Source organism: Zonotrichia leucophrys, chromosome 4 (genome assembly GCF_028769735.1).
Source record: "Zonotrichia leucophrys gambelii isolate GWCS_2022_RI chromosome 4, RI_Zleu_2.0, whole genome shotgun sequence".
NCBI lineage: Eukaryota > Metazoa > Chordata > Aves > Passeriformes > Passerellidae > Zonotrichia > Zonotrichia leucophrys.
This window is the reverse complement of record NC_088173.1, coordinates 31,734,168-31,806,256: the sequence shown is the minus strand read 5'-3', so window position 1 is coordinate 31,806,256 and position 72,089 is coordinate 31,734,168. Positions and strand designations below refer to the sequence as shown.

General features: G+C 38.7%; 1 long non-coding RNA gene across 1 annotated transcript; it reads right to left on the bottom strand.

Annotated features, from left to right (window-relative positions):
- Positions 1-18,824: 18,824 nt before the first annotated feature.
- Positions 18,825-60,500, bottom strand: LOC135447404 (uncharacterized). The gene is made up of 3 exons (XR_010440101.1): positions 60,459-60,500; positions 26,954-27,033; positions 18,825-19,006 (listed from the first exon to the last, which is right to left on the bottom strand). It is a non-coding gene; the product is annotated as an uncharacterized LOC135447404 (long non-coding RNA).
- Between the last annotated feature and the right edge of the window lie 11,589 nt (positions 60,501-72,089).

The window sequence follows — 72,089 nt, the reverse complement described above, 5'->3', positions numbered from 1 at the left end:
CCAGAAATTGATTTGCACGTGCAACATATGGCAGATGGCACTTACATGTTTTTGCTGAGCAACACGGCATGAAAAATTACAAGCCAAAAAACCTCAGGAAATGCTATCAATCAGATCTCAGTTGTCAGAATTTTAAAATGACATTTCAAATTTGTCGCTGATACGAATGCAAGAAGTGGCTTGTTTTCCCTTGTAAAAATACTTATAAAATTCAAGTCAGTTGGCAAGCAGAGTGCCTACTTATTAAAGAGAGTTGTTTTCTTACATGGACAACATGAAGACTATTCACAATTTTGCAAGCCTGTCTTGTTAGACCTCATGTTTCTGTTTATAAACCAACCCTAAACTCTCTAGGATTAGAAATAAAATTGTGACAGAAAGAGGATCTCTGTGAATGATCCTTATTAGGGAAGTGTGCCCTAAAAATATGAGAAATCATTCATCTTCAATGTCAATCCTATATTTTCAGTTTTCCTCACAAAGGTACTAAGCAAGGCAAGATATAGCAGCTACAGCAGTATCTTTCTATTTTCTGACAACCATCTGTATATGTCTTTCCATTCCAGTACTACAATATTTTGATTTTAGATATCTGTACATAAAATCTATTACTGTCTATGTGGAATATCACTTTCAAATGGTTTGGGCAACAGTAACTTCCCCCAACAGAGTTTCTGAGTTTCTGATTTTTTTATTTCTTTTTCATCCCACATTCAAATGAAAATTAAACCTTCACAGTATTCAGAAATCAGAACCACAACTTCCCTTCTCTGTTTCTATACAATGTCAGAGTCCTTTGGTTCAAGGTTTCCCTCTCCCACATTTTGTCATTTATATAAGTGCCCAGATGTCAGCAAAAAGAAAACTAAAGCACACAGAAGCTAAAAGAATCTCCAGTTATTACTGGGAAAGTCAAATGTGCATCCAGGTGAAAGAAGGGATTTCTTAACTAACATTAACATCACATTAGTCACTAAACTAGTGATGTTCAGCCCAAGACCCACACAAAGTGAAAAAACATGGCAGTGAAGTCTAGCTGAGATATTGTCCCTATTTCCATGACAAAGCACTAAATAATGCCTACAAAGTGCACAGCCAAACAAATTGCAACTGTTTTCATGCAGGGATATGCACTGTTTGATTTATCCTTACCTAACATCTGTTTCTGAGAAAAAAAATTAGACTTCATGAACTGTTTACTTTCCTAAGTAACTCAAAGCAAAACAAATTAGGAAGGCAATGTTAGTAACAGCACAGTCTTAACTATCAGAACAAACTAAAGGGTACTAAAGGGAGTGAATGACAATTAAACTTTCATGTAATTTTACCAATTGATAAGAAAAACAATAGCAATTCCTACCTAAATGGGGTTTTTTGGAAGAAAAATTGTGCAAGCCAAGCCTAGCTTTTTTTGCCAATGTATCCTTAACTTCAACATCTGCCAAAGAAAATGCAGTTTTATGTAGGCTGCAGCCTAGTTTTTCCAGTCTGTTTATGCTTTTCCCTATTGAAAATGCTATTAGAAAAATATTTAGCATTTACAGGCTGTGACTATACATCAAATCCAGAACTCCAAAGTGTCCTACATGGAGCATTCTGGTATACACCAGCATTTCTTTGTTATGCCAGATTTTTTTTGTCATTTTGTCCAAAATCCATTTCATCAGAGAGAAGCTGTAGTGCCTGCATATAGTAAAATTTGTCAGCTTGAGATTTACTTTATTTCAATGGAAGAGGAGGGGCAGGGAAAATTTATTTGAAACTAGAATTCAGAGGGAAAATTGCAAATTAGCTCCTGGCTGTCGAAATGTTGCATTCTTTAAAGATGAAATAAGTAAACAGTTTCAGAGGAAAAAAAAAGATCATAAGAAAATCTGCCATTTTACTTTCTTATTTTTTCCCCTGTTCAGTCATTCATATACAGCTCTGCTTATAATCTTTCTTTTCAGCAAGGACAGATTGTCCTTTTAAAAATGATACTTCCTCCCACACTACCATCAGGAAGATAATATTGTGTGGACTCATCCTGAACAGAAGGAGGTTGTCTTTTGGAGCTCAAAATAAACCGAAGAGCTGAAAAAGAAGAAATTAGGTTTCATTCAGCTTTTCTTTGCTTTTTCTTTTTAAATAAATTTTCTCATTTTCTTTTTATCATTTAATTTTATTTTTCACTGCAAGCAGAAATTCAGAGATAAAGGAAAACCAAGCAGATTTCTCTAACATCAAGCAAGGGTCAAATTAAGGACATTGTACACCTTGTCAAAGGCACCTGTGCTCAGCAGCCTGAACACAAAATGAGCCAGTATCACTTGGCAAATGGTTTCTTTACTGGATTTAGCAAAAATCCTTTGGCTTTTGCTGCTGCCATGGCTGTTGTGAACCAGCAATAGTGTTGTGCTTCTTTTTTCTGCAGGTTTTGGTTGGTTTTATTTTCTTCCTACATTAGGAGATTTTGAAACAAAAGACACAATCTCTTTCTGCTGCAGCAACGTGGGAAAGCTTAATCAATTCTAAGTAAAGTGGTTACCCTTTCAAAGGGTTTTTTAACAAAAATAGATTTTTTATTTTAAACCTGAAAAACCTAGGGAAAAAATAAGGGGAAGAAAGGCCCCCACGTTTGAACAGGGAAAACCCTGCAAGTAGAAATTTGCCATCAACATCTCAATCTCATAGTCATCTGAACCAAATCAAGGGATACCAAATGAGATTTATTTTCCTTGGATAAACTCACCTGTGCACTTCTAAAACCACTTAAAATGGCAGAAAACAACTGTTCCTCTATATCCTCATGTTCACTGATGACTCTCCACACTTAGACACACCAGCATATCCTAAAAATCCCTCCCTTTTGTCTCCATAGCACAAACCAATGAAATTGAAGCAGGGTCACCAACAAACTTCAGGCCAACACAGGAGCTGGCTACACTCACACAACTGTTTTAATTTCTGGCTGGACTGGCTTTTTTCCTCCTCATTCCTTTTTGCATCTTGAATTTTCCTGCTTGTTTCAGATGTCTCTGGTGCTTATACTTGACCTTCACTCAAGTTGTTTTTTAGGGCACCATCAAAATGTACTTCCAGAATGGCTGAATCATATAGCTTTTTATAATACATACAATGATGATTTCTTGCCCTTCAGAGAATGTTAACTTGTCAAATATACAATTTCTTATATTGGTTCTGCAAAATAGGAAATATCTGTAAAACCAAATAAAAATAAAAGTATTTTCTTTCTCTATTAAGAAAACCAGAAATCTGCCACCGTAAGTGCTACCATTTCTTGAGGGTACTTTATCACATCTTTTAAAGATGCTTGGGAAGTTACTGCAACCAAAAAAGAGCACTTCAGAGCAGCTCCCACCCTGCTCCAGCATCCCAAGGCGCTCTCATCTCCCATCTGGCAAAGATGATACAAAGAGAGAACACTTCTGCAGAGGCAAGAGTCTTTGTCCAAGGTCCTAATGCCTGTTAAGAAGCTTTAATTTGGGAGAGGAGCTGGCAGAGTCCATGAAGTTCCCTCCATTCATGCTCATACCACAGTAATTCTCAATTCATCTGCATAAACTCACCAGCACTGCCACTGAGTTCTTATACAAGAAGCAGTAAGTGAGGTCTCCAGATATAAGAAAACAATCAAATTCCTTTCCAACTGGCAGGTGATTACGGAAAAAGGGATTTTTTTCCAAGCAGCTGCAAAAGCCTAAGCAGGATTTACCTGGTAATACCAGTATATCAGGCCTTATTCAGAAGACCAGAGGTAAGTACTGTCTGCTAAGAATATTATCACCTCCACAATGTGCTAGCACTCCTTGTTATTCACAGACTAACAGTTTCTTTCCTCTTTCTTCTTCTCAGTACACACTCTTTAAATCCCATACCAAAAAAAATTTAACACACATTTTTTTATCCAAGTATGAGGATGAAATTTACTAATAGCTGCACACCATGCTCTTGAATTAGGACATGCTTCTCAGGGAGAAGAACAACAGAATATTATTTCTTCATCATTTGTTGCAGGTGCTGCTATGCTGGGTAATTTCAAGTTAGAATATGAAATACTATCTTGATTTCTGGATCTGTAGATTTATCAATAAGAATTTTAGACTGATGTCACTGTTGCCTTCAGTAAGAGTTGAATTTCCCTCCCTCACAATTATATACAAGAGCATCCCACAGAATATTCTCACAGAATGGCTGGGGTTGGAAGGGGCCTCTGGAGATCCTCTGGTCCAGCCCTGCTCCTAGAGCAGGTTCAGCCCCAGCAGGTAGCTCAGGATTGTGCCCAGGTGGGCTTGGAATATTTCCAGAGAAGGACACTCCACAATCTCTCTGGGCAGCCTGTTCCAGTACTCTGTCATCCTTGAAGTAAAGACATTTTTCCTCATATTCAGGTGGAACTTCCTGAGTTTCCATTTGTGCTGATTGTCCCTCGGCCTGGGCACCACTAGGAAGAGCCTGGCCCCATCCCTTTGACATTCACTCTTGTATGCATTGGTAAGACCCCTCTGTCATGTCTTCTCGAGGCTGAACAGGCCCAGCTCCCTCAGCCTTTCCTTGTGAGAGATGCTCCAGTCCCCTCACCACCCTTGTGGCCTCTGCTGGACCCACCCCAGGAGCTCCATTTCCCTCCTGTGCTGAGGAGCCCAAAACTGGACTCAGCACTCCAGATGCTGTCCCATCAAGCAGAGTAGAGGGAAATCACCTCAACCTGCTGGCCTTTGTTAAATTCCTCAGCTACCAGAGAAGTTATTTTTCTTTCTTCTTTTTTTTTTTTTTCAATTTTTCATTAACCTGCTTTATCACAAAACAGAAGCCATTGACACACCAAAGAGCATCCACAGCAGAGTTATTTCAACCAGGCCTGTAAGACTGGCAAAAGCCACCCAGTGATCAAAAACTCCAGGATGACCTCAAAGCAGAAAGGTCACTGTTCCGAGGTCTCCTTTCAAAATAGAAACATTCAATTCCCAGATTCCCAGCTAGGTGCCTGCTTTTCTCCTCTGGTTAGGCTTCTATTATAAAATTCAACTGAACTGAGCCAGCTTCCATCATTCTCAGGCATAATTCAGACAGCCTCCTCCAGTTTTGACACTGAGACCCCATTGAACTTCATTTCCAGTGTGCAGGTTTTTCTGACTGAGAACCTAAGAAACAAAGTTTTCTGAGAGTTCAAAATACTTTTATTACTGTGGGCTATGTCATAATTGCTTGAAAAACAACTTAGTCTGTCACTTCATATTTGCCATTACATTTTTTTCAGTCAAAATTATTAAATTCTGCACTGAAATACATAAAAGTTTCTTCACAGACATTCCCCAGACAAACATAATTTCATGAGGAAAATACCATTGCTCACTTTTCCATCTCTGTCGAAGATTCTGAAGGAACAAGTCCCCAAATATTTTCAGTAATATTTTTTCATTTTGAGTGAGACACATAGCAATACAGGGGAAAACTAGAAAATAGAGCTCCAATGTTTGCATGCAATGTTTTCTGCTCCAAGTGAACAAATAATTTGGTGTTGTCTCTGATACTTTGTGCAGAATCCAAATTAGACAACTCTGTTTATTGACCACTTGACTATTTGAATGGAGCCAGAGAACAATCTGCCTGCTATAACACTCATCTTCCTGCATGTGTGGTTTAATCAGCACTGAAATATCTGAATTACTTTAGCATTATGTTTGCTCACTGAATCTATCTACTGAAAATATCATTTTTGTCCGTGATATGCCTCATTCATTGTAAATTGAGAATATCCCCATGTTTTGTCCTGATTTTATTTCAATTTACACCAGTAAAACAACAGCAAAATTTAGCTAACTAATGGCTGAACAGGCCTACTGCAGCATTTGGTGTTCTGCAGGCTTGATAGTGAAGTGTTGACCTAAAGAAAATCATATGAGCTATACTTTGCACATTTCACATAGGAATGCTGACACTTCCCCAGGTCTGCTTCCAGTGTGAATTTTCTGCTCTTTGTGGCTGTTGCACAGCCACAGGTCATTGCCATGGGCCATTAACTGGGCACAGTTTTGCTCAGCATACCAGAGAGCTGGAAGGGCCTTCAAATATGCCCTGTGTGATAATTTCATTAGCTTTGTGCATAAAACCTTAACAATTTTATTACTGATCTGGAAAAATGTAAACACAAATTGCAAAACTCAGAGGGTTTACACATCCAAGCAGGCAGAGCAAGCTGCTAGTTTAACTAACCATGCACTAATGTTGTTTCATTTTTAGAAACATTTTGTTTCTTGTTTCTCAGAACTTTCCCTATTCCTTGTACTGAGTGAGCAGCTACTCATTGCTGTTATCTACTAATTAAGAGTGAATGTCTGATATTATAAGGGTTCAACTGAAACAAATTGAAATAAGCTCTCTGAGCTGCCAGCCCCTCTTGAGACCACAAATTAGTAAGATGCTCATCACATGAAGCTCTCCAGTAGGGCAGCTTTTAAGTAAATAAAAGCAAATATACTGTGGAATAAATAATAATAAAAGATAAAACGTGGATTTCTCTTAAAGAGACGTCTATTTTCCTGCTGACATAAAGCCTTGCATATTCTCCTCAGGACAGCTTCAGAATGTTTTTAAAGATTCTGCTTTTTAAAAGATCACCTAATCAATGACAAATACATAAGTACGCATGCCCACACACATGAAAGTATTTAGGTACACAGTTTTAGATTACTTGTATCTGTTAAACCTACTTTGTGTGAAATTATTTTGGATTGTTTATACAGTGTGGAATAAAACTTTGCAGTTTGCTAATGGTAATAAAAAAAAAAACTAGCCAAAAAACTGAGATGTATTTCCTTCTCCTTTCCAGTAAACTGGAGATAGCAAGTAATTCTTTACATTCAGATACATTCTGTCATATTTTTCTCCTTTAATTTAAGAGAAATCAAGTTCATAAGCCTCCCCTGCAAACTTAGAGCATCCAGGTTTACTCATGTTTCTTCTTGGTGTGCATTACAAAGAACTGGCACAATTTTACCCAACCCATCCATTCTGTAGGATTCACCACCTACCACCTGTAATCTCCATAACAGAGCATGTCATTTGAGATGTGCATTGCTCCTCCCCACATTCATTCCCAGTGTGTCACACTTCACCTCTTTGGTAACAGCAATTCATCACCTCTGACAAACAGCGCCATAAACCTACTCCCTGTGCCTCGTGATGGGAGCCACACCAAACCAAAAGAAAAAGTCTTGCTCTCACACTTTGGACTAGACACAGAGCCATGTAATACCCTTACATGGTATTGCCACGATTTCAATTACTTTGCACTGTGATTATTAATGACAGAACAATGTAATGAGTCTGAATGAAGATAAAATTCCTGTGGTTAAGTGAGGCCTTGATGCTGAAATTTCTTTACCAAATTAAAGCACTTCTTCCCCAGGCATTTGTGAGTCTCATTAAAAGCCAATTTAAGCCAATAAGAATCTTCCCATTGATAGACATAAATTTGAATTAGGTCCTCTCTGTATTAAAATTGAAACACGTAAGGGTCAATTTTTAGGAAAAACAATTTCTTAGTACTGGCTTGATATTGTTCCATATCTGCTCATGCATCCAGTGCAGATTTATGAGTTCATATCAGATAACTATACACAAATGCATATAGAGAAATCTCACTACACATATATATATGCAATAATCCCATATGAAGATATAAATAGTGACAGTAGATACTTCTAAAAAGGCCTCAGATTTGTTTCAAAGCTTTGTAGCTCATGGGCATACTATAAAGCCTATTCCTTATCCGTTCTTCTGCCTTATTATTAGGAATCACATGAATTTTGCACTCAAATTCCCCACACAGAGCCCCATAAATTTATCCAAAGTCTACAGCTACATAAAGGACACAGTTACCTAAATCCAACCCCAGCACCACCCTGATGCCCCAATAACAAAGCTGGCTTTCAAATTCCACTATCAAATATCATCTAGACCTGTATAAGCCTGGACATCTTTGATTTGTATGTTGAAACTTTACAGATATCAGAGCACTTGTGGCTTCCTCGATGACTATTTGTCATTTACTAGGAGGCTAGAAAGGATGCAGCCACCTCTCCTTTGTGCAACAACTAAACTAGTCCTTAAAAACATATATATGTGTGTATGTGGGCATATATACATATATATCTATAAAAAAAATTGAACTTTAAGACAGTGTGCAAGACTGCACAAAACTATTTAGCCTAAATTATACATTAATTTGGAGGCTCCCTGATTCAAGACCCTCTCCTCTAAGTGTTGATACATATAAAAAAATAAAAATCCCTCAGATATTAGAATGGGAATAAAAGTATTTTTTCACAGGCTTTAATGGTTACAGACCAGGATTATCCAATAGGTTGTAGATATTGTCCTTCTTTGTCTTATTTACACTGAATTGAAGGGAGAAGATTCAAACCAAAATTGGCATCTACCCCCATCCCAATATCCCACTGGAAATTATGCAAAGGCTTTTAATGAGAGAAGATTAAGAAATGCAGCAAATTACCAGAGGAAGTGATGACAAAATGATAAATTCAGATCAAGATCCAATATCTTTCTGTAAGAAACTCTTAAGCAAAAAGCCCCAATATATTCTAGAAGACTCAAGTTAGCTGCATGAAAAACATAACTGGCTACCTGAGAAGCAAAACTGACCCACACAGCCCCAGGTGTACCTTTTACTCTTAAGCTGTACCACCTTTAGCAGGTAGAATATGTGTTTACCTAGATGCAGTCAAATATGTGCTAAGATCACTTTCTATCTTTATTGGAAAACTCTTTAAAAAATCCAAATAACTGAATGAGTTTTTCTGGACTGCATCATGCAGGTAATCAAACCAGATGATCTCATAGGTCCCCTTTGGATTAAAATTTCATGCACTGGCTCTTACTTTTATCTGCCAGAGACATTTCTTTATGCTCTGAGGATTTTTCTAAAGACAGATGAAAGCTGAAAATTTGTAATCTAGCTGCTCCCTTACAAATGGCACGGCCAGCTTCCCGCTTCCATGCGTGACATTATAAATGGAAATATCAACTGATCAGAGAAAGGCATCTGAAAATGTGCCACACTTCCAATACTCTGAGATTACTTCCAGAAGTTCATTTAAACTGGAGGTGCTTCTGGTTTAGCTATATATCTCCTCCTAAGAACAAGCAAACAGCCAAAACCTCTTCCCTCAAGCTGACAATATGCTCTTGCTTCCCCAGATATAGGATAACTATTTGACTGAAGCCAGTAGACTGTAGTCTGCTATTGAATTTACAGTTAAAGACAGATTGACACCAGCTTTGCCTCACAAAAGAGATTTTTACAGCTCCCTTAGGGCCAAATCCATTACGTAAATTTCCCATTTGCACTGAAATTCATAGCCCTTGGAAGAGTTTGGGTGCTGTTGTTGTCCTAAGCACTTGGATCTGACAAAAAAGATATGCTGGCACTTTGGTGATGCAAATAAAATGTCAAGAGTATACAAGCCTTCTCTTTTTCCTTTCTTTCTTACACTATTCTCTAACTTTACAGTACAATGCACATCTTACTTGAATGCTGTCTTATAACTGAAAAACCTTGAGAAATGTTAGTAAATTCTATTCAAGGTATGCATAAATCTTCAGAAAAATTACAGCAAAAATTTCACAGAAGTAACTACTTTATTCATTTTGTCTGCCAATTACAGAAAGCAGTGAACAGGGAGGAGCCTGATAGAAACTTCAGTCTGCTAAATTCTACTTGCTGAGTTACTTGAAAATAATGTAGTGCTCTCAATACAAAGATTCTGATATACCAATATTAAGATGAGAAAAACAACAAAAAGGTAAAACAAGGAAAAGTTAAAGAAATTTTCTCATTTCAACCAAGAGACTAAGGCGATCAAAATTCTGTTACCCAAGGCTGATATCAGTTTGTCTGATAGAAGCATATCCACATTCTGAACACATTTGCATACTTCATCTTTTTATTCAGTCCACTTGCATTGTGGTTAAAAATCAAATGTAACCTGACAGCTCATTAAAAATCAAACTTAATCTGACAAATACTGACTTAAAATCTTGTCCTAAACTAGATGCAGCTGGATCAGAAATTTTTCTGCAGATACCATGTGGATTGAACAATACTCCTTTTCCACTGTTCTGTCAGTATTTGTGCATAAGCAGATGCACAACTTCATTTTATGGGTTAAGGCTACAGAAATCCATAAATCCAGAACCTTTTGAATCTAAATGCTACAGTTTAAAGCATGGCTTTGGAAGTCACAGCTGTAATATTTCACCTCAGGGGTTGTTGCCACATTAGCTTTCTTTATCTGAAGAGAAACAGAAAAGCTTCAGATTTATAAAAAAACTTCCCGCCTGTCCTGTGAAGATTTTTAACCCAATTTTGTAGCTCTAACATATTATAAGATTATACTCAACTCTGTATGGCAGACGAGAGGAAACCTGTGGTCCCTTCAAGACCTTGAGTGCCTGGGAAGGAAGAGGGGCATCCTGATAACACTATTTATTTTCTGGATCCTAGAGGTATTTGAAAGACAAGGAAAAGGCTTCTAGACCTAGATAAATATTTGATTTTTAAATAAGCATTTAAGTTTTGGAAAATTATCTAACTGGCATAATAAATGTTACAAGCCATTTTTTTTCTTCTTGTGAAGGACTAAGACACTTACTCATCCTAGATTAATATAACAATTCAAAAATGAGCAGGCTGTGTTGCCTTAATTATGACTACTACAAGGCTGTGTTGCCTCAATTATGACTTTTCAATTAAACTAGTCCTAAACCAGCATACACTCCATACATAGAAAAGTGGTTTGACTCGGTTGCTGCTCACACTATGTAATGTGCGCATATGCCAAAAAAGTAGAAAGTAAAATATAAATAGAAAAAAATTACAGTGCTAGCGGGAAAATAAGAGTGTCAGAAGTGTGAGGTGTACTTTACTGATACTGATGAGCTAGAAAAACACAGAAGCTGAGTGACCAGAACCAAACACAACCCAGAGCCATCAGAGATGGGGGAGCTGTTTGTTTTCTATTTCTGCTTACAGCCTGATCTGTCTGCCAGGTATCTCTCCTGTCCCACAGCTTCCTGGTTCAGTGGTGTCCTTCTCCTCTGGTTCTTGAACTACCCATACAAAAACACTCTGAGGAGTATGATAGAACACCCTGAACATCTCTCTCTCTCAGTATCTGTGTCTTTTGGGACTCTCACAGTAAATTTAGAAGTTCGGTTTCTAAACATATTCTGAATGAAGAAATGCATCCTACTTTTAACACAAGTCAACTAGAAAAAAGTACACACAGTGCTATAAAAAATGTGTACCTTTTCAAGTTATTCCTTATTAATAATTAATAAATGTTTTAATATTTAATTGCACTTTAAAAAAATAATTTAACAGGAAAGTTACAGAAATTATAATAGTCTACCTAGCAGCAAGAATGTGTTAATTTTCTTAGCAGGTATATCCCACTAATGGAATATTTTCACAGCATTACCATACCAGCATGTTAATACCATTTGCAGAATTCAATAAGAGTTAATGAGAACAATAATTATTTGAGAGTGAATGTTGCTTTGGGCTTTATTATTCCTTTCTTGTAACGTGGACTTCTTTGTTTTGGACTCTGTATAATGCTAAACTGACTGTCTCACCAAGTAATTGAATTTCTCTTATTACACACACACAGAGCCCCCAGAAAGAACGTGTGATACAATGCTTTTCTCCTCCTTGCTAAATCATTCAAATTCTGTGGGAATAAGTCAGATCCTACTTTCAAGAACTCTGTTGAAACTCAGTGCAATGTCCACAAATACTGGCAAATATTTTTCTTTTCAAGGGGGTTCTGTAATCAAGATTATTTGCCCCATTGACCATACATTCCAGCAGAGTAAAGTCTTATAGAATTAATTAGAAAAAATAATCCCATTAAGTTTTGAACTTAATAAAAAACTGGCACAGCATTAACATTTTGGTCATTAAACTTGTTTAATTAAATTTAATCGAGCTCTTGCATTATTATGGCAACAGTAAACTAACTACCCTTATTGCCTTGTCCCTCCTTCCATCCCCCACCAGGAGAAAAGACAAGAAATGAGTAAGAGAGGAGAATAATAAAAAAAATTTAAAAAAAAAAAAAAGAGAAAAAAGTCAGATTTTATCAGAGGCAGACTGATTCAAATTGTGGTTCAAAAGACCCTCATATTGGAGCTGGGCCTCATGAAATCAGAGAATGGAATCTTTACAAGCAAAGAGGGAAACATCCTAGGAAAGTTTCCCTACCCTCTCATCTGACCTGTGAGTTCTAAATTCTAATTTCTGCTATATGTTGTTTTGTCATAACTAGAATGGAATTATTTGTGTTTAGGGCATTTCACGCTCTTTGTGGCAAACAAATAATTTAACATTAAATCAGTGAAGAAGCTAGTAAAAAAATACTGTTTGGAAATGTATATAAAATACGACCCAGTTAATTTTTTTTAAGGGTTTCCTTGCTGTGTGTTTGAAATGGGCCTAATTTTACCTTTGAAAAATCCACAATACACCAAGTTATAAATTATAGTTGAAAGTGCAAAAGTCTGTCCATTCTGAAATAAAAATTTGTTATAAAGTATCATTAAGTCAGTATTCACTTTTGCCAAAACTGTGCAGATTCCCCAATAGAACTATATCTAAAGGCAGAGAAGCTTATATATTGTAGTGCTGAGTTATGACTTTCAATTTTAGCCGCATTTCCACTGAACTAAGCAGACAAGGAACACTCTGTATGTTTGCAGTTTCACATCTACACCACCAGGAAGAAAACATAGGCTTTATTTCCTTCCTGGGTTAATTATTTACATAAATAAAAGATGATTTACTAACACTAGTTACACAGTCTGAGTCTTCCCCTTTCCAACCAGGAGCTCGGCAGGGTTGCTGCCAGCAGCCGCACCTGTAGACTTTTCCACAAAAACAAGCTGCCTCACAGGAAAATGTCAGTTCAACTAAATTCAAGTGTCTGCTTTACACATTCTGCATCAAAAAAATAACTGGGAAACAATTTTTATTTTTTTTTTATTTAGACATGTCACTGCAATGTTTCACAGCACTTACAGACAAATTACCCCATGCCTTCAGTCTTCTAAGGAAAGACAATGATTTCTTCTGGAACATGCAAATTGGGGGCATAAATGATACAGATAAATTGAGTCATTAGGCACTAAAGTAAGAATCCTCTGAGACACCATGACATCAATACCAAATACAAATACTAAAGATTAATACCAAAATACTGAGATTTGATTTTTCACCAGAAGTTCAGTCACTTCCAAGGAGAAACCCTGGCTTTCAAACAGCTCAAATCATCAAGATTTATAACATTTAGAATGGATCCCAGCAGATCTTAGTGCAAGACACTGCACTAGAATTTTCACCTTGCCCAAATATCTTAAGGATCACTGGAGATGTCTCTCCAAGGCTTTGTAGTAAAATGTTTATTCAATCCTCAGTTTTGTTTGTTGTGATTCATTTCAAGTCCATAAATACCACAACTTCTTCTACATCAAACTTCACTGAACCACTTTGATGTTTCTAAAGTTTAATATTTAGACTAAAAGTGTTCCAATAGTAAATTCTTAATATAAAATATAGATGTGGCTACAATTTCTAGCAGAAGCTTAATATTTTTTTTTCTCAGTTTCAGGATATTTTGAAATACCACACCCTAAATAGAAAGGTACATTTAATGATTAAGAAAGATATAAAATTGGAAGAATTAAAGATTGGCTCTCCCTTTTAGACTGAAAAAGTTATAACAACATATTTTTGGCTGCTAGGTATCAGAGGTTATCACCCTTATGAAAATAACTTGACTGAGTGACTGAAAGCCTTGTCATTCTAGTGAAAAGGCAAAGAAAGGCTATAATATTTTGCAACCAGTAAATCAAATTTATACATCAAGGGGGGGTAAAGACTTCTGTTGTTAATATTCTTTACCCTTTGAAAAACCCAGAACCATTAACAGTCAACAAGTAACTCAAACATTTCAATTACCTGTAGAAAACTGCACCATCACAAAACAATCTGGAATCACCATATACATGTCACCAGATTTAATGAAGATCACTAATTTCTCTCATAACAGAAGCAGAAAACTTGCATTACAAGTAAAAAGCCTTGGTTTCAAATTTATGAACACCTTATTTTACTACAGAATAAAGTGTCTTTTCCTAACTGAAATCAGCTTTTATATTAGATATTTATGCGAATGACTTACTTCTACTTTTCCTTTCTCTTTAGGGTAGCAGTGTGACTAAGATGGGAAAACACAGAAAATCACCAAAGTGCTACTTGAAATCAACATATAGAGTGAACCAAAATGTCATACATATATATTTATAAGATAGAATTTCCCATTATATGTTCATCATTGAATGCTGCATGTTATTCTTATTAATGTTTCATAAACATTTGTACAGAAAACAATATGCTTTATTTTTCTTCTAAGTATTAAGTAGAATTATAGCAGCATCTGCTTTCAACAGTTGAGTGCACAAGCTATTCATGCCCTGTCGTAAATTCCATGATGCATTAAGATGCCATTAAAGGTACCTTCTGTGGTTGTCTGCTCATTTACATACCTTGTAAATCATCATGTAAAAATCAAGTGAACTAGGGAGCAATCACCTGCACTCTTCCCTTCTGCCACAGAATCCAGTGCCATCCACATCTTCCTCCATCAGGATCATCATCACCATTAAACATAAAGTCAATTACGCCAATGATAAGGAGCTTAATTGCTAAAGGCAATTTGAGCTATATTTTTTTTAATAAGTCATTTTCTATAAAAAAAATTGAAACCCAAGCAGTTTAGGCAAACCAGAAGACACAAACATAGCTGGTGAGCCCTTTTTCCTCAAGGATCCTCAATTGGGAGTGTTACATAAAATATATAAACAATCCCTTGAGGAATTAAAATAAATTAAAACAAACGCCTGTCTCTTTGCGGTCTTTTCTCCTCACACAGTCTTTAGCAAGCTTCCCATACAGCCTCTGTGCTTGGGCAGAACAGTGAAGAAGAATATGTCAGCTTTTGCAGAGCTAGAACATACTGGAGAAGTACATCTCCTCTTTTATTATTATTTTTATTTAATTGGTGTTCCAAGTACTGTCTTTTCATTATATGCACTGATTTAGTTTCTCCAAGCCAGTTTTTAAGGAAATACCTGGAGAAGGCTTACTTTTATGAAAACCAAGCAGTTTCCTGCATTGGCTGGCAGGAGAGTTTTGTTGGTATCGCAGCTGTAGCTCCAATGAGTGCAGACTCTGCCTCCCTCACCACTCTGGTGATTCAGCCTGTAATGGGCAGGAGCTTGGAAACAGGCACCTGCACCTGGGTACCAGAGCTGGCAAAGCAAAGTGCTCCTGGCACAATGCCCACTGCACTTCATTGTTTCCCCTGCAATCTTTAAACGTTTCAGCCCCTGTAAATTAGTCAGGTCAGCTTTCTCTGAGTTTAACAATTACTTCCACGCACTTCTTATGAGCCTTCCTCTTTCTAAGAAGCCAGAGAAAAACGTTTACCCTACAGAAACGTTGCCCAATGTCTTTATTGTGTCAGACTGTCCTTGGAAGGGAACAAACCTGGTGAACTGCAAGGCCTGAAGTCCGCAACAAAGGAAGGCTGGAGAGGAGCTCAGGAGGGAGGGAGGAAGGCAGGGAGAGAGAATGGTAAACACTACTGAGTGCACATATGCATCCAAGGTGAACTGCAAGACTGCCAGAGGTAACTAATTTATGTAATTTTGAGTGCATCAACTTTCACTGAAAAAATATTTTTTAGACTTAAGAAAATGAAATAATCCTTGATTTTAGTGTCAGGCTTTCACTGGCACACACAACTCCTTTGCTATGAGAATGTGGCCCATGGGAGTTCTTAGCATCCTTTTCAAAGCAACAGCTTCTGAAAATAATCAGATCACAGGGGTTTTTTCCCTCAGAAGGAGAATACAAAAAGGGGAGGAGGGAAGCTAATAAATAATATGAAGTTTCTTGCATTTAGTGCCAAACGTTATGAAAAAAGCACAGTCCTTTGTAAGTGATGCTTTCTCCTTGCCTGTCATCTGTGTTTAAACCGTATCTATCAGTCTCTGCAACCCTCAGTCCTTGAACTCCTTCTGCAAGCAATAAAGAGAAGCATCTACCATGTGCTGCATTACCAAACACCAAGATTCTTCTCTTTCTTTAGCCTTTCAAGAAATAGTGGGGGAGGGGGAATTGTCTTCTGACAATTGGAGAAAACATATGTTGAATTTGGGGTGATAGGTCTGCCATTTAGCACACCAATGTTGATCGATTATTGGTGGAGAGCTCCTTTCAAGCCAGCTCTTCACACAGGAGGAGGTCAGGTTTGAGTGGGTCAGGCACCCTAAAAAGCCCAGCAGACAATGGAAACCCCACTTTTTTATCTCTTGGCATATCAGTCATTCATAGATGGCAATTTTTCAGTTCTATTAGTAGAATATCATTGAGGAAAACTTCGTCAGCCTGGCACTAAAGCAATGGGACCACCGGTAGCAGTGACAAGCCAACAGCTTTGGGTGCCACCACAGTCACAACAGGAACAACTGATAATCCCTCTGAGCTGCCACATGGTTCTGGGAGGACAAGCTGGATGGAGAAGCTTGTTCTCCCACAGGTGATTCTGGGTCACTCTCTCTGTGAGGGAAAACCCTGCACTGGCCAGCTGGCTGCCTCTGGGCTGCTCCTCACCCTCGTTGCCCACACACTTATCATCCAGAAACAGAGGCCATCCTCGTGCTACTGAGAATGGAGCTTGGGAAAAGCTGTTATAAATACTTAAACCCTTTTCACATCTTCTCATTCCATTTTTACCAACCTCTCCAAACAGTTCACAGATCAGTGAGCACTGCCAAAGCTTTCCTGCTATTTTTTTCAGCAACTGCTGCTACTGACCTTTATTTTCTCATTTAGGAAAATACTGAGGTGCCTGTTGACAGCCTTACTTTTTAATTCTGGAACCAGTGTTTGCACTGGAAGAAACTCTTTGTGATGCTGAGTGAAAGCAGAGCTCTAAAGGCACTGGAAAATCAGAGCATACATTTGTTATTTAGAGACTGTGGTCAATCCAGCCTCTCCTGTCATGACAGTGTCCCCTTGCACTTGACATGGCAGGCTCTTATGCAGTCACATAGCTCAGAATATTTTAAAATAAGTGTGCATCCTAATTTAAATTCCAAGAACCAGCCTGTTTCCATTGAGAAAGCCTGCAGTTTTATGGTTCTATGAAGTAATTCTCCCTTTCTATTGCTGTAAGCATCTCAAATATTCATTCATAAGAAGATTAACAATAATCTCATATTAGTCAGACTAGATGCTTTTAGTCCTAGCTGAAAAGCTACATCCTTTCCAGTGCTTATACCTGCTGAGTTCAGGCCTTTTCACTCAAAGGCTACAAAGGCACAGCAATCTGCCTTTGTGGGTTCATTTCCAGCAAACTGATCCCAGAAATTATCACGTTACATTTCCAGCTCCCTAAGAAAAACCTGCCAATGTGCATGAATAATTTTAAAATCTAAGGACAATGCTTGAGTAATCTTTTTTCCTACCCATAATTCATCCAACACAGTCTGACCATGGTCCATGACTCATGCTCCAACAAACTACCACTGTATAATTGATGATTCCTCTAAGCAGCTGAAAAAGGTAATTGAATGAAGGAGCACAGCCTAATATTTAACATCTAAAAATTCACTACTTCATGCAGGAAAATTTATATACATATCTACATATATAAACTGTGTCTCTTGGTCTTTCTAAATTCAGAAATTTTTTTTGGTACTGAATGGGTAGTATTGCCTGCATGGGTAATTAAAGATATAATTGTTCCTTCTGGTTTTTTTTCCTCCAAGAACACTAGCACATGTTTTGCAACAGGTGTACTATATAAGTAAGAGAAAAATTTGTCATCACCTTTTCTTTTCCTACACAAAGAAGGCAAAAAAAATACTCAAAAGGAGTATTGAAACAAACTACTTCAAATTTGAAACCAAACCAAAACTTTTTAACTAAACCAAACTTAATTTCATGCATATTCTTCCCAGGTGGATTTTGAGTAAACAAAAAAAAAAAAAATCCATTGCTTTTGTATTTTTAAAGTTCTTTTTCCTACTCCCAGGCAGTTTGATTCTCATAAGAGGAAAGGGAAAAAACTCCCAGAATCAAGAGAGATTCTTTGTGTTTGTAAAGTTATAGTCTTGAGGAAAATGGAACTTTCACATGAACATTTTCATCTCTTCAAAAGGAATAATGTTTTGTTAAGGAAAAAAAAAGGCAGATAAGTGTTATAAAAGGTGCTTTAAGCATATCTCAGTCATATTTATGACTCTGAATTGTGTGCTATTTCAAGACTTCCTGCTCTGTTACATTATTCAGCTGCCAACTGTCCTGTATTTCATATCCTTTACAGACATTTAACACAAAGTACACTTCATTCTGGCATTGAATATTCCTTTTTTGCTTCATACTCACATATCATCTCTAGTTCTTCCCAATGCAAGGAACTACAATGTTTAAGAGAGGAGCTTTATGTAGCTACTAATTTATTTTGCTCATAACTGGATCCACTCAGTTTTGTTACACATTTCCCATGGGAAGTCGAGTCCCACAAGATATTATGTAAAAATCAGTAGATATTACATATAATGCTGCTCTTCAATTCTTTCATATTATTATTTTTTTAATTTGGTTTCCTTTCTTTCCTTCTATTCCTTTCAAGCATATTTCTACCATTTCCAGGTCTCTCCTTCATGGCATTTACAGTCCTCATGCCAACATTGCTTGACAAGACTGACATATGAACCCTGGGAGCTGCTGTCCACATCTACAGGTAGCCAGAGCCAAGAAGAATGCATTGGGAAAAAAAATAAATAAAGATATCTCTCTCAGCATCCTAGAGTGTTTTTTTGTTCCTCAGTCCTTTCCTTTTATGCCACCAGTCTGTAACCAAAATAAGAAAATATCCTTGTTACAGGAAATGCAGCAATGCTCTGATCAAAAGTTAAGTACAGAGAATCCGTCTTAGGTTTGACTAGACAAACACTGTTTTTCATATCAGACTTGCTTTTTTTATAGAATAAACACAGAGGGTCAAATCTGTCATTTTAATATGGAAAACCATTGTTCACAACACAGACACACAAACACTTATGGTATAAAACAAATGTTGTAGCTATATGCAGCTTTACTCTCAAAGCAAACACATCTCTCAAGAGATTATAGTCTCAAGTAGTGCACTGTTGTGATCTGAAATAAAACATCTATTATATATCCTGTACTATAGAAGCATGATAGCATTCACTTCAGAAGTAACTAATTGTAGAATAATAATAGTAACAATTTCCAAAGTGATGGCTGCCATTCAAAACTCTCCTGAAACAACTTAAACTGCTTGATTGAATTAACAAACAAACTGCTTGTTTCTTCCCTCTGCTTCCCTCTAGCAAAAATAAAAACCAGAAAAACATTTTTCTAACTGATGTCATTCTGATATAGCCATTTGAATTTTACCAGTTCCAGAGCCTATTTTAGAAAAAACTAAATGTTCCATCAAAGAAATACTATTTGTTGTGTTATGGCTTATGCTAAACTCTTCCCCTACTGGAACCTGAGCTAAACACTAATGCCACATTCTTACTGTGGTCTGGAAAGTACTATTTATTTATTTATGAGTAATATTTATTGTTCCTCCAGAAATTTAAAGTGGATAAAATCTTGTTTTGAATTATGTTTTTCATTGATTTCAAATATAATTCTTGAAACCTCAAAAAGTGTGAGCTGCCTTTCTGTACTTGGCTCAAAATATTAAAGGAAAATTCTTTTGTTAAGTCCTATATTACTGCCATGTTAGGGAAATGTAATGAAAATAAACCTTGAAAAGTGCAGGAGAGATAACTTGGAAAAAGCAAATGGACCAGGAGAAAGTTCATATATCATTCAATGAGAGTACAAACCTTGGGTCGGTGGCTACTGAGATAGCAAGCAACCACAGCATTTTCTGGAATCTACCAGGAAAATGCCTTTCACTATACCTAGTCCTAAATTCTGCAGGCAGAAAAAAAGCACAGGAGAGATGAAAACCAGCTACAAAGCCCACTGGGAATGAATCCATCTGCTTCTTCAAAATAAATGTGTTTCTATTTTCCAAATTATATCTTTAACACAGAGCTGGCTTCTGCCTCCTGTCAGCAAATGTTTTCTTTATTTTAAATTGAGAGGCAGTCAGTGTCAGAGAGAATGACATTTTACTGGAGCATCAAGTTTCTATAGCTCTAATTAAATTTAGATCCTCTCTGTTATTTTCAGTCATAGCTGGCCAGATAGCCCTAAGAGAAAACTCTTAGAATGCTAATGTGTTGGCCACCAAGTTCATCATGGCTTCATGAGCTCACACAGAAAAAACAAAGCTTCAATACATTGTAAAATTCTATATTAAATCAAATGTTTTCAAAAAGCTTATTTAGGTTAATTAATCTGGATTTAGATCCTGACTTTTAATCAATTGATTTTTAATTTACATCTATGTGCAATTATTTACTGACATGTGCAATATTAACAGATACAGCAGGTTGATTCATTCAGCCCAAGTATTCCTGGCAGCACTCACATTTAGAAATGTGATCCACTGTTGGTTTTCTCAGCTTTTACAGAGATGGGGTAACTGAGAGGTGTTTTAAAAGATTTTATTCTATTATCAGTCTTGATGAATGGTGAGACACAAGAGATGTAAATCTCAACATCATTCTATCAGAAGCTTATTTCCTGGTTACGATACTTTATAAATATTTTTCAGCTTATAAGCTTTTGTCACACAACGTTGCTATTACTTCTAACATCAATAACCTGTATTTTTTCTCCACATGGTTCTACTACAGTGTATCTTTCACAGTTCTAAATTCCCCAAAATACACGGTCGTTTTGCACAGTCATATTGTGAAACTTGTTACAACCTATTTCTAGTTCAATCTCTCTCTCAACAATGTCATCTCTATTCCACAGCCTTCCTAAGTCAGGACACTTTATCTCAGTGTTAACATACAGAGGTACAAGACTGTGTGAGCTTTCTGCCAGGTTTTGAGAATTCTTGACAAATCCATTTCCCACAATTCACCAAAGCCTCCTCAGCTGCCACCTGCTGTGAGTGACACCTGAGTCCATGAGATGCCCCCACCACTCTTGCTCCTCTCTGTGCCCCTTCAAGAGATTAATAGAAGTTTAAAAATTGACTTAAAACCTTGTGGTCTTTTCTTCACACACTTTTTAAAAATTATCTTTCATCTGGCTCTAGCAACAACAGGAATAGTCCACGGGTAAGGGAACAAAAGGTTGATGACCTAGGGTTATGTTTGTTTTGTGTGTAGATGTTCAGAGTTTTCCCAATTAAATGTTGGCTTTAATTATGCCATCCATCCTCAGTTGGCAGGCACTAGTAATTTATCAAGATATTTCAATAGATGATGGATTCTGCAGGATATCACAGTCACATGTTCAACAGGTGCAATTTGAAGACAATGATTTCAAAAATAATTTTATGCACATTTAATATTTAAAAACCCTTTGCTGAAAGTCTACCAAAAGGTCACATGGTTTAGAAGGAACAAAGGAAAACACCCCAGTCACAACAAGAGTTTGTGAGTAATTATACAGGTTATTCCCTAATGCAAACAGAACAAAAAGGTACTTCCTTAACTGTGTATTTGGACAGAGCAATCCCAAACAAAACAGAAATAATGCATTTTTTTACAGATTCTCACACTCCAAAATCCACCTTTCCATTATTCACATTCTGGTTGAAGTCTATAACAGCTCTGGAGATGGATTTCATTAATGTGATCTTCATTACTTCACTTCTCCCTTTAAGTCCTCCCTGCTCATTAGCTCTGAGAGCCAGGGCTTGTTAATGGCCCAGCGGTTGTATGGTAGATCAATAACTTAATAAGGGCAAAACTCTAAGTGCAGGGGGAGAGTAGAGAAAGGAGGAGAAAAACATGTCAAAATTTACATTTGTTCCTCCCCTGTAACAGATGTGAATCAAATTCCAGCAATGTGAACAGGGAGTTCTGGATCAGGTCCTAAAGCCTACACAAAAATCCAGTTGGATTAGATGATTATTTCAGTTCTAAATCCTGGTGTTCATTCTGATCCTGCTCAGCAGCTAGCAGCAATGCTGGTGGTTTCTAAGGCTGGATAAATATAAGCTCCCATAAAAATCTGGTTTAAGGCCATGATCAATTATGAAGTGTTATGTACTACAAGAGCCTTGTTTAGTACCAACTCTCCACACAGAATCCTTTCTTCTGATGAACTTGGATGAAAGGTCTTTTTTTTTATGATTTCAGTGGGAATTAGATGTGCAAATGATCTGACAGCCTGCATCACAGTGTCTGCTAAGCTGCATGATAATAATACTCAGATATGGTGATAATGGTCCACAACAGTGTACATTAGCATATTTTTCTGATCTGATAGGCATCCAACAAGCAGTTATCAGTCAGGAATATGCTGCAGGGTTAATCCTTAAATATCTTCCAGGTCAAGAATTTCTGTCTTTCCTACAATACAGAACACTTTGATTGCATGCAACCAGTCTCACAAAGATGAATGCAACTGTAGCACATTCATGGTATTTTTCACCTCCCTGGGTTAGACAACATTAGTGTGATTTGGGCACATTTGTTACATTTGTTGTCCTTTTCAGCCACAAAAATCAGAAGCCATATCAGAAGAAACCCCATGAGACTCTAGGTAAATACTTGGAACTCTCCTGCAGCAGCCAGCTTTAATGAGGTATTGCATCACCAGCCTGTGTATTTCAAAAGCGAAAAATCCAGCAGCTTTCTGAAAAACAACACCCTCATCCCATTCTCAGCAGTGCTGCAGCCTGACATGTATCATCTGGCTTTTAAGTTTTTCTGGAAGGATCCTGTTTGACCTACCCCACTGGAGGTAAATCATTATGTGATTTAATAGGCACAAGTGCTTGTTAAAAGCTCTGCCCGAGCAGCCAGTTTTACACCCACAGCAAACACATCCTGCGCTATTCTAAACACTCATTTTTCCACGTATTGCTTACTGTAAGTTCCCTGTTGTTTTGGACTTAATTACCTTTCTGTGAGCATCATGCTGTTTTAAAAAGAGAAAAAGACATTAGACTTGGATCACCCTCCTGGTGTGGGATTTTTCCCCATCATATGGTTTGCCACAGCTTTGCTGTATCCTGCACCCAGGGTGGTGGGTTTCTCATTGGCCCCTGAGCACAGAGGCTGCTCCTGTCAAAGGGAACTTTTTTCCCTTAATCCACATCATTCTACCCTCTTCAGCTTCCTCTTCTGAACTTCTCTCTGAACACTTACAGATTCACCTAAGGGCAGTAGCACTCACTCTGCTTAAGCGATTTTTTTTTCTTCCAACGGATCTAAATTTTCATGTGATTAGTAAAGTCAGCTTGATTCTAATCACGACAAATAACCTTCAAATAGTATTTTCTAAAATGTGCATTTACTGACTCTTTCAAGCCACGTATAACTAGAAATAGTCCTTCTTTCAATAGCATTTTTTATTACTCCTTTATTTCTCAGCAAATGTGCATTAATTAATAATTTTAAAATAAAATCAGGAATTTTCTGCTATAAAGAACTGCAAAGAGCTTTTGGGTGGGGTTCTTGTTTAGGAAATATGTTTTTAGCATTGATATTTTATTAATTCTCCTGGCTTGGTGGCAGTTGGATGCATGCCGATGATAAAAACGCATTCTGTTTTTAATAACCACATAATTTTGCTCTCTATTTTGAATTTATTATTCATTAATGAACCCAAGTATATAGAGTAAATAAAGCATTCCATAAAACAAGACAAAACCTAATTGCACAGAAAAAGAAGTGGTAATGTAAGACAATAAGAAGTCATTCAAATTAAACTAATTCTACCAATGATTTTAAGAATTAATACCCCAGGGCTGTTCTACGCTGTGTTTCCATTCAAAGAAATTACATGCCACAGAACAGAGTAAAATTGCAATGAATGAGCACCTCTGTGTTTTGGGACAAAGAAACTGACTTCATGCTTAGTTTTGAGGTGCCTTCAGAAATCTACTTGTTAAAATTCATATCCTCTGTATTCCCATTGAGAATGGTTAATCTCCCATATCAAGTTCAGGCATGCAAAAAAATAATACTCAGAAGAAAAACTTAATTTACTCTGCTTTATTCCTCTAACTTCAAATCAGTACTGAATATTTGCACATTATGTGGCTCAAACAATTTAAAAGTAGTATTGGGGTTTTTGTTGGACTGATAGGGAGTTTTCCAAGATCACATTCCACTGAGCACTTAACATCTCTCCTCCACAAAACGGGAATATTAAAAAATTTAAATAAATACTGAAATCTGGAATGAGCAAAGACTGTAAATTGGCAAGCTGGATTGTTATATGAAACAGAGAAGGTCATTTATCATCTCTCTGCCACAGATGACCCATCTGCACTGTGAGGACAGCAAACTACCTCAGCACAGCTCTGCAAGGCTTTCCATTTATAAACCATTCCAAGGTCCCTAAGTGTATATTGATAAGGAAAACTTCACTTCTAAGTATTCAAGAGGCCAGTCTCTAAATATATCAAGCAATAACAGAGCAATTGTGAATACCGCCATGTTTCTTAATAAAGAAAGAACACTTTCTTCAGTGTGACTGTTTATGATTTATCACTCATCTTTAGAAACTGCTTGTGTGTCCAGAAATTCAATTTAAGAAGAAATACTTTAAAAGGCATGGAGCAGCATGGGAGCTTTAAACTGACAAAACATCTATTTTCTTGGAAGTCATTAGAGTTAGATGTTTATCTGCCTTTCACATGTCTATCTGACAATTCCTTTTGTTATTTTCCATCAAGCATTGTTCAGTCACGATGTTTTTTAAAAACCTGGATTATAAGAGTGAGTGGGGAATTGAAGAATGGGGTCTGTCCTGTTGGCTCAGGAGCAAAGTGCCATGGGCTGGCTGGCACAGTCCAGCATTGAGGAAAGCAGTGATTGGAGTAAAAGGGAGTAAGATCAGCCTGTGCAGGACTCCTCTGTAGCTGAGTTGCTCTTGGGAACGGAGGTCATTAAAAAAGTTGGAGAATTCTCAGTAATGACACAGATGGCAAAACAAATTTAATGTTTTTCCAAAATTTCGTGCAGAATTAAGGAGTTATTATTGCTTGCCTTAAGTCACCTTTTGCCCTTTAAATCTGATCCTTTGCTCAAGTTAAGCACATTTAAATTGCCACCTTCCAAAATTGCCCCTCAAAAGCACTCTAATAACTCTCAGGATAACCTCTGAGGGTGCACACCACAGTAGAGATTGTACAATTCACCAGTGGCCTACAGGCACACAAACAGAAGAATCCAGGGGAGACGAATTAAAACAAGAATTAGGTTTGCATTCTCTTCTCTCATCTTGCTGTTACCAAATGAAAACTTGAAGAAAAGGATTTCATCCTGATCTACTACAAATACCTTTATTCGTCCAGAGAGGTCATCTGAAAGCTCTTTAACGCCAGAATTGTATTTTCCAAAATTGCTTTACAAGCAAAACTCCTAAATAGCAGTTGTTTGTGGGTTTTGTTTACTACATTTTTCTTAGTGTAAAAAAGTCCCAAATGAAAACATCCAAACAAGCAAAAGCAAACAAGTAACTAAAACTCAAACCAAGTACTCCACTAAATACATATAATTTCCTTAACTGGAGAGACAAAGGCGATGGAAGTAGATAATGAAATAAGAAGGAAAAGAAAAATAAGAAAGATGAGTTAACTTTCAGAAACCAAGCTGATTAAAACCCTGGACAAAACGCTGTATTTAGAATTTGCTATGTTTGCCCTTATTCAGGGGCAGCAGAGTTAGGCCTGCACTTCAAGAAGCTTCAGAAGATCGTTTTGTTTAATAAGCTCAAAGATTCAAGAAAAACATTTGCTGGGAAAAATACCAGAGGAGCTTGGCTTTCAAAGTGATTCAAACACAGCTTTTTACTACAAAGTGTCTTTTCAATTAGGATGCTAGGAATCAGAGGAGGATAAGATGTAAGGTAATGAGGGCAGGCATGACACGGCAGCCTAAGGGCTCCGTGGGATTTTCCTTCAAGATTGGATTGAGCCCCTTGGAGAAACCTGCAGTGAATCTGAGAGCTTCCTTCTCTTTCCCCATGCCTCAGCTTTCAGGTCTTGCATGCTCTGTCGTATCTTTGCATTTTTTGTGCACACACCAGCACAATTATAAAGCTTTTGTTTCCAGGAGTTTCACACTTTATTATTTAACAAAATAAAATAACTTTAATAACATGAAGCCAGGCCTGTTTTCCAGTCACTAGGAGATTAAATGAGGAAGGGAGAGATCATCTGAAAGTCTATGTGTTGGAAACATCAAGTAACGACCTTTATTACTAATGACCTAGGCCCTCCAGCAATGAACCTAGACAACACTGATTAAGAGAGAAGCCTGCTGCTTTTTACAAGCATATAAAATAAAAGGAGCCTTTGTGCTAATAGAAAGGAGTATGACACAGAAGGAAATGTAAAAAATGAATGAGCTATAAAAAGAAGGTATTTTTCCTCCTTTGTGGAAGACAATAAGAAATTAATCTAGAGATATAAAAGCTTGAATCATAGTTTCATACACCATTGCAGAAGCAGATCTTTACAAGCTAATGTTACCTAAATCATTTGATGCAGAGTTGCAGAGAACAGACAGTAACTTTTTTGCAGGTGTGGTACACAATAGCAACTTATTCTTAAAAACAATATCAACTGCCTCCACTAGAGTAAATAACATCCTAAGGGCATTTCTGTATCATATAACCACTAATTTTTTAAAAAAGCAAAAAATAATGGAAATTGTGTATATTTGTACTTACAGTGTAGCCAAACCTTCCAAAATGTCTGTCTTGATCCTTTTTTCTTTTTGTGAATACCAAGTCCTTAGACAGGAAGAAAGCTGTGAATAGTGACAGGACATGACTGGTTGTTGCAAGACAACTGTTCTGGGAATATATCTTCAATGGAAAATGCTCCTATCTAAACTATGCCATTCCCAGCTCCACACTACAGCAGCATTAATAACACATAAATCTTTTTACTATTAAACAGTTACAGCACAATGTCATCGTTAAGAGACTGAGCATTCATGTACACCTTTATGACAGGGACTAGTTGCAGCAAGGGAAGTTGGAAGAAAATGTTACTCAAAAAAAACCCCAAAAAACCTGTGGAAAAAGAGGAGAGAAGAAAATAAAACTGCAAACAACAGGGAAACTCCAGAAAGAAAAAGTGAGTAACAAGTGACAGCTAACATCAGAAGTCAAGAGTACTTAGTTGTCCAAAAGAATTTGGATTTACCAGCTAATAAGGAAGAACACCAACACCCCAGCAGCATCACCTGGCTACTTCTAATGCTATGGCTATAAAACTTGGTAGAGGCCAGGTGATGGTAAATTATGAAAACCTTCTTCCTCATTTTATTTACAATGAAATCAAAATATTTGGTGTTCTTGTTAGGCAAAGAGGGGAGCCCCACTCTTACCATAAAGCAAGCCTGCAACTTCAGCTTAAATTATTGCAAACCAGCTTGGTTCTACAGCTACTCTGACAGCTTTCATGAATAACTATTTTTTCACTCTAAAACTGTCACTCATGAAAACTGAATGAGTTCATGAGTGTGGGATGACTTGCATTATATACTATGCTTGGCTTAAAACATTATTTTTTTTTCAACACAAATTTTTACTTGGAGACTTAAGCTATCTATAGTCTATAAAAAGTTGATAACTCAAAAATTCACTACAATTTCAAAATAATAATTTTAAGATACATCTTTGCAGAATACTTTATGCAGACTGCTACTCCAGAACTTTCAGACTTGCTAGCTTTCCTATCCATTATGCCAGAGCCTTCAGAATAGCATGTAGAGCAGCCAAGTGTCAGCCTGAGTGCAGAGCTCTGATAAAAGGGGCCAAGAAATCTCAAGGCACTCACAGCTGCAGTGGCAGAAAACACAAAATGCCAAAGGGAGAAATGAATTCAAGTACAAAGTCGCTGCAAGTTTGAACTCTCAAGAGAGAATATAAAGTAATCAGAGCAGAGCAAGTTGCCTGCTGGAATGCTCAACCTTTCCTTGTCAGACTGCTATTCTGAACAAGCACCACCCAGGTTAGAAACAGTGTTATCACTCAGCTCTTACTGCCACCCCAAGCACAGCTGTGCCTCTGAATTTCCTGTGTGGGATCATCTTTTTCCAAATACACTGATGCTACTTGACAGATGGGCAGCGTATCTGCCTTCTGGCCAAGGTAAAACAGACCCTGCAAGTTTTGTTTCCATTAGAGAGTCAATCCAGTCTCTCACACAGCTGTAAATATCTTACTCCTGTCAAGGACCTCTTGATGATGTAGAAACCTGAGTTCAGGAGACCCAACCCAATGGTGACTCAAACTCAGGCTCTGCAGGACAGGGCTTGGGGTACTCATTCCCTCAGCTGATACCCTACTCATCTTCAAAAGTATTCACAGTGGGAGTCCAGTGGCTTCTACTGAATATCTAGGGCAGACAACTTCTCCAAAATGCAGTTTCTTGAAAAAATTAAAACAAAAAAGAAGCTTAAGAAGCACCCAACTAACCAGATCACTGTAGCATGAGAAGGTGTCGCAGCACACATCACAGTTGAGACGGCCACAACACAGGGGATCACCATACAATTCCAGAAAGCTTCAGCCCATACAGAGTAACACCAGACCACTGCAGCAGGTTTCAGGCGTCAGCCCTTCTTGTTCTTCAGCCCAACCTTTTATACCCTCATTGTCCATGCACTGCATCTGTGTGCCCTCTGTTCCCTTTGGGATGGGTCAGTGCCCCTGGGCACTCCATGGCTCATTGCTGTCAGTGCTGCTCACAGCTGTGCCCATGGGGATGAGGCTGGACCCAGCCCCACCCCAATCACCACAATCTGTGTGTACCTACAAGAAGGGATACTCCAAACTGACTGGACAACTTCCTGCCAACCTAATTTTTGTGGCCAGGCTGGTTTGTTTTTTCATCTGGGATAAGTCTAACAAATTGGAAAATAAACCAAAAAAATTAGACATCTTAAACATTTTGTTTCCAAGGAAAACAATTATTTGAACTGACAGCCAATTGAAATCAATGCTATTTGCTGATAATCACTAGTACTTACGGTTGTAAAAGTAATTACACAGTAATTTTAAAGGACTGTTTTTCAAACTATTAAGACAGATTGATGTACATGAACCACATATTTGACTGTAAAAGCCTTTCTTTTAAGCAATGGCATGCAACTCTGCATCAAAAAGAAGAAATTCCTGGAGCAATAAAATATTACAACAATTTAAATAAGTTTTCTACTCAGCTTTTAGCTGCGCCCACAAAATGCTGGGACAGCACAGATTTTCTTTATTTTGCAGCTGCAAGTTCAATGTATGCCTGAGTTGTGTTAATATCTATCTCTCTGAAAGCATTAGCACTGGGAACACGTCTATTTTTTGCACACATTAAGAAACTAGAAGTATGCATGGCTGGTTACACAGATGTATTCGTAACTGAAAAATGGAGAAAAACATAAACATATGGCAGGAATCAAAGAGATGAAGCTCCTAAAAATCTGGGCTTCCTTCTTAGATGGTTTTACTGCACTAAAAAAGTATTCTTGGACTTCTAACAGAAATGCAAGAGTTACAGTACAGGGCAGCACATTGGTTGGACTAATAACATCAGGTTAGGAACACCTAATCTAATAGAATTAGATTAGGAATTTCTCACAAACCAGCCCCAAAAACACAGGATGGGATTCAGTCTCCCCACACTTCGTGCCATTTCACAGGTGTGTCTCTTTCAAGACATTCTGCTCATAAAAAAAAAAAAAAAAAAAAAAAAAAAAAAAAAAAAAAAGAAAAGACAATTCCTTTTTTTTTGACAAAGAATTTAAAAAGCATTACTGGAAAAGTAGTATCATCTAGAACTTACTTCTGTTGTTGTATCCTAATGAATATTTCTAACAAAACCAAAAGGGCCCTGTTGATGTTCTCTGAGATAAATCATTAGATCTCTGCCCACTCCTCCTTAAAAGTTCCCCAATTTTTTCCTAAGCTTACTGACTGCAGCAGTGTTATTGTGTGCAAATCCCTTTAAATCATCTGAAACTTGCTGGCGTGCACTGTATGTGACTTAGGAAGAACTACCATATATTCTTCTGTAGATGGGTGCATTCTACTGTAAGGGTATTACTGACTAGCAGCCTAACTAGAAAACATCTGCTAAGTTTAATTAAAAGTAATTTTAGCCTAGTTTTTACTACAGGTAGGAGGGAAGCATGCTGCACAAAAACTGTTGCTTTACAACTGTCGCAGCTAAACAGTGGCAACACTACTCAAATTATAGGTTATAACCAAAATACTCTAACACAGCACCAGGACCCCTGTAAGATAGGTCACAGGCACATAGAAATTATGGTGCTTGTCCCAAGAGGTTAACAACCCAGCTGTTAGAAATTCAGCCCACACAGAGTAAGACAGCATGGGGAAACAGCTCATAGCAATGGGGAGCACAGCACAACGCCTACTGAGCCTCAGTTTAACTAAATTGCAATTCCCATTCAGCCAGCAAAGCTCTTCAAATGCTACTGCTAGAAAAAATTAAATCCTGTCCTAGGGAAAGCCTTCACATGGAATGTTTTCTTGATTCTCAGCATTGCATTATCTAAGCAGATTATTCATTTTGCTTTGTTTCTTGGAAACAGTGGCAATTTTGCACAGCTTATCATAGCTGCATGTATATCAGTATATAAGTATGTGGTAAGAAGGAAAAGTCCTTTTATAATTGAGAAAGCCATTTTCTCTTTGTTGTCTTTGTTACATTTCATAATCACTAAGAAGCCCCCAAATCAGTGGTATGCAGCTGATATAGATGCTGGCAGGATATTTTGTCCCTCAATCAAATGAAAGGGTCATGTTTCCTCTTTATAAAAACACAATGTTCACTGTAAAACAATAATAAAGGGTTCAGCAATGGTTAGATAAGCAATCATAATTTTATTCCTTTTATAATAATCCCAGTAATCTCTTACTGACACCTAACATTTTCCCCTGCCTATTGCCTTTTTAAAACAGTTTGGAAAATGCACTAAAATTGAGGTCAATAACTCACAAACTGAGCTTCTGCAAACCTGCTCAAAGCACAGGCATTTGGTCACATGTTGGCTTCCCAGCTGCATTGCCAGTTTTCCAGGAAGGCTTCAAACTTCCTCAGCTGGTAACACAATATTTCACAACCCTTTCCCATCTGCATCTAGGCACCTGTATGGCTTTGGGAAGGAAGAGCTTTTTTCATTGTGGGGTCAGTGATGATAACCACGGCAAATCTTCTGCCTGTGCTGGAGCAACAGGAAGGAAACCCTGGCAGTTTCATAATTAGTGTGAAAGCACTAACAGGCTTCCAAGAGAGAAGTCCAGGAGAAGGCTGGCAGCATTAAGAAAAGGTCATTTTGCAGTAGAAAAAGCTTCCTAGTTGAAAAATTCCCTGTTCCTGCACACCAAAACCCTATGCAAGGTGGGCAGTCTTCAAATCACACTAATCAAACCTGCTGTTTCTCTCCTGAGTACAGATTAGCAAGACTCTGCTCTGACATATTATTCATTTATTTGGGAGCTGTAACCATACCTAGGAAACAAGAACTACTCGGGTTTTTTTCTATATTTACTGTGTGCTGTATACAACACTGCATAAATCCTACAAGGAAAACAGTAAAATAATTCATAAAATTATTTTCTCTCTCAGCAAAACCACATTTACCAAAAAGAATACATAGAAAGAAGCAAAAAGTGAAAGTCCTGTAAGAATCAGAGCACACAGGTAACGAATGGGTTGTCCATTCCTGCAGTGCAAACGATTCCAGGTTCAGACCTGCTGAAATTTAAATAAATACCACAATCCTTTCAGTCAAGATCTTCAAGGATGCAAATAATTTTTATTTAAAATTATGGTTTTACATGTCAGAACAGATCAATTTAGAACAAACTCTTTCTCCTGCTAATAGAAATTCCTATCACTTTCACTAATTCAGAGGCTACACCTTAGGTTACACCCCTCCTTACTGATATGGGAACTTGGCCCTCTGCCCTGCCTCGGTCATATCAGATTCTCAGTCAAGTCAACAAGTGCAGATTGAAGCAAAAGTATTATCTCTTGGGCAGAATATTCAAAACTATTTGGGTTCACTTTTTTAGTTGAAAACTTTCTGGTCTCTCTCTTATATCCCCCTCAAACATCTCACCAGACATTAACTTCCTGCAGACAATTTACCACTCGTCAGAGCTGTGTAACTGGATGGGAATTGTGAGGAAAAGCAGCATGTGCTGTTGTATTATTAACACCTCATACTCAAATCCCAGTGGAAACCACGAGTATAACATCAACTATGAGAAGTTTGAGTCTGTTTTCAGCGGAGATTCAGGGACAGCCTGTCCTTAGGACTTCCAAATTTCTTTCAAGTGCTTCACACATTGTTATCCAAATGTCTTGTTTGAACTGCTTGTTAATTTTCCTCTGAAACATTTATATTTTCATGAGACTGATAAGCCAAATGCTATCAGTAAGTCTGCTTTGCTTTTTTATTTTGTTCATTATAAAAATGAAAGGCAACATTTCATTTTTTTTTAGAATTTTTTCACTTCTCATGCAAAGTAGTAGGCTTTCCATTACCAAAAATGCAAATATAACTTGACTTTCTCTTTTCTGATGCTCTGCCACAAGTATCTCAGAAAAATAAACAATGTCATTACTTTCTAGTACAGTTCACTTCTTGTTCTTCAGAAAGAGCTGATCTATTTCTACAGTCAATTTTGAGTAACTGGCAGAGAGAGATGTTTCATCAGCCCACTTTTGATATCAAAATTTTCAGGGAGAACAGACCTGACACAACTATAGCCTCAGTACAATTTTAATAATAATATTGCCTCACAGACTTCATTTGTATTAAACAGAAATGCTGCTACAGAGACTGCTTCCATTTCTATTTTGTCAAACAAATGAGGAAACAATGAATATTCATGTTTCCTTCAGCTAATGAACAATCCAAAATGGACCACATCTCTGTGCCAGGCTGAAACACAGGGAATCGCTGTGTGGTTGAAGTGTAATAAGGAACTGGGATGAGAGAAGCATTTATTTCATACTCTGGATTTAAGAGCATCTATATCATAGTACAGCCCATTAATAACAACATTACTGGTTTAGATTCAGATTTTGCGGATTCCATGTCAGAGATATTATGTTCATATCATTCTCACCTCCAAGCACCAAATAATATTTTACAGAGATGCAACAACACAGCCCCAAACTTGCAAATGAGAAGTGGCTAGGAGTTTTAAAATGTTTCAAATTATTTAAAGAAAGAGGTAGAATAATTACATCTTAGAGGGATGAGTAAGAAAAGCTGAAAATTAGCAAAAATTTAATGCAGCTAAAAACAATTGAGCAACTTCCTGTTAAGAGACTTTCAAGTGAGAGAAACCGCAAAACTCCTTTAAAAATGACCACACAATGATGCACACAGAACTTCATGCCTTCACGCTGGAAGATGTCTTGGCAGCACAAACTAAAGCTCAAAGCTGGCTAACATTTATAATGAACATTGAACTTGGAGATGCTAAAAAGCCATGGCCAAGGTGTTCTCAGGTACATGGAAAAAGGATGCTGAATAATCTCCACGCTTCAGAAGTGAAGAAAAGCTGATTACAGGAGTCTATTGCCTCCATAGACGTTCTTCCCTGAGTTCTCCACACCTTTGTTTTTTCCCATTGCCTTACTTGCAAATAATTTTTCTTCGGCCTACAGCTCTTTGATGGGTTAATTTTGTAACATCTTGGCTATGAAAAAATTGCAGATAATTTCCTAGTCTTCATCATCACCTTCAAATGTTTCCTTTTGTCTCCTCACTATATACATCTTCTCCCAGCACAAGGATCTGAGATGGGGCTGATGCAGTATTTTTAATCTCTCAAAGATGTTCTGCCTTTTTTTTTCTCTCTTTACTGCAGAACTAATATCTAAACTGATTGTACCCTATAAGGGTCTTAACCCAGTGAGGTGCAAACAAGGGAAACAGACTGAAGCATTCTAACTCCCTATTAATACTTCTGCACTCTCTCTTATCTTTCAACAAGTAGAATTTTGGCATCACAAGTGCTTAAACTGCCCTGTTGGATACTTGTGTAATATATAGTCAAAGCCAGCAACGTGCAACAAGGTTGAATTATCTTAAATAGGAAAAAAAACCCCACAATTCTACCTTGTACCCTGCAATCTGAAACAAAAATATCAATGAAAATGTGGAGCTAGGAAATTAGAATTTACATTTTGAACATGTGTATAGCACTTCTGTCTGTAAATCCCCAAAACACTAAGACAGGAGACTCAATCCTTCACTTGGAAAAAACAAGAGAAAAAAATATTCTAGAGCTCAATGACCAAGGATATCACTTTATTCTACTATAGCTTTATTCTATTCTACACCTGCCATATTAGAGCATGCTTCAAATAAACAGGCAGCCATAAAAGAGCATTGTTTTTCTATGAAAGCATCTTAGTATTAGCAATAAATACAGTACACACACACTTTAAATGCAGAAATACTGCCAATGTGTAAAGAAATTGTCTCTATTATAAACACAGCCACCTGTTTACTGTGTCTAGTTCTAAACCATGAGTCAGAAAAGAGGAATTAATTGGTAAAAACTTTGAGATGTCAAATATTTGGCTTGCATTTAGCCAGTGCTACCCAAGCTGGAGGGAATCCTTCCTCTCCTCCTATTGCACTGGAAATAGGTGCCACAGAAGTCACACACCTTTACACTCTTGGCACAGTGGGTCATTATAACATTTCTGGTACAAGAAAATAGCCCACAAGATGCAGTAACTTGTTGGGAACAAGACATTTTTTTTAGAATCACAGAATGGTTTGTATTGGAAGAGATCTTACACATAATCTGGTTCCAACTCCCCCTGCCATGGGCAGGGACATCTTTCACAACACCACACTCCTTATTTAGCCCGGCCTTGAACACTTCCAGGCATGGGGCATCCACAGAACAATCTGTTCTAGTGTCTCAGCACCCTCACGAAACCAAAAAAAGGAAAAAGAAAAGGAAATGGAGGTTCAGCACTAAGATACTCCAGAGCTCTCAGCTCTGGAGCAGGCTTCACTGTCACCTTACAGGCCCTGATTCAGAAAAGGCCCATTCATGAGCCTTATTCTACCTGCCAGGATTAGATTTGCTGATTTCTCTAGGACAAGTCACAGCATAGGAAATTAAATACTCATAATTACATTTCATAATAAAATAAATAATTTAAAAATAATTCATAATTGTAAATACAGGTTTCATAGCTATCAGAAACACTGGATGATTCATAATAATTACCTTGCAGTGTCCCATTAAAGACATATTTGTAATAGACAGATGCAAATAGGCATATCTGCCTGCAGAGTGACAGATAGTTATGTTGATATAAGTCCCATCTTTTCCCTTATATTAGGTCATTTTCAAACCATTAGAGAACCAGTCTTGGCTGTAAAACTGTTTTCCAGCACTAAGATTCAAAAGCCATACAGATCTGAAACACAAAAATATTAGTTCTTAAAATTTTCTCAAAACCCAACTGAAATAAACACATATTTTTGTCATTGCCATAATTTAATGTTTCCTTCTAGTCCTGCTTGTCTTGTACAACTGCACTGCACTGATGCCAAATTAAACTACTTCCAAAATTTCTCATCTTTGAGAAATGTGACTCCAATCACTTGCTTAACAAGTCAGGATGGTCCCGCAAGAGAGGGGACATTGAAGCAATAGCAACTTTTGCAGGCTGCAGTTACTCAAAATACATGCAAAGATATATGCTGTATCTGACAGGCAATGAGCAATTACCATAGGCACTAATTAGCACTCCATTTACTTTGTTTTCCAAATAAAGCAAGAGAGCTTTATACACATCACACTTTCTTGTCCTCCCTTTTCCTCTCTGACCAATCCCAGATCACTCTGTGTGTAGCTATGGACAGAGAATCAAACTCAGGCTAAAGTTGGTGCTTTTCCTGCTGCCTATTTGGGAGGTTTTTAATTACATCTTACCAAGACTAGCAAGTTTGTTACTCCCATTGTAGGAAAGAGAAAGATGCGAAGGGAAAAGAGAAAAGCAAGAAGGGAAAAAAAGTGAAAAAAGGGGGAAAAGGGGAAAAATGGAAAAAGGTGGGGACAAAGGGGAAAATACACTGTAGGCTAGTGACTTCCTGGCCTCTCTGCCACCAAATATTTGTCACACCAAATTGTCACACTGGGCAATGGTATTTGAACTGAGCACAGAGAGATTTGGACTGGTTAGAAAGGAAACATTTTCTTTGTAAGCACGCTCATGTACGGGTGCCCAGACAGGCTGTGCCATGCTTGCAGGTTTTCAGGAAAATAAATCTGTGATCAACCTGGACTGAGTCCACAGCTGACCCTGAGGTTACACTGGAGATCTTCTGAGGCCCTTTCCAATCTGTTATGCTCTAAGCCCTGTGCTCAGAGGACAGTCATGGAAGTCTACTGGGTGAAGATGAAGATTAAAGAATCTTTGAGACAGTTATCTTACATTTTCCAACACTGGAAAAGCTGTTTTGCTCTGTACAAATCTTCTTTTTCTGCCGGTGGTTGCTACTGGGGATATTTTTTGCACATTTTTATGAGTGAATTACTGTTAGTTTGTGAGGCAGCAGTGCTGAGCACTCATACTTCAGGAACAATACTTACTCTGCATAAGCAGTGATGATGGACTAAAAACCAAAATAACCAAAAAACCCCCAAAAAATTACTCAAAAAGGATCCATAGAAAAACTAAAAGATAGTTCTTCACTCTGTTTAAGATTATTAGCATGCTCCAGAGAGAAAAGGAGAAAAGAATAGTGTGCTATCTCCTTAAAATCTCTGAATAACATCTTTATTTTTCCTGTTTCTTTTCTTAATGTATTCAACAGTCATATTTTCTACCTACTCTTAAAAAGCATTCTGTATGAAATAACAGATAATAAAGATATTTTCAAATAATAGAAGTTTCTTTTTGTGGTAATTCTGAGAAATACAATGAAATGTGCCATTAAGGGAAAACTACCAAAGACTAGAGATGCAATTAAATTTCCTCTCTTTGCTGAAACTTGTAGAACACTAAAAAGAAAGAATTTTCATGTTTACTCTTACCTTTAAAAATAAAATATTGTTCTCACCTCAAATATTCTCCCTTAAAACTCCAGTATAAGAGTTGCCATGCATACCACTTCTTCTATTCCTAGCATTGCATGATCAATTCAGAGATGCAGGAACACAATATCTCAGCTTGATACAGCGGAGCCAAAATCCCCAGCGAGGGAATTCTCCTCAAATAATCTCCATCTCTCTATAAACATGTGCCTGCAAGAGGAGAGGGCAGGAGGCTCATTTCCTTCCATTCACCATGTGTCTGCCTTGTCCCTAAACTAAGCTGTTTAGACCAAAGAATTTCTCACTATTCAGTAACACGAGGCACAGCACACTAGGACTTGAATCTTATTTGGGACATATACCTGCCACATCTAGAGAAAAAAAAAATTTAAAAATAAAAATTACCAGCTATAGAGGAAAATATAGGCAGGTTAAACAGAAGCATTCTCACTGTAGAGATGATTTTGCAATGGTAAACAAAGAAATTCTTATCAAACCATGGGCCATTTTCCCCTTGTTTTGCTAGACTGCATAAAAGAGGATTTCCTACACTTTGTCATTTTTAGATGCTCTGCTCAGACTCTCACAGAAGAAATGACCAAATTTGATGAGGCCTCCAAGTACTGTAAACAAACTTTGTTTCAGTGAAACTTTATGAACCACATAAGAGACAGGTAGTACAATGACAAAGATTATGATGGCTTTAGATGCTACATCCCGAGGCCTCTTATTACAACACATGGGAAAAGGGGTGGGAAAAAAGGAGAAATACCTGAGAATAGGATTCAGGTATTTGGTGAATCATTTTAAACCAACACTAGAAAGTGCTACGGAGAGGAATGATGCCTCATGCAGATTTTAGGTTGACTTCCATGAGAAATTCCCAGCTATGTGCCTCCTTGTGACCAGATCTGGGCCCCTCAGTTTGGGAAGGACATTGAGATGCTTGAGCGTGTCCAGAGGAGGCAATGAAGCTGATGAGGGGCTTGGAGCATAAACCCTGTGAGGAATGACTGAGGGAGCTGGGGGTGTTTAGCCAGGAGAGGAGGAGACTCAGAGGTGACCTTATCACTTCCTACAACTCCCTGAGAGGTGGTTGTAGTCAGGTGGGGTTGGTCTCATTCTCCAGGCAGCAGCTGAGAGAACCAGAGGACACAGTCTTAAGCTGTGCCAAGGGAAATATAGGGTGGATATTAGGAAAATGTTTTTCACACAAAGAGTGATAAAGTACTGGGTCTGCCCCAGGAGGTGGTGGAGTCACCATCCCTGGATGTGTTTAAAAAAGACTGGATGTGGCACTCGGTGCCATGGTTTAGTCGAGGTGTTGGGGCATGGGCTGAGCTCCATAATCTTGAAGGTCTCTTCCAACCTACAGATTCTGTGAATAGTTGCAGAGTTCAGCCCTTTGCACCGAAACTGATTTCCTGAAGAAAAAAAAAAGTGTCAGCCACTCTTTCTACACATCCTTGTAAGGAAAATTTCCACACTCATTGGAAAGGAGAGATCCTGTTTTCTTCCAGACAAGTGCTCTTAACCACAGCAATATGGGGTGATTCCTCTCTTTCCCTCTGGCCTAATTGTTATAAAGAGAACTGCCCTCTACCAAGGCCTTTCCCTCCAGGTTGTTGAGCAGGTGATGAGGGCAGAGAAGCCAGGCACAGCTCCACTGGATGTGCAGATTTATCAGCTCCTGCCGGCACTGTGTGAGCGTGGCTGAGCTGCTGGCAGGCAGTGACCCAAGGCAGTCAGAGCTCTGGACTTCACTCGAGGCACAACAGAGGCAGCTCAAGTACATCTGCATTGCCCCACAGGAAACAGATCATCATCATCATCATACACAGGATGAAGCAGAGAAATTCTACATAGAGCAAGGCCAGATCTGGGCTGTTTGCCCTTCAGATGAGGCTAAAAATTCTTGCTGGACCTGTGCCATGCATTGCAGAGTCAGCTTGGCAGAATGAAGCGCCAGTACACTCAGGGGTGCCTAAACTACTTGATTCTCTAGGTTATTTTTGCCCTCTATTTTTCCAAATATTAACAATATTTGCCTTTGTGAGATCTCATACACAGTGAACAAGCTTCTCCAGAAGAAATAAAGAAAGAATTTTTAGGAAAGGGTTTCTCTTTTAGGAGCTAGGATTTTCCTATGATTGGGAAAGCTTGCTTCAAACCACCTCTTGAAGATGGGTGACCAACACTTTTACAGTCAGTGCTTCCCATCCTAAATGAGTGCCTTAGCTGTGTTCCAGCAGGAGACTGCAGTTATCCCAGTGGTTAGATAACCCAAACTCGACAGACAAGTATGCCTCTTGACAGGCACAGCTAGATGATATCTCCAGACTACACCATGGATGATGCAGTAAAAAGAAAAACCAGGCTTTGAGACCTTTCAGATACACAGAGCTGCTTGTCACCGTGAGAACAGGAGAAAATGGCTAGGAAACTGCATGCCTACAAGATTTACTGGCAATGTAGCAAAGGCAAAAATTCAAAGTATCAGACTTATGGATACAAGATGCCTCTTCTCCCCCCTCCCCAGTTCTTTAGTCATGGAATTCTACTGTATATTTAGGCTTCAGCAATTAAAACTAATAATAATATGTAACTAACTTTCAAGAGAAAGAAGTCTATTAAGTATAGTCACAACAGTAGGGTTACTGAATGGCCAAGCTCTTATTCCAGCTGTGATGCACACTGCCTCTGCAGACACTTCTTATTTATCATTAATCCATCTCCAGTTTCTTCATCTGTAAAGGAAAGGTAGTACCTGCTTTATAAAAGTGCAGGAAAATCAGTACTCAGTTAGTGATTGTAAAGTTTCTGGTGCAAAAGGACCACTGGCTTTTCCCCTAAGCAAACACCAGTGTGGGTCTCATCTGAAGTTGTGCCATCGCAATGCATGTGCAAAAATTAAGAAGCTGGTGTGGCTTTATTTAAATGATGACCACCCGAGTCAGATCTGTGCAGCTAACCCATTCAATTGCACACAGAGCATTGCCTGACGTGGACACCTTCAGCAGGTTTCCAGGAGGCAAAGATCTTACACCTGGACTGTGTTCAGCAGAATATCTGTGAGATGTTCCCAGGTGTGAGGAAAGGCTGAGAAAAGCAGACTTGTCCAGGTGGAGAAGCAAAGGCTTTGATAGCAGCAGCCTCACAGTCCCTGCATTGCACTGTGACATCTTTCAATGGCATTTCCAGCCCTGCCAGCTGGGACTCACTGCTCAGCTAATGCCCAGAGACAGCACCGGACAGAGGAGTAGTGGGGTACTGCTCCACGTCAGCCTCCCCTACCGTGTGACGAGAAAAGATGCCACATCCTCAGGTGTGATGGGGGAGCTGGAGGTGCCTGTCTGGATCAGTGGTTCACAACATCAAAGAGAAGTTTAAGCAGAGAACACAACAGGGCCTCTCGCCAAACCTCAGTCTCATACCCACAACATCGAGCACCACAGACAGTCTGTCTTCTTAAGGAGCTCTGTGCGTGTGTGTGCGCCTTGTCACATCCCTGCTTGTATCACACAGACATGAAAAGAAACAAATTCTTATGATTTCATACGGAGATTTTACTTCATAGGCTCCCGGCAAATGTCTCCTCTGTTGGAGGGGAAAAAAGGAAGAAGAAAAATTCTTCAAGTCATCAGCTCTGCACACATCTTATTACAGCAGCCTCTGCAGTGAAACTCATGCATGCTGATGACAAAGCTGGTACACACACATGTCATCTGAGCTGTTTATAGCCATTCTTTCATTTAATGCATCTCATATGCCAGGTTTTCTTGCAGGTTTTGTCTGTTTTACCATGTTACCATTTAAGTCTTTATCTATAAATCAAACTGAACCATAAACCACTTTGTCATCTTTTGTTTTGCAACAGATGTACAGCAAGCAGAGACTGCTCCTGAATAGGAAAAAATGTGAACACAAACACAGGCTGATATATGCACAGAAACTAAAAAAACAGTGTGGTTTTTCTTACTGATAGTCAGTGGTACAGAAGGATGACTACTAAAATAACGAGAGGTAGAATAAACCAAGATGATAACACCTTTTAGATCCTCTCTATAAACAGGGAGGACTAATCTGAGGGAGTGAAATAGATGATTTGGAGTGGAACTGCTTTCAGAAATCCCCTAGAATATGGACACTGAAGGAGCAATTCAGTTGCATAAAAGAATAAATTAATATAGATTTCTACTGTGTTAATCAGATTTCATTGGCAAGCTCTGATATTCAGCAGCACACTTTAAACATTCCAGCATCCTGTGACATCATTACTACTGCAAAGGTTGGAAGTTGTAGCTACACAGCTTTTGTTTTCCAACCAGTAACAGAAAATACACAATTTAACCAAAGCCCAGTTCAAAGGGGTTCAGAACATCTGACTTTGTGCTGATGGAAAAGTTTTTCTCTTCCATAAAGGATGCTGGGTTTTTAAGGTTTCCTTGCTTTGCTTTGGTGCGAATAATTTCATTTATTATTAGCACTCCTCCTCTGGAGAAGCTGAGTTGATCCAAATACAAACCACAAATTTCTCCCAGAAAATGGGCAGATGCTAAGGTGCAGTGCTTAAGACAAAGAGCATCCTGGCTGGCTTTGGCAGAGACAAAATTCAAACCAAAATAGTGGCACGCAAGGTCAGATATCTCAGAAGTCTTGCCTGACGCAATGTATCCCAGACATCCTTAACTAAAGAAAGAAAGGAAAGGAAGGGAGGGGAGGAGTACAAGGTTTGTCTATAGTAAAATATATATTACAAAAGCAAATAGAAGCTGCAATTTGGAATTTTCAGCAATATCTCTGATGACAGCAGTAGTTATTAGGGATAGTGTAGTATAGTGTAGTCCGCAAAAATCAGAAGTGCTAATTAATTTATCATCTTTTAATTTATCATCTTTTAATTTACTCTAGCAAATTACTTAAAATAGAAAGTAGCATGTACATTTTTATTTGTACTTTCATGCCCCATTCAAGTTCTTGTCTTCTCTATGACTATGTGCCAACCTCTGGAAATTTCCAGAAGATTCCAAAGCCATCCTGAAAGAAGACTTGGGCCAGACAAGTAATTGATGACAAATACACAAGACATCCATACAGTCAGATTTCCATTCACAAAGTCATGAATTGCTATTCCCATATGCATAAATTTGCACTAAGACCATTAAATTGCTAGGAAAAAATGCCTAAGTCCTCATCTCCCACCTCCAGCTGATATTTACCTTTAAGACCTAACTTAGGTACTTAATTCATCTGCTGACATCTTTTCCTCCTCTATACAGGAAACAATTCAGCTACAGATTTCTGAAAGAATGTAGGACACTTTGAAGTTTTTCAGAAGGCAAATCAAAACAAAAGCCCACACCTCCTTCCGTAGGCGAGGTTCTGTAACCTCCTTCAGCTTCAGATCTAAGACCCTTGACTTGCCCATGAGATATTCACATTCATTATTCCTTTCTGCCCTAGAACTGGATATGTTATCTATTTTACTTTAAAATATAATCCAGTTATCAACTGGAAAAATTCAGAGAGGAGATGTGGTGGGAAGGGATGTATTTGACTGATGAAAATTAATCTCGGATGGAAAAACGCCATTCCAAAGTAAAATTTATTCAGTTCAAATTGTTCTACCATAAGTCAGAACTCTGACTCTATTCCCCAACAAAAACTTGTATTTTCTAAGAAATCCTCACCAAGGTTACACCACTGCCTTCTCCCCAAACTTTCCTGGAAATTTAATGGTACATTTGGATTTTACTGGACTCTGATAGCAAACTGGTGCTGGAAAAACTTCTTTTAGAGATGCACTAGTTCTGATACTTTTTCCTAAATATTTAGGAATCCTAAATCTAATCTAGAGATACAAAGCAGATTTAAAATTCAACCTTAAGCTCACCAGGCACAGGAAAGTATGTCCTTGCCTGCGCATTTCTTTCACTTGAACAGGATTTCTTTCAGAGTTTAATGCAGTGTTCTGGGTTTCTTCAAAACCTACAGTCTGGGCAGTCAAGTCATTCTTGCCTGTGTGGGCAAGTGAAGAATTCAATCAGTTATCCTAATTTCCTTGCTTTTGAAAATACAGTCTTATGACTGTGTGACTGCAATTCAGTATATTTTTCTCCAAAAATAGTTTAAATACCTTCATATTTCCTTTAAATTAAATAATTATGGTTTTGATAGAGCACTCTGAGATTTTTCAGGTCTCACACTGTATCAGTCCAACCAGGAGCAGAAGCATTTATTTGGGGCATTTTGCCTCTTCCCTAGTTAGTTTTAAAATCATTAGTGTGCAAGGGGAGGGAGGGGGCAACCATCAGTACAAGATATTTTTAATGTTAACAGCTGTGAAGTTATCTTTAGTTTTGCTCACTTAACACACTGCACCTAAAGCAAAAGATATTCCAGTCCTGAGAATTTTCTTATTTGTTAAAATTTACTTGCAGCCAGTTATGACCAAAGAAGACAGAAGCCCTCTTTGCTATAGGATACTGCAATTGAGAATTGAAATCTGATTCTCAAATATAAGTAACATTTCGTATTGGTGGGTTTTAACATCAAAAATACTGTAGACAAAATAGTTTTTATTGTAAAATAATTTCTCTGGCCAAAGTATTATTTATGATGAAACAACCATCAACACCACGCAAAATTTTGTAGTCCAGCTGATGAGTGTAATTTTACAGAACAAAAAGCTAATGATTCTATTCTTACAGTCAGACCAATTTCTGAACAGTTACCAACAGTTTGGGGGGGTTTGCATATATTATTAGTATGGATACAAAAGTCCTAACATTTGGTGCTGACCTTCTATAATTAAGCTTTTGGGCAATATTTACAGACACTCTAAAGACTATTCAGGTTTTGAATAAAAGCATCTCTGTCTTACTGTCCAAGTGAACAGATTAATAACGCTTATACTTTTACCCCGGGTATGAATTTGTGTGTTCCTGAGTACTGTAAGCATGAAATTCTGCTTCCTAAAAGGGAGGGCAAGTTGAATATTCAGGGCCTGGGACATGATTTAGGTCTTGCTAGAGAACCAGCTGCAAGCACAAGGCAAGCAGGCACAGATGGGAGAAATAGCCAGCCCGGTAGGAAATGGGAACTCCAGAGCCCTGAGCTATCCAAAGCAGCAGCCACTGCTTACCGACCACCAGCACTGATCTGAATGAGAAAACAGAGCACTCAGGAGCAAGGGGGGAAAGGAGACAAAAAGAGAGATAACAACTAGCCTAATAATTACTTGATTACTGAGTGGGAAAATATCACTTAAGAAACAAGATGTTGTTACTGAACTGAGAAACAGAAGCTGCTGGTCTCTGTAGGATTCAATTAAAGTGCTTCAAGTTTTGCTTTCAGACACGGTGAGATGCCTGCTGGTAACAGGATCTTGTTGGACTTCACTACATCTGGAAATTCTGGAACCAAGCCATGACAAGATAAGATACTTTTTCTGAAGAGAATGTTTTCTTTTGTTTTATTTTCTCAAAGCCCCGGAGCACAAGTCAATTAAGACACAACAGAAGTTTCTCAAACTGAGAGGTTATACTGAAGGTCAGCTTACACCACAGTAGAAGAGATAATCATCTTAAGTACTTTGCAAACCCTCAAAAGAGGCTTCTCTGGCTATACAAAGATCAATACTAATGTGCCAACCCTCCAGCCAAGCCAAGCACAATTCATTTCAGTGTTATTACACCGCAAAAAACCAAAAACTTTATTAGGCTGATGATGTAGAGTTGTGGTTTGGATTTGGGATACGAGAACGAGATTTGTAACACACTGGTGTTGTGGTTGTTCCTAAGTGATTAAGGACTCTTCAGCTTCTCATGCTGTCCTGCCAGAGCATAGTTAGGGTGAGAACAAGGTGCTGGGAGGAGACACAACCTGGATAACTGACCCAAACTGATCAAAAGGATATTCCATATCATATCATGCCTTGCTCAGTATATAGAGTAGGGAGTAGGGAGAAAAATGCCTGAGGGGCACTGCTCAGGAGCTGGCTGGACATCTGTTGGTGGGTTGTGAATAATTGCATTGTGCATCACTTGTTTTCTATATTCTAATTCTTTTATAGTTGTTGTTTTTCTTGTTATTATTATTTGTTTCCCTTTCTCTTCAGTCCTATTACATCACCTATATCTAAACTCACAAATTTTACATCTTTTTTTAAATTGTTTTCTCCATTCCTCTAGGGTGGTGAGAGGAGCTGTAGTGTTCAGCTGCCTGATGTATACATCTGTACACACCTCATTTTACGCAGTTGACATTGTTGAAGCTGTATAATATTGTGGTTTCAATAAAAGACTCATAGGAGAACATCAGGCTGAGGTTTCTAATTCCCACAGACCTGTGGTATCACTTCTATAAGTTTTGGAGCCAATTTTGCCCTTGATTACTTATGGATAACTATCACTGAAATCAATCAACAGATTTTGCATCTCTATATGTCACCAAATGCAAGAAAAAAGGCATTAATGCTGAATTTTTAGAAGTATGAAGTACTTTTGTCCTCAGGAGCCAAAAGCCAAAGAGAATTTTAGCATTGAATTTCAGCAAGGAGCACAGATAAATCAAACACAAATGCTTAGAAAAATCTCATCCCTAATTTGTATGTACTGCTGGTAGCATAACATCAATATCACAACAGGGCAAACAGATAAAAGTCTCAGGCCTGTTGCCTGTCCAGGATACAACTTCTGCAGAAACTTACAGCACCTGCTGGTGAAGAAAGCCAGCAGGTTGAACATAGGCATCCCTTGTTTCACACAGATTTTCCAATGCATCATAGCTGACAACACATGTAACCTTTTATAGGAACACTAGTCTGCACCATATTTTTCAATATCCTTTATTTTTATCCAAAAAGGGGTCAGCACTAACCCATGCAGACAGAAACACTTCATACTTTCCCAGAAGTGAAATGCAGCGTCCAACAACAAGCATAATTCTTGTGCCTCCACACACCACAAGGGAATTTCAAAATAAAGCAATGACCCTTTCACACTTCATGTTTTCCAGCTAGTCAGTATTTCCTGGAGTTCAGGAATCCATGTGCTGTGAAATCTCTTAAATCTGCTCTCAGTATTTCAAGGTACATAATCATAAGCACCTACTGTGCATTGGGCCTGAAAACCTCTAATATTCCAGCAAGTCTGTTATCTTCTTTTAACACAACTTTAGGTGCAGCAGGACTTGTAGCTTGAAGCAATTTAGATATTTTTTTATTTTTCTCTCATTTTTAACATAAAATTTTCATTAGATTATAATTCAATATGTTAGAAAAGGAAACTACCTTTTAATTAAGTTCTAGCCAGGACTCTTTAGCACACTTATAAAAATTGTCTAGGTCAAGATTATTGTTTAGTACAAGTGCTAATGCTTCATTTTCTGCTCTGCTTTGAGTTCTCCCTTGTGCTGAAAGCTGACCCAGTCTGGACAGCAGTTCTGCAGTGGTTCATTCATCACTTCTTGTGAACCAGTGAACAGCAGTTCGCTGCTCATCATGATCCAGGCCCCAAGCCCCTTTCTATCCAGTGACTAATTCCACCATCAATCCCACACTGGCTAATGAAATGTACTTGCCTTTTTGGTGGTACTGTGTCACAAAGCCTTCCTGAAGTCATAACACTTTATATCAGTTTCTTTACCCCTGTCAAGTCCCATTGACCATCTCTCCTTCTCAGAGAAGTTAATTGGATATGTGAAGCACGACCTTCCTTTCATTAACCTGCACGGACTCCCCGTATGTGTCCAGCTTTTCCCCAACTCTATTTTAATTAGTGGCTTGAATCTTTCCTAATTCAAAGGTTACATGTGCACATATGCCATTGTCTCATTTATCCTGTAGTCCTTTCCCAGCTAAAAGCTTTACATCATGGTGAATTCACCATTGATCACGTTTTGAGGAATTCCCTTTTCCTATTCCTATGCATAAACACACACACACTCTGCAAAGAAAACAAATAGGAAAAAAGCCACTTTCTCTTCAAACTCTGGGATCACCGTTTAAGCTAAAAGAAATCTTATTTATCTTGAATTAGCAGATAATCAATCTATTAGTCTCAGTAGGCCCACATTATGTTACAATGCTGGCAGTTAAATTACCTGCTTGGCCAATATCTCTCTCAAGGTTTTCAAGGGGTCAGATTCTATAGCAAATCAGCAGTGTGTCACACAGGAGGGTCAAAGCTTCAGGGATTAAAGAGAACTGTTCAGACCAAATGAGCATATTTTGATTAAATCACACTCTACAGAAGCCTGATATTACATTTGCCTAGAAGTTGACTTCTGTAACTATATTAAGGTACTTTAATAATGCAGCTTCATTTACTATAAAGTGGTACAACCAGCAAGTCTAATTATCTTCTGGATATTGTACTTGAGGAACATAAATCTGAAATTTAGTGAACTTCAGTGCTGAAATCACCAACTTAAATATCCCTTACTTTCAGGAAGGGAAAAGGAATCTTGCAAACCCGAAAAGAAAGGCTTACAAACACTCTGGAAAGGAGATATGATCAAAGGAAATGCAATTGAAGAACAAAAAAAAAAAAAAAAAAAAAAAAAAAAAAAAAAAAAATTGGGGAATTCAGTGTCTACAAGAAAATGGACTGGAATTACATGAGGTGCAGTGCAAAGGACCAAAAGAGGCCAAAACTAACCTCACAGATGTTGCAAAAGCAGGGGAAAAAATCAAGGAGGAAGACAACTTTGAGGGGAAGATATGAGGGACATGGCATGGACACTAGAAAAAAATATCTTCACCAAAGTGAAAGCCATCAAAAGGCATGGAGTGCCAGGAAGTGCAGGGACATGCAGCAAAGCTTGCCAAATTGATCCCCACTGAAATAGCAAGATTTCGTTTTTCCTTCTTGAAAGGAAATTTTCCTTCAGCTTCCTGTGTTCTGATCCAAGGTTTGTAGACTTGGATCACATTTAAAAATCTCAATTCTACAGTTTTATCTGTTTTTTACTGTCCTTTCATATCTTGAGATCCAGTTGACATTTCCAGAAGATTTACTGGGGTTTTATCTATCCTATAGGAATAATAGGAAGACATCTGTAGTCCTGGGCTACTATGGCTTTAGAAGAAACATTGCAAGTACTGAAAGCTTTGATATAAGGATTCTATCAAATGTCTCTCTATTTTCAAGCCCAGTGCTCCACAGATCCAGTATTCCTCAAGCCAGGCTCCAAAACTGTTTTTAAAATTAACAAAAAACTCAACAAAACAAAACTCAGCTTGCCCTAAATTAGGCATTTGAATTAAAATTGTAATACCCTCACCCTGTGCTCTGCCAGGCTTTTAAATCCTGGAGCAAAGGCATTTTCCAGAACTGGAGTTTTGCTCATTATTATTTCTACTTAGAAGCAAGATGAAGACAAAAGTCTTTCAGTAAGTCCCACGATGTCCTCTGTTTTCATCAACTGATACTTGAACATGAAAAGCTGTGTGGAAAAGGTTATAGTCCCAACTACCCACATAAAATCAGAGTCACAGAATAGTTTGGGTTGGAAGGCACCTTAAAGGTCACGGAATTCCAACCACCCTGCCATAGGCAGGGATCACTTTCACTAGACCCCTCTGCTCAGGGCCCCATCCAGCATGGCCTTGAGCACCTCCAAGGATAAGACAGCCAGATCATGTCAAAAAAAAATCATGTTTATAATTCAAACCACAAAGCCTCCAAGCCTCCTTGCCAATCAAGTGAGCATTGGCTCTAAGATATCATTGTTTCGTACAAATATCACATCTTCTATGAAAAGTTTCCTTATGGCCCCACAGTGCCTGCAGTCTCTCTCATCAACCTCTTGCTTCTTATAATTTGCATTTGTAAAGCCATTTATTATTCATATTTATATCCTATGTAATTTTCCTTCCACTTTTGATCTCAGATTTCTTGATAACTCCCTTGTATTTTTTCTTTTGCCTCCTATACCTTCTCTTTCAGACCTAACACTTCTGAGTCATCCTAAGGGATTTCTTGGTAATGAGATGTTAGCTCTCAGTGGAATGGTTTTATGTCAAAACATTTTTTAAAAAAAATTGTAAACATCTTGACTGCATTTCTCCTGGTCTTCATTGCCTCCTGTAGTTTTCCAGTCATCCATATTGATCATTTCTGCCACTTCCTGAATATTTATGCCTTGATTAGAAACAGCTTTTTTTGTATTTGTTGAGCTCACAGTAATCTGCCTCTGGTACTCTGTAATCCCTTTGCTTCCTGCAATGTTTTGCTCAGGGGCATGCACGGCTACATGGCTTCAGGAATTGGCATCTCTGTGTTTGCCCATGTTAGAAGGACTATAGGTTATCTAGCATGCAGCTACTGAAAGTACTGAGCTTTGTGCCTGGAATGCCTTGTTCCCTCAGAGAAGATAACAAGGGGCAAAATTCTGTTTCTTATTTCTAGACCTGAAACTGTCAGAATATCAAATTTCCATTTGCCAGTCTGTTCTAGGAATGAATATTGCAGTAGATAATGCACTTCGCACTCTCCCCTTCTGTGTGCTATCAAATTCTGCCAAAGTCTGTGGTAAGTTTTTAACATCGCCCCACTATTTAAAGAATTATTTTCTCCAGAAAAACAGAGAACAAAAGAAGCCAAAACTCTCCTTAGTGCACTCATCTGACTACTACACATTACTTTTTACATTATAGATTAATAATCCTGCTTTGTGGGGGAGCTATTACTTGACTTTCACCTCCTCAGAGGGAGGAAATGCCACTGTAATTTTCTATTTCTCAATTCTTCCCATGTGTTAAACCGTTGGGACGAATCTCCTTGGCATTTCAGTGCTGGAATACAGTATCATTGCAATACAGGCTGTGCATTTCACTGTGTTACATTCAATTCTCTCATCTAGAAAAAGAGTATCAAGAGTTCATGTGAATTTAAATTGTCTTCAATCTAAGACAACAACAGATTATTAACCAGAGCTCCTCACCTACCATTCCCCCAGCTACAGCAGGGATTACAACAAACCCATATAATTCACCTTGACAGCTGAGAAGAAAACTTTGAAAATGCACAAAAAATTCACATACTCTGAAGTAGTGTGGGATATCTAAAATGCCTCTGCTGTACATACAGGTTTTTAAAATACTTTTCTTATTAGCTATGTGATGGGTTAAAATAGAACAGTGAATAAAGTGTAAATGGAGAGGTGGTGTGGTGGTTTGACCAGGAAGGAGTGGGAATTCTGGGAAGCTGTGGTCAAACCAATGAAGGTTTTGGGTTTGACACTGGCACCCGGTGTAGCCAGTGGGGTTTGGACACACCTCCGAGAATACACAGGGGTTAAAAGCAGGGCACTGCCCTTGGCACTCCCTCTTTTGGACATCGTCGGCGAAGAGGTCAGATCTCTTCCCCCGCCCAGCCCGCTGCTGCTGGGCGGGGGGAGGGGCAGCCATGCGGTAGGCCCGGGGCCTGGACAGAGATGGGGTTGAGGGGGCTTCGGGGGGGCTTCGAGGATGGAAGGGTGGAAGATCCCAGAGAGTCAGCCCTCGGGCAGCCCCCCCCCCCCCCCCCCCCCCCCCCCCCCCCCCAGGAGAGCAGCCAGCCAGAAGGAGAAGGGGGGAGGGAGAGTGCCCGGCCGGAGCGGCAGCGTGTGGGCAGCGTGCGTGGGAGTCGCTCCGGGACCGACAGAGACTGAAAACTTTTAACCCTTTCTTGCATGACTGGGGCCTTGCAAAAATGCTAATCCTCCTCGAAGCTGAATAAGAAGGGAGATGAGAGATGAGATGAGACAAGGACCTGGCCCGAAGAATGTGGAGATGATTGGATGGGGAGAGATGATTTGGAGTGGCCTTTTGGCTGGACTTTTCTCGTGGCTATGGACTCAGTTGTTCCTGTGACGCAGACTGCATTTAGGGGGAGGCAGTGCCTCAAAACCAGGAAGGTTCTTCGTGAGGACCCCCCGGCCCCAGGGGGTTGGAAAAATATGGGGGGGACAGATGTCCCAAAAGCAGAGACTGTGCCTTTTTGGAGTGAGACAAGGCATCCTTGAAAGACAACCCTAAAAGCAGCTCTGGCCATGTCTCAGTGGTGAGAGCACTGAGCATGGAAGGAAGATGTCACAAGCGGCAAAAGGACTTTTTTTTTTTTCCGGGTGGTGCCGAAGTGACAAGGAAGCACACGAGGTTTCAGTGTGTTTCCAGGAGAAGCCTATGGAACGAGAAGGACTCCTTTCCTCTTCATGAACTGAAGTTTGAGTATACTAAAGTGTGGGGCCAAGGCTGGGCAGTTGGTGTTTTGGGAGAATGTATCGGATTGGGAAAGTCAGGGAGTGGGGAGGAGGAAAGTTTTTTTGTAAGGTTTTCAATTTCTTTTTTTCCTTTTCCTTATAGTCTCTCCCTATTTTCCTGTAGTTTAAGTAATAAAGTTTTCTTTATGTTTAAGTTAGAGCCTGTTTTTGCTTATTCCTGGTCACATCTCACAGCAGACACCAGGGTGAGGCATTTTCATGGGGGGCACTGGCTCTGTGCCAGGCTCAAACCATGACAGGTGGATACATGGGAACCACGTGTATGTGGATGGATAAGTGTGGAGTCAGGAGGTGAAGAGAAGCACATGAGCTGTAAAAGAATGGAGACAAAACTAATGCTACAATTTTCTTCAACACATTGAACACTAAAAGGGTGAATCCAGCATTTTGACATTTTCCAGAGAGATAAAAAAGCATCTGTATTACACTCATTTGTATTATTTAGGTTCCCTTATTACTTCAGTACTTTGTAAGCCTGCCATTTGTTATTTCTTTGACTGCTGACCAATACAGGGGATTCCTTTGCAGAGGGCAGGCAGACAGCAGAGTCTGCAGCCATGTACCTATGACACAAGAACAAGTTCTCACTGTAGACATCAGAAAATACACCCACATTTGCTGCCTGATGCTGTAAAATGGTGAATACACTGGAGAAGGCACTGCGGGTTCTGCTGGAAAGATTCGATATCACTTAAGACTGGACTTTTTGATCCTAGGATGCATTTTGGCCACCCCTGTTTTTCTCCCAAATGACACAATCCTACCAACAGGAAGGGAAGGAAGTCACAGAGCTTCAGGTTCCAGAGTCTCAAGGGCAAGCCAAGGATGGTTGACTCTGTGGGATTTGGGTTTGCACTTTTGAACCATTTCAGCAAATACTGGTGAAGCAGCCATTACAGGCAGCCAGCGTACCCACAATCAGTTAAAACATGAAGGGTGCTTATGCCCATTCCCAAATTAGAATCACTGAAAGGGAATGAAGGACTTTAGGGATGTTTTAAAGGTAATGTAGGACTTTAGGGATGTTTTGATTTCCCCCCTCTTTTTTTATATTTGCAGCCACATTATCCAAGAGGGAGGTTTCTCTGCTCCTCATAGAAGTAAGCAGAGCAGCCAGTGGTTTCCACAGCGGTGGTAACACCACATTGTGAAACTCAGGGCATTCATAATGTAAAATGCGCTTAAGTGAAATCCACTGTCACTTTTGTAACTGTGATGCATTAGGTTTTGGTTTTTATATTTTTTCAGATGCTGCACTGCTTTAGTGTGTAGTTCTGAGCTTCAAATTTGGTGTAGGTAAGATCTCTTCCCACAGTAGCTAGACAAACAATTCCTTTCCTAGCTTGGAATCCAGGACAACCACCCAAATGTCAGGCCCAAGAGCATAAACAACTGAACAGCATTGGACTGAGGAGAGAAAAACAAGAAGGTTGGGATTTCATAATCTGAAGCTATAACTGGGCAATTAACTCCAATATGCAAATGGACCACAACTTATAAAATTGTGAAACCCTGTGTAGGGTTGTCCATTTTGCGACCATTTTGGGTCCATCATGGGTGTAGCCCTGGCTGGGCTCTTGCACTGCCCAAGGTGCATCCATTGAGGCCTTTTAATAAACACCTACTTTATTCTTTAACTCTGTCCAGCCTTGATAAGGCATCAACAGAAATGCTCTGCATCTCCACCGTCAAATGATGCAGTGTTAAACATCTCTTGAACTCAATGGTTTTGAAGAATACAATGTGGATAATGTGACACTATTAAAGATTATCCTGCTTTAAAAATTCTTTAATGGCAGCTAAATCAGGGCTCTCATTTTGACTCAGTGCTGTATTCTATCATCACCACTGCCAGTGAAATATTTTCCTCTGCAACTGACTTATTCAAAGCCTACTCTCTAAGTTAGCCAAACAGGACTTCAGCATACTATAACTGCTCTTAGTCTTTTTTTGCCCAAAGAAAATTTTGTTTCCACATTCTGCCTTACAGGACTGCTCATTTTTACAGGTTGAGAATAAAAAAACACTTTATTTGAAACACAGTATGTGGTAGGAGACAGCAAAAAGATCTCCAGAGAGAGCAACAACGTTCCAGGAACACAAAGTGATTTAAACATACATTCATTTTTATCCGAGCCTGGAATTCCTTGTTTTTAATGACTATGGCCAAAGATGCTTTTCATGTAGTAGTTCCACTGGAGTCAAGGGCTAACATGGTCCCTTTAATGTTTTTTTGGGTTTTTTTAATTGCTAGAAACAAAAGTGCCTTATGTTTCCATGTTACAAAACATTAAAAAAATCATTTTCAAAAACAAAGGTATATCCAAGGAAGTTGAATTTTCTGTATTTTTCTGTTGAAGAAGAGCTCCTCATACATTACGTTACGCAATTTCCCAACAAGAGTTAATTCTAAAAATATATCACCACCCTAATTGTACACTATATATACTAGGGAAATTGCAAGTTCATTTAATTAAAAATCATTTTAAATGAACACAATAAATTCGGCTGAACACTGGCTGAATCCAGAAGAATTGTGCCTTCATGGACATTTATGTTATGTGGTTTTCCAGGTCCTATACAGTTTTTTTTAATGTTTCATAATGTTGTTCCTTTGTAGATATCAACTTTATAGTATGACAACCAAAGCTAAGAGTATTCAAAAGTGAGGTAAAGACAACAAAATATGCACTTTTGATAGACGCAATGGTCAGCTCTACCAACAGTGTTAATATTGACAAGTTACTGACACAGATTAGACATCTGAAATACAACCTAAATCTCAGTTGCCAGCTCTAGTAATAAACAGTAGCGTGCTCATTTTACCTTTCCAAGAGTAACCACAGATATCATTGTAAATCAACAGTTACAAAAAAAAAAACAAAAACCAAAAGATAAAAATGCACATATCTTTTTTTCTGGAAATGGCCTGTTCTTTATGTTAAATTCAGAAATGGTGCTTTTTTGTTTTATTTTTATACTTAGTAGAGCTTTTGATTTTTTTGTTGTTTGGGTTGGTTTGGTTTTTTTTTCTTTTGGCTTGGGATTATTTTCTTTTTTTGTAATTTTGAAAAAAATCCAAAACTTTCCAAGTAAGATTTTCCTAAGATAAGCCAATTAATCTGCCATGAAATGGTAATAGATGTAATTACACTCCTATTATTCAACCCAGTAACTTGAGATATAGCCAAAAATTCACATCTATAAACAATGTTCAATTCTTTAAAGCTTAATAAACTAAGAAACTACTTCTTATCAACAATTTTGTGATTATGTGAATGCCTCTTATCAGTTTTTTCCTTTCACTCCTCATGACAAAGTTTTAAAGAATTACTCATGTGTCTACTTCTGGTCAGAGTTTCAGTTTGATGACAGAATAATTTCTAAAATAAGTCCTGTTCACCCCATCTAAGACATCATAATTGCCCCTAAGTAGACACAATGTTAGCCATGCACTTTTAAATTTTCTACCCTACCATGAAAAAAAATTGATCACAGGAGAGAGCTCAGCTCATCAGTGTTAGCCCACTGTGTGTATCAGCAGGAGGCATTTTGGCTCACATGGCCACTTTCTGAGGTGTTTTGAACAAGTGGGATCTAACTGGCAAGGCAAAAACCCCAGCAAAACTAAACAAGAAAATCCAAGGCACGACATGAGAAACAACAAGCAGAAAAGTCAGATGGCTCATTCCCTGCATGTCCACAGGTGCCACATCCCCAGCACATGGTTTTCTGCAGAAGAACCAATTTAAGACAAGCCCTCAGGCTGTTTCCCCCGCTCCTAAAGCCGTGCCTGGCTGTGCAGCAGCGCTGGGTGTCTGTCGCACGCTGTGACCGGTGGTGTGGAAAGCGACATCTGCGCGCCCATGGCGGCAATCAGAGCTCACCACTAAACCAACCTCGCCCAGGCCCCTCGCTGCAGCCACCTGCCAGCCCCAGCACAGCCTCCCCTCTGTGCTGCCACACGCTGCCCTGGCACAGGGATCGCTCCACCAAGCCTCCCTAGGATGGGCAACACGCTTGGGCCACCTGGCAGCAGAGCCAGCCCCGCAGCCGCTCTCCTGAGTGATGAGACCGGACAGGGCTCTGCAGCCCCCCGAGAGCCTCAGCTGTGTCCTTCTAATTGAATGTGGCACCAACAAGGGTGCCACAGGATTTGGTCTGAGAGAAACAACCATTCTGAAATAATTGCTGTGGCAGAGGGCTCTCATGGCCACCAAGGGTGACCTGCCACATGCTGTTTGAGCGGGAGGCAGGGAACACCTCACCCTGCACACCTCTCCCACCTGCTTCACCAAGAACAAGCCCTCCTGTGCAGCTCTGGTTTGCTTCTTCCGTTCCATTGAACGATTCTAAGGATGGTTTTTGCAGTGTTCTATAATAAGTGAAAGAGATACCTTTTTCATTCTAAAAGAGCTTTTGAAATTAAGCCAAGATGATTCATAATTAGATTGAATGCAAGTATAAAACACTAGGCCACATCCTCAGTGTTTGCCCACAGCAACCCATAATCCACAGAAAAATGTGGAGTGGCTATAGGTGAGCATAGGCACTCTAAGTTTTTCCATATTCTCCAGATTTCCACTGGGCCAACTGCCACATTTGCTCTTTTCTCCTGAATTTTTGAAGAGCTCAGACCACACTGTACATCCTGGAAAGTGCAACACAATAGTCAACAGTACCAATGTTCAAGGAAGTGCTTCTTCACCAAACATGGCTAGCAGCACAGAATGGGCAGGACTGTCAGAAACACAAAGATTAATGTTAGAGGCTGGGAGGGAGCAATTAGCACAAGGGGGAAAGAGCCCCTTATGCAACTTTGAAAAACTAAAATAGTTTTTAAAAATAAAATAGTTTTTTTTTTATATTAGTTTTAAAAAACTAATATACCTGTATATATAGGTATACACACCAATATAATCATACAGAGTTTGACTGTGAGACACAAGTGATCTGAGAGGTGATGGCACCCTCACTGAAGGAAACTTATAAAGAGCCAAGAGAAGATATTCCCAAGCAATGGGAGCTTGATGAGAAAGACTAGATACTCTCTTACAGACAAAGACCCATTTTGCCATAGTACAGACTCCCACTTCCTGCCTCTGCTCTCTCTGTGTGTGATGGTGCATCTCCCCACCTCAGGCCACACCATGATCTGCAGGAGTCAAAATTTCTTTTCAATTTCTTTTCCCTTGTCTTTAGCACTGATTTTTTCTAAATAATGCACATAACACATGCACTTTTGAAGGAGGAAGCTGAACCTATTACAGACATATTTTCAAGCCCTAGGGCCAAATTTATTAATGTTGTTTCAAAAAAGGTATGCTGATTGTCAAAGAAGTGTATCCGTAAATTTTTTTATGAGTTCCCATCAATAAAATAAGCTTTATTATTATTGTTGCTGCTGTTTGATTTTCCTTGTTTCAATTACTCCTCATTGTAGTATGATGTTTTAAGTGGCTCAAATTATTTTTGCCTAATATCGAGGCTCAAAACAAAATACAGGCATCAATGAAAAATATCATAACTACCAAAATGACAGGTTTTATTCTGGAAAAGAGCTCACATGGTAGAAAGTTTCCTTATACCATGTTACTTCCATTTCTTGATGGCCCAGTACATCTGTTTTGACCAGGTTTTTTAAATTATTTTAGTTTAACAAGCTCTCAATACAGTAATGCACATGTTCACTCCCCTAACCTGAAACAGAACCAAGACCCCTCACCAGAAATGATAGACAACACTCACCAATAACTGATAAAGCAGAGCTCCTTTTTAAATAAGTTATGCTCATCTTACAAACACAAAACTTGATTCCAGGTCAACATAAACAATGAAGCACAAGCTTTAGAATCCACAGCAATACACATTTTGGTGAACAGGATATGAGCCTCAGCAATTTACAGCACAGAGTGTTTGATAAAGTGATTATATTCAGAGTACAACATAGACACAGCTTTCTGCTAGAGATATTAGTTTACACTCTGTGAAAGAAGAGGACGAAAAAATTGCTTTTCTTTGTTCTTGTGCAGTTTCTGACCAAATGACGTGCATCGGGAGATATGCAAGCTCACACAAAGCAGAACAGGAGAAAATCTGTTCTGAACTCAGGTTTGATGCACCAGTTAGATTTTGGGTCTCGTCTATAAGTTGGCTGAACAGCCCACGAAAGAGAAACAAGGTGGAAGTCATTTGTGGTTTTCTCATGAGACTAGGAAAAAAAGGGAAAAAATTTTTCAGAGACTTTCTCACAGCCTTCCTACAAGATTAGGTTGGGCTTAGCTCCCTAGTCCTTGAGGTGTGAGACTCAGCCTCAGAGGCTTCCTCATGCAGATTTGAAATAACAGCTGAGGCTGGCGCTTACACCCCAGGTCCCGTGGCCATAGCCATCACCTACAGCTATCCCCTTTGATGGTCTTTGCCCTAAAGACCATCAAAGCCCAGAAACAACAGCACAAGGGATTGTTTTGTTGGCTTAAGACTGTGATTTCACAAGGGGATTTTAACTCAAGCCTCTGCATCAATATTTTGTGTATCCCTTTGCACAGTTGCCCATGACACTGAAGATTTAACAGGAGATTTTGCAGGGAAATCCTACAGCAGGCCCTTCCTACCTCCTCTTCAATGGGAGCACTGCACTCATTGCCCACTTTTTCCCAGCTCCTCATCAGAGGACCTTATACTGATCATAGAAGACACTGAATAAAAAAACCCAAAAAAAATACAAACCACCACAAAAAAAAACCCCAAAACAACCACATCTAGAACAGAAAACATTTCAAAGTGATTTAAAACTGTCAGCTAGTTTAAAGGAGATGGGAAGATACATAAAGTAATTACCTGGCCTTCCTTTTATATTATTTTTTCCTGCGCTTTTTCCTTTGGCATCTGATCAGCCTGTCATGACACAGTCCAATTAAAATTATATAACATCACAGGCATCCTTTCACTAGTGCCAATGTTCCCACTGGACTGAAGATTCTTTTTGATAGCACTTTGATGGCCACTATTCAGTGTTTTAATTTCCTGACAAATTTATCATGTGCAATTTATCATCATGGGTGTTCAATCTCACTATAATAAAAGGCAGAGCTTGGTGTTTTCCACACCTTTTAGTGTGTAGGCCCTTCTATCTTTAATTAAACTTGTATTAAAATGGCAGATACCTCTAATATATTCCTTTTTTGAAACGCCACGTTTTGGCATTTGGCGGTGTTCAGAAGATGTCATTGGATTGTTTAACTAACCAAACCTAAGCAAATATTGTTACTGTTTCATTATCAAAAATCCAACTTGTATCTAGTCCACAGGACCAGGTCAACAAATTGGAGGAAAATGCCCATTTTAAAAGTTTGTAGCTCAAAAGAGGCATGCAAGTGTCGTAGAAGTAACATTTTCTCCATTTTAGTGTGATAACAGAAGCAAGGATATTAATAAAGCAGGAAAAGAATAGATTAAAGCCATTTATAAAGTTCTACTGGAAGTCTGTAGAAGAACCAAAAACTTGATAACAGTTCTGTACTTTCATGTCAAAGTCCATTTGTCCTTTCATAAATGTCAAATAGTTTTAAAAAAGCAGGAGACTTTCATAGCACTTTTATTTCTTCCTGACAATCATCCACAGCCAAAATCCTAAATTCTATCTCAGTGAATATTTTAGACAATTTAAAGAATTTCCATTCTCCGGAACTTCTTTAGAACCACTACCTGAAGCTTAAAATACTTTTCCTTGTGTTCTGTCAGTATCAATTCTTCTCTTTTAACCCAGAAGATTACTTAGTATGTGGGATAATGTACATTTTTAAACAGAGGCAAAAGACAATGATGAATCCAAAAGTACCACTATGAACTGCTAGGATGGAGATTTGCTAAGGAAGATCAGAGTCAGTGACTACAGTTCTGGGTATTGTTCATTTCCCAGCATGCTTAATTTAAAGGCTTTTGAGTGGGATTTTTCTAAACTTACACAAACTACCTGTGGTCTAAGAGAATCGTCCCTTAAATCTTCTGAACAGCAGGCCCCATGTAAAACAAAAAGGCAATATGCCCAAGATCAGCTCCAAAAAACCCCTGAAGTTGGATTTTACTGGTCTACACAAAAGTAAGTCAAGACACCTTACATTACCAGCGAGAAACATCTGCATAATAAGTGTATTCTAAGAAATTAAACCAGTCAACACATTATATTGATACACTTCATTGACCATTAGAGATTTTACAGCCTGATTTGAGAAGCACATGGGTTCCACAGTACTTGATCTTCTACAATTTAAGAAGCTATTTTAAACTTCAGTGTCCCCAACTGGATACAACTGCTACTAAACGTCCTTTGAAATTAGAGTGTAAATAATACATAAACCCTTTACCAAATTTCTCAGTCCGTATTTATTTCTCTGCCCCTCAGTTATCCCAATCTGAGCCTACAGGATATGTGTGGGATCTACATGCCTACCAAAGCCCCACAGAATTGTGTTTTCTCTCTTTTACAGAAAAAAAAAAAAAAAAAAAAAAAAAAAAAAAAAAAAAAAAACAAAACAAGGTGAGAAACAGTTCTAAGCAGTGTTTTGCTGGATTTTCCATTATAGTTTTATGATGCTTATGAAATTATAACTCCATAAACAAGCTTATTAAGGTTGAAGGCCCATAGGAGATTCTTTTTATGAACAACGACTTTTTTCCAAGCCTTGACTGGAATGATTATGAAAGATCCCAAAACATTTAATTGCTACATGGTAGCAAGTCAGGCTATCCGCATATCCTTGTTTCAGACAGCATACTAACAACAAAATCTGTGCTTCTGGGGACACCTGTCATGGAGCGCTGTTGTCATCTTATTGCAAAAGTCCCATACCTTCTTGGTGATTTCTCATGGGCTTCTCCTCACAGAGCTGACTCCTTTTTCACAACTGAGCCAACAAACTCCAACTCACTCCTTACCCAGCTCACCCACTCTTTTGTAGCACTCATCTTCTTATTGGACACAGCTGTGGCCTATTAAGGGCAGCCCTGTTCCTAATCTTTGGTGATTAGTACACCTGCAACTCCTCAGGGGTGAGACTGCCTTCTGCACTATCTTTATTTTCTTACATTCTATCTCTCCACAGAGTGCTGACACAAAAATTCCCATTAATGAATCAATGGATTTCCTTTTCTCAGCTCTGTGAGTTCAAGGTCTGATTCTTTTTTTCAATACATCAGCTGTGGAGCTTATTTATACCAAGATACAGAGCTCAGAGTCATGCCACCTGCATGTGGTTGTTGCTACTTTTAACAATTTACGGATCAGCCTGGACACAAGACACTACTGTCAAATCAGCAGCCTTCCCGTGTGTGTTACCTGGAGTTTGCATGTACCTGCAAATAGCCTGGTGCTGCTCATAGGTACAAGTGGAGGAAATTCTGAAGCTCTGGCCCGTGGCACAGAAATGTTCCTTGATTCGTTGCACCCACCCCCTCCCTGCATCACCTGCATGTAGCCTGAAGCACCCCTGCCCTCACACTCCTGTTATCCTGTCAGCCAGAGGACAAGCAACCTGCCCCTAGAACTTCCCAAGGCACTGAGGGCACACTTTGGGACAGAAAACAAACGAAACCAAACACCAGGACGGTACCTGTGGGCCCCTGAAGGTTCGTCTGACTCTTGGGAATGGCTCTTTAAAGAGTCAGGGGTGCAGGTAAATTTGCTTTCTCGCAGAAAAGAGCTAAAGCCAAAAGGCACCTGATGAGACATATGGGAGTGACATGGTTAGAGGCAAGGCAGTTAATAAAGGGAGTAAGTGTGTGCTAACCACAGAAAAGGTTCTCTTACATGTGTGACCACAAAAAGAGCAATTTCCAGATCTCATGGAAGCTGCTGGATATGTCCTCAAAGTGCAGGTGTTTGTAAGCCAAGCTGAGAAACGTTTTGAAGAGAAAAATCGCTAGTGGTCAAGAGATCCCCAGAACCTGTGGCAGAACAAAAACTGCTTATGGGGAAGTTGGAGAAAAATTGAGCCATAAGTATTAAAAGAAAAAACAAAACAAAGAAACAAAGACTTTTTACAATCTGGGAATTACTATTTCTTTTCCTTCCCACTGTTAACTCTTCCCCAAGCTCCTACTGAGACACTTTGATCCTTTTTATTTTGTTTACAAGTACTTTTACAGTATGTAGGTTTTCTTATCCACATTTTGTTTCTACCATTCCAATCACCTCTTCTACTGTAATTTGTTCTTTCCAGTCAGTCATGAGAGAAATAAATGCAAATGAAAGCAGAGTAACAACATTCCTTTTGTAATTCATTACCTTCATTCAATTTGTTCTATTCCTCTCCTTTTGTCTTTCCTTTTTTCCCCTATATAGATTAACACAGTCTTCCCCTCCCTGTTTTTTCTCTTCATTAGCTGCTACTTTAATTCTATTTCTTTGGTTTTTTTCCATAGTCAGAGCCTGCCTCCTAATTTTTGGTCACTCTGCCCTTGTTTCTCTTAGCTGTGTGCAATACAAACTCACATACAAGGCCTGCCTTTTCTCTTTCCCTTATGTTGCTGTCTCCATCAGCCCACAGGCACCTTCTCCACCCTCACTGTCTCATGTCCATCAGAAGATGAATCCAGGCACCCCACTTTTGAAGAGCCATGTCCCTTTCCTCAGGCCTCTCCCCTGATTATCTTGAAGTTACACTGCACAAACAGGACAAGCTGAGGAAGGAGTAGTTGGAAACTCACCGGCTTCCTGTCTGTGCCTTCATCCCAACTTTTGCCCTTTCAAATAGGGAATGAATGGAAGGAACAACCAATAACTGCAGAGGGGGGTTGTATTTTCAGAAAGCAAGAATAGCTAAACTGTAAATATTACTTTAGCTTAGAGAAAAAAAAATGTTTTGGTTTTGTTACAAGAGGAGAAGAAGAAACACAGCTGAGACTCACTAACATCATTATACAGATAAGTTGTAGTGTGTTCAGTTACTCCAAAAGGAGCACAATTCCACTAGATATTGAAAAGTTTTCCTTTCTGTTATCATACACGGCACTGTAAAGACTGGGTTATACGTTAGGTGTACTTAAGATAACTACACATGCATTGAGATACAAGCTTTTGAACATGCAGGCTGGCAACAGCAACTTAATATTCACAGGCTGACTTTGGGAGAAGAAAAGAGGCAACAAAAGAAACAGCACAATTTTCTCTTGACAACATCCTGAAGACTTTTGCACTCAAGGACACATGCATTTATGAAAAAAAAATAGCAATTAGCATTTCACTTTTCTTCAGCATTGTGAGAAATTTAAATATACCAAATATCAACATTATAATGAGAAACAACTAATTCCTCTATTACAGATAATTTTGCCAAAGCTCAACAGAATAAATTTATTGCCTACTGGAAAAAATATATGGTGGTGGTGAAACCAAGTTGCTTTCCCACCTTCTTCTTCATCTGCACACAATTTTCCTTCTACTTTCATATTGGTGCTGCACATAATTCATGTGGCATTCACATCAGTCATGTAAGAAAAAATGGTGTAATAAGCCCAGTCAGCAAGACCTCCCGTGAGATTTCACTGGTATTGCCTACGGTGCCCTCAAAACAGACAGACACTCTCCCTCCCTTCTCAGTGTGCCAGACCTTGTGTCAGTGCCTGATTTGTGGCAGGAGTTAGAGGCAGGGTAAAAATTTCATATTAATGAAGCTAGCTTGAACAGATTTTGTCTTCATTTTCAATACAAGACTTCATCTCCTCTGAACTTTCGGCTGCTAAAAGGTCACGTTATTAATTTATTCTTTTACAATTTTGGAGTACAAAATATTTAGTTGGAAAGAAAAGAAAGATAATATCAGAATCATGATGTCCTTACTCTACTGTTACACATAGTTATATTTTCTTCTGCCCTGAACCTTCTTCAAACTGCTTGCACTATGCAAAATCTACTTGTGAGAATACAAAAGAAAATGTCCTTCCTGCCTTGCAGAAAGCTTTACTAAAATTCATCCTGAGTACCAGGTGGGAGGCATGGAGAAGAAGGATCGTGATATTACTTAGGAAAGAATTTATTTTTCGAAGAGAGTACTTCTATTTTTAATGCCAACATTAAAGCCTTACTTTCCCCCCTCTTTTTTATCATTTTAATATTTCTTTCAGTTACAATATATTGGTTGTGTTTAATTAAACTGTATAGTGGATTGAATACCTGATTGTCACACACTCCTTTTTGGGGCCATGCTATTCTTAGATCATCTGTGAACACACTTTATTAATCAAGTTGCATTGCACCACAGAGTAATAACAAATGATGCGATTCCCAAACAAATGGGATTTACTTGAGCTGGTGTATGCTCAAGTCTTCTGCAACATTCTGAAAATCTTTGCAAACATTCTAAAGCCCAGCTTTAACTGAAATATGTAAACTACAATGTATATTTTACATTTTAAATATATATATATACACACATATATATTTAAATGGTGCTATATGCAATAGGTGGGATGTGAATCAAGTCTGGTTAGAAATAATAAGCAAAGTAATGATGCAGAATGCTTTTAGCTCCATTGGGAGCTGCCCAGCAACAAGAAGCACTTAGGACTGGCATTAGACAGAGACAAAATAAAATTTTTCTACTTAGCACCAGTATCCCACACCTGGATAAGGCAGCAAAGATGTGCAAATAACAAAAGACATCAGAATAACAAATAACGGCAGACAGTCACTCTGGACCTATTCTGAAACAACAGAATACACTTTAAAAAGCAGTAAAACCAATAAAAATCCAGTCATCTTGAAAAAGGAGAGTCTTAGCTGCAATAAAGGCAGTCAATAAAGAAGCTCTCTCATTTAAACATCAAATGCACATTGTTTTGCAACACCTGTTATTCAGGCATAATAGCTTTCTTAACCTGTCAAAGTGTTTAAGCTGAGGAAAAGAAATGGGCCTCCAGCTGTGCACTTTGGTGGAGAAAGTCTGCGCCAAGCGATATTAGTTTAATGAAATGTGTACAGATTGTAATTGTGGTAATAAGAGGGCAATTCCCAGAGGGGCAGTAGGAAGGCACCGAGTGCAGCCAAGCAGAAAACAGAAGCTGCAGGCTGGGAAGAGAGACTGATATCCTGTGTATGGACCCTCACTCTCCAGCCTGCTCGCCTACTCCACAGCCCAGCCATGTCTCCAGCCCGACAAGACTCAGCACTGCCTCACACCCCATCCTTGCCCATATTCCTGGTATGCTTCCCAGAGAAGATAGCAAAGACAATCCAGCTCTCAGCAGTGGAGCCTGCCAGTATCTGAAACAGAATCATGAATATGTGAGGATATGAAAAAGCAGGGCAAAATAAAAAGCTAGCACTGGAGAATGCTGACACATCTTCCACTGTTCCGCTCTACAAGCCCTGAGACTCTGCAGTGCCCACAAAGATATAAAACATGTTTTCCCAGGAAAATAAATTCCAAGTCCTGGAAAAATGAAAAACAACACTTATGGAGGAGATGAGGAAAGAATAACATGAAAAACATATGGGCCTTTCGTTTCCTTAAAAGAAAGACAAACACTCCTGTTTCAGCTTGCTTGCCCAGACAAGCACAGCTAACACATTTATACCAGGCAGATTCCTACATGAGAGCTGACAATGCCAAAGGGTGTCCCAGGGTTAGTCTAAGAGAAAACATCAAGACCAGCAACACTCAACACAGCAAGTGCTGTTTAGAAGAGCTTCTGAACGAGGAAGTCTTTGTCAGCTGAGCCTGCTGCAGCAATTTGAGTGTAATTCAATAAATCCATCCTTGCAGTAGTTTAGCTGGCAGAGTGGGTGTAACACAGATCCACCAGCTCCTACGAGTGTTTCCATTAGGAAACACCTCTCTCTGTGTCTCCAGACTGTGGATAGTCAGTAAGACCTAAGGCAGAGAGGCAGAAGTCATGACTAACTTTGTTTTCATAAACGGGAAGGAATTGGAAAATGTGGGCAAAAAAAAAGACAGCTTGACTCTTTCCACAATAGAGAGATAAAAAATAACTGATGAGGACAGAAGAAAAGTGGTGAGGGAGAGCTGAAGAAGCAGAATTGGACACAGAAAAAGAGCAATTAATTTAAGGAAGGATACAGTGGTCACAAGAAAGGGAGAACCTATTCCAAGATGGTCAAACAAAAAGGTATGTGAGAAGATGGAAAAAATTTAAGACATTTTATACTGAAAAAACATAAAACCCCAAATCCAAAATCATGGTCCAGAAAAGCAACAAAACTAAGAAAGGGGTAGAAAATAGGAAGTGTTTTATTTTATTGGCATAAAAAAATGAGCTGAAACAAGAAGAAAAAATAGCTGTTTTTGGAGTTGAGAGTGGCGAGAATTTTCAGCCAGGGTCATGATTGAGGAAAAGATAAATAATGATTCATCTAGTTTCTCCTAGCAGTAACAAGCAGTATGCTGCCTTCATTTTCTCAAAATTGCCTTATTTACCAGTCACATATTAGGAAAAAATCCACAGCTTTATTAGGTGATTTGCAGAATAATGTTTTTACAACATGGGCAGCTCACCAATGAGCACTGTATTGCTGTCAATCTGAAAAGCAGCTGAAAAACCTAGTTTGAAAAGCAAATACTCATCTGAAAAAGTGGAACTCGTCTAAGCAGAGAAACTTATCCTGCCCAGTCTGGCTCAGAGCCCTACTGACGCCCTCTTAGAGAAAATAGATGTGTGATATGCAGTAGAGAGAGCACTTCCTACTGCTGCTGCAGGTGAGATACTGCAGACGGGGAGGGAACCTCTGCTATTTATTCAAGATATAATTGGAAGGTTAACAAGGGCTATCATTGTTTCAGACATTCCCTTTTCCAGCCTTGCAACATGAACCTCTGCTCCTTTTACACAGGAACAAGCAGGATCTGCCTGTTGTTATTTAGAAGCATTATTGAGCTGCAGACCTCTGACAGTGCCTGAGGGAAGCTCGTGAGCTTTTTAATTCATTTCCCTGATTGCAGGGAATAGCTCACAACATGATGGCTGTGATTAGCCAGGACAGTACTGAGGACATGCTGACAAGGTTCATCAGACACAGAGAAATTACAGCTGCCCACGGATAAATTTATGCCACCAGCACAGATGTCATAGAACTCCTTTTTACATGCCTTCAAAACTTCCTCAACAAGAACAACTCTTGATCCAAGCTAAGTTGGGCAGCACAGCAAAACATGCTGTGTGAAAGGGACCAGAGAGCAAGGAAGGGATGTAAGGCAGAGTTCTGCAGCTCCATCCAATGTCCCTTTTAATGATGGATGAGAAAATTGCTCAGACTTCTCCAGCTGAGGCCTCGGCTGTGATGTGACACTATCACCTCTCATCAGTCACATCTCCTTCTCAGCCAGAATGTCACAGAAGACAACATGACTGATGCAACCTGACACAACATGTCACCATGCCAGGTCTGCCAGCTGGGAAACCGGGAGGAGGGAGAGAGGAGGGAGCAAGGAAGAGAATGATGCCTTGAGAGTCTACCTAGAACAGAGGCAAGACTGTGTTCAAGGAATAAAGTAGGTATTTATTCAAAGGCTTTGGAAAAGGCATTCCTCATCAGAGTTCCCATGTTGGAGGGAGTTGTTTTGTTTTTAAGAAAGGTCCTATTGCCACAAAAGCCAAAACACCAAAGAGACATGGAGGAAAAAAAACCAACAGACAGAGAACAAATCGGTGCAATTGAACAATTCAGTGTCTACTGAAATATTCTAAAGATTTAGGCAGACCTTCTATAGATCGGAAGGGACACAGCAAGGCCAATAGGTATCTGTGTTGTTTTGGAAATCCACCTGTCTTTTACCCCTGCTGAAAAGTAGTGCAAGGAAACCAAGCCTTTCCTCAAAGGGAAGATTCAGGTCCCTAAGGGCTGGTGCAAGACATTTGCATCAGATGTCTTCCCACATTCCAAAGTGGGAAATCAGGGGACATTTACCTTATCTTTCACTTAAAAACAATAAAATAACTTTAGTTCAAGACTTTGTATAGCTATGAAAATAAGTCCACACACATAAATTTCTGCATTATGTTTATGCTGTCTGGGAGAGCAGAGAGAACTTGGGATGTAGCTCTCTCACTGTTTGATAGAGTTGGAGACAACCCCATTATTTCTTCACTTCAAAATGGTGAAGAAGCTGTACAAAACAATATTGATTTTCCTCAAAAACAAAGTTTTAAAACTGTCCTCCCACAGTCAGACTCTACAACTACAGAACTTGGGAGTCACAGGAGCCTCAGCTAATGGTGTCTCAGTCAATGCCATTTCTGCTGAAAGTACATGATTTGCCTCACTACTTAAAACTGAGATGTCTATACAGACAATTTAGTAAAGAAAAGGCACAAACACTTTGAGTTAACAGTGCCAAGTCAATTTAGAGCAAATTACTGCTTTTATTTTCTTCTTCCTATTTCCAACTATCCCATAACTCCAATAGCAACAACTGGTCTCATATAAAAATGTTGTGGCACCACACAACCACATAAATGAAAAGTCAAATAGTGGAACATTCACATCAGTTTCCCCTCCAACTGGAACTAAGCTATATTTTACATATTAACACAGATTTTACTAAATTTAGACCATGCTTTTGAACAAGAAGCTTTTTGACACAGAAAATGTTGTCACTGGAATGCCAGAGTAATTGTCTGCAGACAATGTGGTGCATATATTTGCAATTTTAAAAGCATCATACCTGCCAATAATCACAAATAGAAAGTTTCACTTACATGAGATCAGCCTGAAGTTCTGGCACATTACACGTTGTAGTATTTGCTGCTACTTTCACAGCTGAATGCAAATTTGAATTTGCCAATCTGAACTTGAAAGAAATACCATCTATTCTTCAAATTCATAATATTTCAAGTACTAATCTTAACAATGGCAGCTTTCTGATCTTCTAATGTCTTAATTACCGACATTAATTTTTTCAAAAAAATAGGTGAAAGTTAAACATTAGTGTCAGCAGATCCCTCTCCTTTTTTCCTGCCTACACAGTGCTGAACCAAGCAGTCAGTTGGAATTGCCCTGCCCAGGCAGCTCTGTACTGGCAGATGGACATTGCTATCTAGTCCTTCTCACTTGTCAATTGGCTTTGAGCACTTCAGCTGCCGATGCCAATCATTGAGTGAGAGGTTTTATAGTGACATCTGCCTGTCAGTGACTCTGACTGCTTGTGTCTACCTTCCAGGGCAATTTTTCTTCTCCTTGAATGTCAGTTTGTTTAACCACAGTCCGGTCACAGCTGCCAACTATGTACCATGGCAGCATTTCTAGTAGAAAACAAGGAAAATCTATTAAACATGAAAACATTTAATTCTGGCTTAGCCTCAGGCTGCACTATCCTCAGGGACTGACCCAAGCTCAGTGCTGATATCAACAAATTCTTTTTATTGCCCTGTTTCTCCTTTGCTTTAATTGATTTTTTTGTTATAATCACGCTCACTGTAATTTGCGGGTGACTCTCAGCCAGACAGGGTGGGTACTTCAGTTATGGTGCAGTTCCCTTCTCTTCATTAACAGATTCCTGCCCAGGAAACATTCACTAGCCTGCTTCAAAAGCAAGATCTTGATTCCATTTCATGGAAATCACCCATCTCTTTTTATAGGTAGACTGAAAGCCTGTTTTATTTGCTTTACTTCCTACTCCAAAGTCCCTTCCCAGTGCACCAGGAGTCAGCCTTGCTAGGGAGAGCTGGTGGCCACCCATCTGTCCTCACTCTGAGGAGACATGCACTGCTGCTCTTGGTGACAGCCCCATGTGTTGTGATACAGAGCAAAAGTCACTTACATGCACTGTTATGTTCATATTTCTTATGCAGGTGACTGAGGGATCACGTGTGGCCGCAGCTTGCACTCAGAAGCTGAACAACATAGTGAAGATACACTCAGCAGGATTTTTAAAGTACAAATGCAAGTTTGTATATTCAATTTCAGCTCTACATTAATTTAAAGTTATTTTTGAGTAACGATTTTTGCAAATGAATTCATTAACAAGATCAATCACTGAAATTCAGTCTGTAGATGTGGTATTTTTAAATGACCTGACAAATCATATTTACAAGCTAATGGTAAAAAACATTTACCATTTGGAGAGAAAACATAACCAATCAGAATAGAATGCATTAAAAATATTGAACATTCACAGTAATTGCAGGAAGAGAGAAAGCAGTTAAAATGCAGAGAAAAAAAGCAGAATCTTGGTCATATATATTAAGGCCAAATAACACTGCCTCCTCTGGTCACATATATGGGATAAGGAGAAACACCAAAAATACATAACAGAGATTAAAATCTCTAAGCTGCTTGCTTAAAAGAAGCTGAAATTCACATCAGGTCCCAACATCCAGATATCAGGTCCATCACCACTATCATCTTACTCCTTTATCTTTACCACTGCCTTTGAAGGAGACTGACGTCAGCAGCCTGGATATGAAATGCCGCCTCTACACAGCCGCACTGATTTGTGCTTCAGATTCATTTTCTCCTCTTTCTTTTCTGTTTATTCTTCTCTTATTTTTAATTTCCTTCCTTTTAAAACCTTACACTTCATCTCGAGCTTCTAGCCAGGCAGCTATTTTTTCTCTTTTTCTGTATATTTGGCACTGGAGCGAAATTAAAATTAATAATCCCTTCAGAAAATGCACATGTATTGGTATATAATGCTGGGGACAGGAGATCCTAAAGACAGAGCAGTTTATTATTATTATTATTATGCAATTATAAAATTATACTCCTTAAGAAGCAATACTTTGTTTTAGCCCAATTCTTTAGAAGACCCACTGTGTGCAAGCCACAGTCCTGAACTAGTGCCTAGGACAAAATAAAAAGTGAAGCTGGAAGGGAAGAGCTGACTGCCAATAGACCTGATTCTTTACCTTCTCTCTCATTAATCTAACTTCTCTTCTTTCAATCCACTATTTTTGTCACTTCCTAGATTTACTTCACTTTTTCCTTCTGGGTCTTGGCTGTCTTAGTCTTCCTTCCCTCATGCTCCACTTTTATTTTATTCCCTCTCTTATTCCAACAAATACTCCATAGCAGACAGATTCATTCATCTCTAGCACCTTATCTGGTGGAGCATATGTTTCTTTTCTTTGAGGTCAGATTAACTATTCCTTATAAATGTTACAAAGAAAAAATATGTGTTGGCAGCAAGTTCTGCCACTCATAGCCATAATTTTTGTCCACTGCATTAAGCCCATTTAACATGCTTAAACATGCCTTTTGTCAACAGCAACAAAAGCAAAAAGCAGCTGAACTCTAGTTAATAAATCATTTTCTGGAAGTAGAAACTGCCTGAGAAATATGATGCCAAGCAGTTAATGCATGCTATTCTTACACAGAGGAAAATGGAGGAGAAAAAGTTTAAACAGCTTTTGTGATTATAAAATGTGCTTTCTCTATATATTTGTGTGTATACTCATTGTACTATTTTAAATCAAAGATCACACTGAAGTGCAGTACATTACTTTAGACACAGATTCACCCATCCCCAGTTAGTCTTATTTCCTAATTAGAGATATAATTCACTTGTACCTAAATTTGAAACATAATTCTCTATCTCATTAGGCCAGCTCCTATAACTTTTATGTGCATACATATGCATGTGTGTACCTTAAAATAAAGGAAACAATATGCAGTGTGAAAACCTGGAATAACAGGGAAGTACAGCATTTTCCTTGAACTCATAGCTTTCTCTATGGACTCATAGCTTTTCTCTTTCTTTTCTACAGGAAAGATCCAAGAACTATGACAACCAAGAAGCATTTAAAAAGAAGTCAAAATGTTTAAAATGTTAGCATTTTAAAACCAGACAAATCATTGTTTAAAGGGCTGGGATGGACCAAATTTAAGTGAAAAGCAAATGAAAACAATAAAAGCTGATAATGCTCTATATTATGGTCTGTCAATAATCTGCACTGTTTATCTAAAAAGATTGGGAAGAACAGACAGGGAAGATGAAAGACAAGTATTTTCTTTCTTCATCTGTTTTAGTAACTATATTTTTGTTCCATGGTCAGTTTAAGCAATACTATACAAAATGTAGATTTCATACCAGGACTACTGTTACACCCTGTACAGTCAAAAACTGTAGGAATAATCTATCACCTTAGCAAGCCTGGCCAGACAGGTATTACAAACTCCTGCAAGGTAGCACCCATAGAAAGGCCCTTAGACACAGGAAGAAAACAGAACTTTGGTTCAGTTTATCTGCTTTATCTAGCTCCTGCCAAAAAATACTTCCCAGCTCTCCTGTCTTCAGAGATGGCTCCTGCCTTTCTTTCTATCCTTAGAATGCATCTCACACACTGAGGAAAAGTAAGCAGGTTGTTTCTGAACAGAGAAGTCTTCGCTCCATTCCTCAAAACCAGTACCTCATCTCCTTGCTAAAGGGACAGAAATAAAATGTGTATTTGTTAATATATGTTATACATGGTTCTGAGCAACAGACCCAAGAAAATCAGCATAAAACTTAAAGACGCTATTAATTTAATG